Source organism: Setaria viridis, chromosome 3 (assembly GCF_005286985.2).
Source record: "Setaria viridis chromosome 3, Setaria_viridis_v4.0, whole genome shotgun sequence".
NCBI classification, from domain to species: Eukaryota; Viridiplantae; Streptophyta; class Magnoliopsida; order Poales; family Poaceae; genus Setaria; species Setaria viridis.
Window position 1 is genome coordinate 26,876,072 of NC_048265.2, and position 71,796 is coordinate 26,947,867.

Sequence of the window (71,796 nt, forward strand, 5' to 3'; positions counted from 1 at the left end):
GCTATCCTCTTTAAATACTTTGGGTTATATTGAATTTGATATTCTGTGTAATCTAAATTGTCTAAAAGAGAAACTTAAATTTGATTCTAGTTTGCCAAATTTTAATCATTATTCGCTTCATCCAATTGGCAAATACGACAGCAAAGGCGAATATTTGGTGCATAAAGTTTATATTTGCTCTAATCTGAAATATCCTTTTGGGCAACAATACCATGATCAAATAGAGGGCTAGACTAACACTAATAATGTCTTGCAAAGTTTTCCTAGTTTTTCCCATATGCAACAGGGTAAGGTCAAAGAAGGGTGATGAGGACATCACCTGTGAATCAAAAGTTACTAATGTGGTTGTATCCGAGCAGGTGATGTCCTCATCAGATAGGATCTAATCCTAGTCGGTTGTTACAAGGAAATCAATCTGAGTCGATTTACAACAAGTATCCCATGATTCTGGGCTGAATCAATTCGCCTGTCCTCCAAACTTGTACTTCACGGAACATCATCCCTTGCCCCGCACGCCATGGTCGGGCAGGGCCCACTTATCAGGTCGGCCAGTATCCTAGTCGGTGTGGACTCATGGGTACCCTTATCCCTCACATACTATATAATTGCAATTTGAGGCATGCATATAACACATAATGACATAATTCTCTCATATAGTACATAACAACTATATATTTACAACTCTAGATTCGTATTTTTTAACCTAACGCGCGCTTGTGGCCCCAAATTCTCCCTGCATGTGCCCAATTATCCCTTGAAAGCATGCTCCTTATTACCTACACCACAGTCTAAACATGTGTTTAAGTGTGTAAACATGTTTAGTTCTCATTTAGTTTCAAAGTTTACACCGTTTTTTGACTAGATTGACCATCTACATGCATTTACCATCTAATTCAATGACTAGGCCCTAAACTACACGCATACCTTCTGTTTATAGTTTGCACATGTTTAGGCAAACACTAGCATGGGTTAGGAAGATAGAAATTGATTAAGCGACATAAAAAATCAATCAAATTATGTACATTAGATCCTACATACAAAATCAAAGACAACAACGTAAAAACATTGAAGACAAGAACAAAAACAACAAAAACATTTGCGCTCCGAGCCACCCATTAGCCTCCACTCTAACACATCAGCGTTAGAGGGTGAGGTGGCGAGATTTGGGTAGAGTGGCCATAACTCAAAGGAGGACATACTGCTCCTCATCAACCTTAGCGACGGCATGCATTGTAGCTTGGGCGGGTCAAACGCTGGGCGTGCTATGGCAAGGACAATTGTGGCCACGAAGCTCACTCTACCTGCGCGCGTCAACGTGCTTCCTAGCACACAAGGTGAGAAGCGAGTGGCTCGAGGGCACAGGTAGGGATAAAAACAGGATGGGAAAATCCCATCCCGACCAGCACCGTGGACCGCCTAAACCGACCGTAGACCATTTCCTTAGGAAAAATGGGAAACCAAAAAAGAACCGGGAAAAACTGGCGGGAACAGGACTAGAATCGGTTGGGGTCTTTTCCTGACCGGATTCTTGGTTCTTGGTTTTGGTCGGGAATATTCCAGTGGGAATTTCCATATTCGTGGACCTCGTTCCTCCATTTCAGCCCGTAGGTAAATCACTCAGCCCAGCCCAACTACGCCAACTCCCTCCTCGTGCAACTGTGCCCCACCCACCCCCAACCCCTCTCCCAACCCTAGCCGCCACCGCACCCAACACCCCTCTCTCTCACACTCAATCTCTCATCTATCCTCTGTCCTCTCTCACTCTCCAGCTCTCTGCTCTCCTAGTCTCCTCCAGTCCCCCCACCACCGGCCACCAAAGGCCCCCGTCCGGCCATCCCCACTCCCCACACGGCCACACTCCCCAAGCACCCAGGCCCCTCCGCCGCCTGCTGGGTCCTGGGCTGCTAGCCATGGCCGGTCACCACCAGGCGGGCACCGTGTAGGAGTCCATGCGTGCACGGGTGCATGCCAATCCGCTGCCTGCTGGGTGCTGGGTTGCTGGCCATGGCCGGTCACCGCCAAGCAGGCACTGGGCAGGGGTCCGTGCGCGCATGGGCGCACACCCCTCCGCCAACTGTTGGAGGTATGCCCTAGAGGCAATCATAGAGATGATGATATTCCATTTGTATCCATGATTTATATTGTGTTCCTTGAATATCCATTAAAGGCTACTTGAATTGATTTGCAATTATGTGAATTGTATGTGAAACTCTTTACTTGTATGGTTATTCTAAAGCTGTCCCTAGTCGGAGTTCATGTGAGGACACACATGAATATTACACTAGCACATGTATTAGTTGATGACTATGTTTCATGAGTCATGGACATGGAGATGTTGAACTAAAAATGTGGGCACATATGGAGACATGTGCTAGGACTGACCTAACACGAGAAGTAGTTCTGTCTTTACACAACATGTATGCTTTGTCCTTAGACCTGAGATTGTCGCATGTACTCAAGATGTGGATCGACTTACTTAGGGGTTATCAAACGCTACACCGTAACAGGGTAGTTATAAAGGTAGGTTTCGGGTTTGTCAAGAAGCATGCTATGAGACATGGTCAATCAAAATGGGATTTGCCCCTCTCTGTTTGAGAGTGATATCTCTGGGCCCCTCGAGTGATCGGATCCGAAAATGCATGGCCATGCTACGTACGGTTAAGAGTTAACCTACAAAGGGATTCCGAATCATAGGATCGAGAAAGAGTGGTCGGCTTGAAGCTAGACCAAATATTGTCAGGCAAAGGGAATAGCATATATATAATGTTGTGATGGTTCGTCTGATATGATCTTCGTATGCGTATAGAAGTTGGCACGTCTTGCTAGAGGCCGCTAGCGACTGTTGGGCTGAGTAGGAGTACTCGAGCCATGTCTATACGTATCCGAACCCATAGGGTCACACACTTAAGGGGCTGGAAGCCCAATTCGGATGTGATCCGAGTTGGATTAGGTTTAAGAGTACTAATGGGCCTCGGACCCAGAGGCCCATTAGGAACCTCTATAAATAGAGGGGTGGGGGCGCCCTAGGGTTTACACCTTTTTGGCGAAACACATCTGCTGCGCCTCCCATGCCCTCGCCTGTTGGAACTCGAAGACCTAGCAGTCCGGCTTGAAATGCTTCCTCCCTGCACATGTGGATACCTTGGAGGTGTTGCGCCTTCAGCACTTGGACGAGCCACCGATGAGCCACCGACGAGCCACAATGAGCCGCCGACGAGCCACGACAAGCCGACGACGAGCCACGGCACGACGGCGATCTTGCTGCACGTGGACGAGCTGCTGAGGAGCTGCTAGGCATCGACGTGATCAACTACGTACGACTACGCTGATCGACTTTGTTGCATCGACTCGAATTTACATCTTCTGCATTAGTGCGTCGAATGGTAATCCCGTGATCCTTATACGGCAGTTTTCCTGGTTTACGAGGTAGAAAAATTTTGATTTGCGCTAGTGTAGCCTACCTTGTATCCCAACAGTGGTATCAGAGCCGTAGCTATTTAGTTTTGGATTCGGGATGTGTGCATATGGAAATATGCGAGTTTTCAGTTTGATCTATGTCCTGGTTTCATGTCCGGGTTTCCGCCATCGGAGTTAAGTGATACACGTAATGCCAGTTGCAGCGAGCGAAGATCAATGTGATTGGTTGAATCGAGATCCAGGTTCATACGCCAAGCACATGAGATGTGCAATAGTAGATTGGATCTACTACCGGGTCGGGATTTTGCCGTGTATGTCTGCTTCGGTAAATCAGTCGTAACTTTTCGGTACGACCTTGGATCGGGGCGAATTTTATATGAAAATTGATCTACAGAAAAAGTTACCCATGAAATTCAACCACTTCGCCGTTTTTGACAAAATTAGATTTCCCAATTTTGGCTTGGAAGATGGAGTTTCGGGCCTCTGGAGTTTGGAACGTTAGAACACCTAACTCTGTTTTGCAGGATGTATGTATCTTGTGATCAGTATGACCCTTTTGTGTATGTGTGCATGTGTGTAACTTATTCGTGACCTGCGTGTCGTGTGTACAGCAACACGGCTGGAGCCATATGTGTTGTCACTTTAATGTATTTAATGGTCTGCGTACCAATCTGTGATGATCCAAGCAACTATGTAATCTTCATTACTAGCTTCTTTACTAGCTATTAGGCATAATAGCATGTTCTAGTTCTTGGAGGACTCATCACCAGGAGGATGGTGCACATGGAACATGGAGATGGAGATCACCATGGTGAACAGGTTCTGTGGAGATGGAGATCACCATAAGAAAAGGGACCATACTATGTCACAACTGTGTGAATGTTATTCTGTTTATGTTTTACTTTCTACATGCTGTGATGTTAGAAGTAGAACGATCCCTCACAAAGTTTAAGTTAGTATGTCCTCCCAACTAAAACTTGCACCATCTCATGTCTTGTACAATTAGTGGTGGGTCTACGAAATTAGGGTGCCACTAGTTTTCCTTGACTAGACGGGTTTGTGTCGGACACTTACACGCATAAGGGTTGGTTTGCTTAACAAGGTTATCTTAATGGTTAAGGACCTTGGGGCATAAAGGTTGGGTGCCAAGACATAGAGATGTCACCCAACAACAGGAGTCATATATGATATGATTAGCAAGAAGTTGCTTACTGATCTATCTTGTTTGCTAGCGGTGATGCTAAAGCTCACTAGTAGACTTGTTAGTTGTGGATCCTGAATCACTAAGTATCAATAGAGTGATATTGATTTTAGTGGGAGTAGATTCTGTTAAAATTGTTTAATGTGATTTTCTCTATCATGGATACGTTTGTCTTAGTGTATTTTGCGTTACTTTTGTTGTAGATTAAATGACACCTAGCAGCACTACACCGTTTGCTTTGTGTTCAGTCCTTGAGAAGGACAAGTTGAATGGAACAAACTACTCGGATTGGATCCGTAACCTGAGAATTGTTCTTAGGGCTGAGAAAAAGAAAGATGTTCTAGACAACCCACTACCAGAAGAACCTGCTGATGATGCACCTGCTGCTGCTAAGAATGCTTACAAGAAAGCATATGATGCTAACCTCGAAGTAAGCTGCCTTATGCTTGCTTGCATGGAACCCGAGCTACAGATGCAGTTCGAAACAAACCATAAGGCGCACGATATGATCATGGCGCTTAGAGACATGTTCCAAACATAGGCCAGGACTGAAAGGTTCAATGTGTCTAAGGCCTTTGTGGAGAGCAAGCTAGCAGAAGGCGCAGCAGTAGGACTACACGTAATCAAGATGGTTGGTTACACTCAACAGTTGGAGAAGTTGGGCTTCCCACTGGGCCAAGAGTTGGCCACTGATTTCATTCTTTCGTCTCTTCCGTCTAGCTATGGGAACTTCATCTTGAACTACCATATGCATGGGATGGAGAAGGGTCTGAATGAGTTGTGTGGCATGCTTAAAACAGTAGAGGCTGACATCAAGAAAAGTGCTAGTAGCAGTCATGTGATGGCTATACAAACAAGCCTAGCTTTAAGAAGAAGGGCAATTCTTGGAAGAAGAAGGGCAAGGCTGGAACGTCCAAGCCAAACCCAGCGCCCAAGGTTAAAGCTGGACCTTGACCTGCTCCAGACAAAGAGTGCTTTTACTGTCATGAACTTGGTCACTGGAAGAGAAATTGCAAGCAGTACCTAGCTTCGTTGAAGAATGGTGGAAGTAAGAGTACTTCCACCTCAGGTACGCTTGTTATTAATGTTATAGACAACATATTTCTCGCTGATATAATTATTAATTCTTGGGTATTTGATACCGGATCAGTTGCTCATATTTGCAATTTGATGCAGGGAATGATAAGAAGTAGAAGTATGGAAAGAGTAGAAGTTGATTTTCGCGTGGGCAATAATGCAAGAGTTGCTGCGTTGACCGTCGGGATGATACAACTCCACCTCCCGTCAGGATTTATTATGGAGTTGAATAATTGTTATTTTGTTCCTAGCTTGAGTCGAAACATTTTGTCTCCTTCATGCTTGATGAAGGATGATTATTCATTTGCAAGTGAAAACAATGGTTGTGTGATCTCTAAGAATGATATGTTTATGGCTTTGCACCTATTGTGAATGGATTGTTTGTTTTAAATCTTGATGGTTCACCTGTCTGTAACGTAAGTGCTAAAAGGCCTCGGCCTAATGATTTGAGTCCTACCTACTTGTGGCATTGTCGTTTGGAACATATAAGTGAAAAACGCATGAAGAATCTCCATTCTGATGGACTTCTAACTTCGTTTGATGAGGCACAAGTCTGAAACCTTCGAAAAGTTCAAGGAATTTCAGAATGAAGTTGAAAATCAGCGTGGCAAGAAAATTAAAGCCTTACGATCTGATCGTGGAGGCGAGTATTTGAGCCACGAGTTTAGCAATCATCTAAAGAGTTGTGGAATTGTTCCACAACTTACGCCGCCTGGAACACCTCAGAGAAACGGTGTATTCGAGCGACGTAATCGAACTTCGTTAGACATGGTTCGAGCAATGATGAGCCAGTCGGACCTACCATTGTCATTTTAGGGATACGCTCTAAAAATAGCAGCTTTCACACTAAATAGGGTACCATCTAAATCCGTAGTTAAGACACCATATGAGATGTGGACTGGAAAAGTTCCCAGTTTGTCTTTTCTAAAGATTTTGGGATGTGAAGTGTTTGCCAAGCGAGCCAAAATCTTTAGAAAAGACAAACTGGGAACTTTTCCAGTCCACATCTCATATGGTGTCTTAACTACGGATTTAGATGGTACCCTATTAAGTGTGAAAGCTGCTGTTTTTAGAGCGTATCCCTAAAATGACAATGGTAGGTCCGACTGGCTCATCATTGCTCGAACCATGTCTAACGAAGTTCGATTACGTCACTCGAATACACCGTTTCTCTGAGGTGTTCCAGGCGGCGTAAGTTGTGGAACAATTCCGCAACTCTTTAGATGATTGCTAAACTCGTGGCTCAAATACTCGCCTCCACGATCAGATCGTAAGGTATTAATTTTCTTGCCACGCTAATTTTCAACTTCATTCTGAAATTCCTTGAACTTTTCAAAGGTTTCAAACTTGTGCCTCATTAAGTAGACATAGCCATATCTACTAAAATTATCAGTGAAAGTTATGAAGTATTGGAATCCTCCTCTAGCCGTCGTGCTCATTGGTCCGCATACATCGCTATGTACGAGTTCCAACAAGTCTATTGCTCTCTCACAAAAACCTGTGAAAGGCGTCTTGGTCATCTTGCCTAGCAAGCAAGCCTCACATGTCTCGTACGATTCAAAATCAAATGAAGTTAGAAGTCCATCAGAATGGAGCTTCTTCATGCGTTTTTCACTTATATGACCCAAACGACAATGCCACAAGTAGGTAGGACTCAAATCATTAGGCTGATGCCTTTTAGCACTTACGTTACAGACAGGTGAACCATCAAGATTTAAAACAAACAATCCATTCACAATGGGTGCAAAAGCCATAAACATATCATTCTTAGAGATCACACAACCATTGTTTTCACTCGCAAATGAATAATCATCCTTCATCAAGGATGAAGGAGACAAAATGTTTCGACTTAAACTAGGAACGAAATAACAATTATTCAACTCCATAATAAATCCTGGCGGGAGGTGGAGTTGCATCGTCCCGACGGTCAACGTAGCAAGTCTTGCATTATTGCCCACGCGGAAATCAACTTCTCCTCTTTCCACGCTTCTACTTCTTATCATTCCCTGCATCGAATTGCAAATATGAGCAACTGATCCGGTATCAAATACCCAAGAATTAATAATTGTATCAGCGAGAAATATGTTGTCTATAAAATTAATAACGAGCGTACCTGAGGTGGAAGTACTCTTACTTCCGCCATTCTTCAACGAAGCTAGGTACTGCTTGCAATTTCTCTTCCAGTGACCAAGTTCATGAAAGTAAAAGCTCTCTTTGTTTGGAGCAGGTCCAGGTCCAGCTTTAACCTTGGGCGTTGGGTTTGGCTTGGACGTTCCAGCCTTGCCCTTCTTCTTCCAAGAATTGTCCTTCTTCTTAAAACTAGGCTTGTTCTTTATAGCCATCACATGGCTGCTACTAGCACTTTTCTTGATGTCAGCCTCTGCTGTTTTAAACATGTCACACAGCTCATTCAGACCCTTCTACGTCCCATGCATATGGTAGTTCGAGATGAAGTTCTCATAGCTAGGTGGAAGAGACGAAAGAATGAAATCAGTGGCCAACTCTTGGCCCAGTGGGAAGCCCAGCTTCTCCCACCGTTGAGTGTAACCAACCATCTTGATTACGTGTGGTCCTACTGCTGCGCCTTCTGCTAGCTTGCTCTCCACAAAAGCCTTAGACACATTGAACCTTTCAGTCCTGGCCTGTGCTTGGAACATGTCTCTAAGCGCCACGATCATATCGTGCGCGTCATGGTTTGTTTCGAACTGCATCTGCAGCTCGGGTTCCATGCAAGCAAGCATAAGGCAGCTTACTTCAAGGTTAGCATCACATGCTTTCTTGTAAGCATTCTTAGCAGCAGCAGGTGCATCATCAGCAGGTTCTTCTGGTAGTGGGTTGTCTAGAACATCTTCCTTTTTCTAAGCCCTGAGAACAATTCTCAGGTTACGGATCCAATCCGAGTAGTTTGTTCCATTCAACTTGTCCTTCTCAAGGACTGAACACAAAGCAAACGGTGTAGTGCTGTTAGGTGCCATTTAATCTACAACAAAAGTAATGCAAAATACACTAAGACAAACGTATCCATGATAGAGCAAATCACATTAAACTATTTTAACAGAATCTACTCCCACTAAAATCAATATCCCTCTATTGATACATAGTGATTCAGGATCCACAACTAACAAGTCTACTAGTGAGCTTTAGCATCAACGCTAGCAAACAAGGTAGATCGGTAAGCAACTTCTTGCTAATCATATCACATATGACTCCTGTTGTTGGGTGACATCTCTATGTCTCGGCACCCAACCTTTATGCCCCAAGGTCCTTAACCGTTAAGATAACCTTGTTAAGCAAACCAACCCTTATGCATGTAAGTGTCCGACACAAATCCGTCTAGTCAAGGAAAACTAGTGGCACCCTAATTTCATAGACTCACCACTAATTGTACAAGACATGGGACGGTGCAAGTTTTAGTTGAGAGGGCATACTAACTTAAACTTTGTGAGGGATCGTTCTACTTCTAACATCACAACATGCAGAAAGTAAAACATATAAAGAATAGCATTCACACAGTTGTGACACAGTGTGGCCCATTTTCTTATGGTGATCTCCATCTCCACAAAACCTATTCACCATGGTGATCTCCATCTCCATGTTCCATGTGCGCCATCCTCCTAGTGATGAGTCCTCCAAGAACTAGAACATGCTATTACGCCTAATAGCTTGTAAAGAAGCTAGTAATGAAGATTACATAGTTGCTTGGATCATCACAGATTGGTACGCAGACCATTAAATACATTAATGTGACAACACATATGGCTCCAACCGTGTTGCCGTACGCGCAACACGCAGGTCACGAATGAGTTACACATATGCATCACATACACAAAGGGGCCATACTGATCAAAAGATACATACATCCTGCAAAACAGAGTTAAGCGTCCTAACGTTACAAACTTCGGAGGCCCGAAACTTCATCTTCCTAGCCGAATTTGGGAAATCTAATTTCACCAAAAATGGCAAAGCGATGGAATTTCATGTGTAACTTTTTCTTTAGATCAATTTTCATATAAAATTCGCCCCGATCCGAGATCGTACCGAAAAGTTACGACTGATTTACCGAAGCATACGCACACGGCAAAATCCCAACCCGGTAGTAGATCCAATCTATTATTGCATATCTCATGCGCCTGGCGTATGAACCTAGATTTCGATTCGACCAATCACATTGATCTTCACTCACTGCAACTGGAATTACGTGTATCACTTAACTCCGATGGCAGAAACCCGACCGGTAGGAGTATGTCGTTACACTACCATTGCAGCAAGAACACGAAACTAGGACATAGATCAAACTGAAAACTCACATATTTCCATATGCACACATCCCAAATCCAAAACTAAACAGCTACGGCTCTGATACCACTTAAGGGATACGAGGTAGGCTACACTAGCGCAAATCAAAATTTCTAATGCGTAAACCAGGAAAACTGCTAGCGTAAATCATGGGATACTAAACCTGGTTTACGCGGTAGAAAAATTTTGATTTGCGCTAGTGTAGCCTACCTCGTATCCCAACACCGACCTCATCGCCGGCTGCCTCTCACGGACTCTCGGCTCTTGGGATCTCAGCATCTCGGAGGGTGCTAGAGGTTCCCCTTCTATTGCTGGCTCGTTGGCATCCAAGAACAAGGGTCGTCTCATCCTAGAGCTGCCACAGCCATAGAACCTACTTGAAACGTCGAACATCAGAAAGTAGAACTTATAATAACTAGTTAGTGTCAGTACATGTAGTTGTAGTCATGTAGATGCGCAGATCTGATATCTATACATGTAGTTCCCCTACTGTAAATCTATGTTGCTTATTCACTTGCATGTGTTCTGTATTGAAGATGTAGTATGTGCTCTCTGTTTCTATGCTCTGTTTTGAATTCTTTGCTTGAAAGATGTAGTTTGAATATTGAATCTGAATATGTCTTCATGTGTTTGAATTTTTCTCTTGGCAGGATATAAGAGGTTAAGGTCAAGATGTAGTTTGGATAATGAATCTGATAATTTGGACTTGTGAGTTGTGATCTGTTGGCTGCCTAAACTCTTGGCCATTGCTTCACTCGAACTAGAACTAGAACTGGAAGGCTGTGCGCCTGTGCTTATGTGCTGTATTGATGTGCTTCACTGAATCACTATAGTCATGTGCATCTATGAGACTTATCTGTGTATTATTCATTTGTTTGCGTATGAATTATGCATGGTTGAAATTGTTGTGTCGAGCTAACTGTTTGAAATAGTTACATGTGTTGATGTTCCCATTTTGTGTTATCGATTCATTATCGTAATCGACATATTCCCGATCGAAATATTCCGTTCCTGATATCCCGTAATATCAAATTCGTTTTCGCATCCAGCTTTCCTGTTCCTGGCCAAAAAATACAGGAGCGGGAATTGTCAAGGTATTTTCCCGACCATTCCCGATCGCTTTCATCCCTAGGCACATACCCACGTACTGGTGACGCTGCTAGCAGCCTGCCTGCTGCCCCCGCGCGACGCGTGAGTTTGTTATTTTCTTTTCTATTTTTCCTATTCATTTTTCATACAATTTATATTTAGGTAAATATCGTTTTGGGTATAAGTTATGTGCATAATTTTTTATAGTTTTCTCATAAAGTCGTGGCAACAACTTGTGTATATCATGAAAGTTGTGTTACAAAATTTATCATGTTGGTGCTTTGAAAAAATTTATGCGTATAAATCACGTGCATATGTTATAACTTTATAAAAAATAAAAAATTGAAGTTGTCCTTCAGAAAGTTGTGCGCATAAGATCTGCACGCCATCAAAGTTGTGCTAAAAAATTATCGTACAAGAAGTTGTTAGCACGAAGTTACGCATTGAAATTACAAGTAAGGTGCCCATGCTTTACAACAGTAACCAATACAAATGCTATCTTTAATTTATACATGATTTTTGAGAGAAGTTTATTTTACACACAAACAAAACAAAACACGATATTCACGATTAGATTATAAGTTGAAATATATCCTATAAAAATCTAAATCATAAAACTACTCCTAAACTTGATTCAATGACCACATATAAATCATATATCAACCAATGATACAACATTTTAACAAAAGTTTTGCCTTGAACAAAACATCCTGTGAAGTTTCTTTCTTACGACATCCATGCAAGGTAAGAACTGATGTTTTTTCAGGTATTGTAAAAGCACGCTTACCTGATGGTGTGCAATAGTCGGTACAAGCCCTTTTTTTTTCTTTCCTTATGCTGGAGTGGCGTGATATGTAACTAGAACTATTGTGACCATCAAATTGTTGCAATATATAGCTATATGGATTTGTTAACCAATTATGCAGGAGGCTTTGGTAAATTACAACGATTCATTCCCGAACATCGATGCAACTCTGAATCATGAATACATACTACACATCCCATATTATATTAAGTGGTCAATTCTGAAAATCACTTCTTCACGGCTGATTGAAGCAAAGAAGAGACAAAATCGTCCAGGTTCAGCCTACTCAGCTTAATCGGTCATCTCAAAAGCACTTTGGATTATGCCACTGCTTTATTTCTGAGGCAAAGACTACTCTGCACAATTGCTTCGACATCGTGGCTCCTGCTCATGTTGGCATCGTGCGGCCCAAGGACAACCACCAGCTCACGGCCGGAACAGCAGAATATGTACATCAGCGAACCCTCCTTCTCGCGTGGCTGCCGCGCTCCCTCTGCTTTCTTGCAGGTTCTCCGTTCTCGCCGCGTGCACTGAGGAAGGGAGCAATCGTCTACTGCGACTCTGCGAGCCTTCTCGGCGACATGGTAGCACAGGAGGTCGGGAGCCTGGGTGAAGCGGCGAGGAATCTATTTTCACACTTTGGTTCCCTTCAATTCCTGCTGATTTCTTCACCTGTGATCGGACATTCTCACATTGTATACTACCAGAGGCGGGCGCAGGATCTGGACTATGGGTATTCAAAATTGGAGATGGCAAGAAAAAAAATTTGATAGAATAAATTATAATTTTATAACACAGAATTAAGTGGTAGCATCATTGATTAATAAAATTGATCACAAATTAAAATTGTCCAGCTACTAATGATCAACATATAAAAGTGGCAACATGTGAAATAAATAGAGGCTAAAACAGCAAAATGGTAACAAAGATTACTACTTACAAGCTATAGGATAACTTTCCGTTCTGCCATGCTTTGAAAATGAGCGATGATGTCCTTATCCTTAGCTTGCATGAAGAATTCCCTTTCAATCAATGTGACTAAGCAACCATTCAAATATTTCTGCCCCATCTTACTTCTTCTCTTGTTCTTTATCAAATTCATTATTGAAAAGACCCTCTCAACACCAGCAGTTGCAACAGGGAGAACAAGCACCAATTTGAGAAGTTTATAAACAATTTCATACCGAGAAACCTTTCCTTGTTTAACTAGCATCATAGACAACTCTGCTAGACTTCTCAAATTTTTGAAGTTTTCATCATTTCTGACATCATTGATATAGTGGTGCAACTGAAAATGAAGCTGGTGTATTTCTTGAAATTCAAAGTCGTGTGGATAGAACCCAGCAAGCTTAACCAAGTTCTCAACATTAAAAGCAGAAAAGGAATTTGCTGGACTGAATGATGCCATGCATCTAAGTAGCTCTGTGTTTACCTCATCAAACCTATTATTGAGCTCCTGAACTTGTCTATCAATGACACCCAAAAACATATCAGCATGAAACCGGTGATAATTAATGGCACCTCTGTAGAACTGCCTTGATCTTTGCATAGGAATATACTTCCCATTCATGTCAACAACTTTAACATTGTGCTTCTCACAAAAACAAGTGACCTTGGTAAGAAATTCTTGCCATCCAGAATCTTGTCTCAAAACATCCAGTTCTACCTTTGTGAACTCCAGAAGATCCATTGCATTTACGATATCTTGCTCCCTCTTTTGCAAAGCATTGCACAAGTCATTTGTGTATCCAAATATTTCATTCATCAAGTGTAGCAGGAAAACAAACTCAAAGGACTTAAATACTGTGAGCATAGTTTGAGCTCCATTAGCCTCAGCCCCTTTACTTTCATTCCCAATCCTAAAGAGAACTTTCTTGATTGAAGGATATAAGAACATAACATGCATTACAGTTCTGTAGTGAGATCCCCATCGTGTATCACCTGGCCTTGCTAAGCCCATCTCTTGATTCAATCCTTGCCCGGTTTCAATTTCACCCAAATTCAATGCTTCAATCATGTATTCAGCTTGAGCAATGCGAAGCATGCGGATCTTTTTACAAGACATCCCTAGAACATTCAACAAATAAGCAAGTTGCCCAAAGAACCAATCACAATCAGTATTCTCCTTAGCAACTGCTACAAGTGTTAGTTGAAGTTGATGGGCGAAGCAATGAACATAATAAGCAGAAGGGGACTCATCCATAATTAGTTTCTTCAAACCATTAACATGACCCTTCATATTACTAGCTCCATCATACCCTTGACCATGTACCTTGGATAGGGGCAATTGATATTTGATAAGCAAGGATTGAATTGCTTCTTTAAGAGTCAATGATGTAGTATCTTCAACTTGGACAAGACCTAGAAACCGCTCAACTGGTTCTCCTTTTTTATTGACAAAACGCAAACAAAGAGCCAATTGTTCCAGTAGGTATGCATCACTTGACTCATCAGCAAGAATTGCAAAACACTCATCACCAAGTTCGTCAATGATAAATTTAGTTGTTTCATGAGCACAAGCATCAATGAGTTGTTTCTGAATCTTGTGATCTATCATCTGACAGTTTTGTGGTGCATTCTCTAGTACCACCAGATTAACCTCTTCAAAGTTTCCTGCTAGCCATGCTAAAAGTTCCCGAAAATTCCCCTTGTTGAGTGAATCCTTTGTTTCATCATGACCCCTAAAAGCCAACCCTTGACGCAACAGAAATCTTATGCACTTAAGTGACCATATCAAGCGAGCTAGATACTTAGCCTTGAATTGTGCAGTGTTTGATGCAACAGATTCACGGATTGATGCCTTAGGTCTCGTGAACAATCTATATTTCTCTTCAGCTTCACTATGAGCACTATCGATAGCACCAACATGCCTATGAATTCTCTTTTTCATATTCCAATTTCTAAACCCTTCAACAACAAAAGCATCTCCACCAGGAAATTTGCAGTTATCTTTGAACAAATAGCAAACAAAGCAAAATGCAGCATCTTTATCCACACTGTACTCAATCCACTTAAATTCAGCAAACCACTTATGTTGGAAGCGACGCATACCTCCACAATCATGTTGCGGAAAAGCATCCCTCTTCATCTTTGGTTGACATGGCCCCAATGCAATGTATGCCCTTCTAACTGAATCTTGGTCATTGACATCATAGCTTGAGATCGGAGCCCTCAATCCAGGATCATGCTCAATGCCATAATCATTCTTGTCTTCATCACTAGAATCATTTTCTTCCACAGGTATGGATTCACCATCTTCTGTTGTGCCGTTCTCTGGAGGCTGGTTGGATCTCACTGGTTCATGTGGTACCGTGCTTGTTTCACTACCACTCTGCCCTTGGAATAACACTAGTTGCATTTGGCTTTCATTGCAAGATTGATTAACATTCTCCAGTTCAGGTTGTCTCTTCTTTGCAGCAGCTCTTGCCATGAAAATCCTCAAATCAGTAGCGGCACTACCCTTCCTCTTCATGGTTCAAACCTAAAAGTTACACAATTTCACATTGAACTAAATTCATGAGCATCCACATTTTGCAAGTTGATGTGCTATCCTAATTTGACAAACAATTGAAAATGCTCACCTCAATTTCAGAAACAATCAGGAATAGCAAATTAGCAATCAGTAGACAGTAGGCAATCACTGGCTCGGCCGACTGGAATAGCAATCACCAGTGGCGCGCCCGCCGCCGCCGGCCCGTCGTCGGCCGTCGCGGCGCCCAACCGGCAACCGCGCGCGCGGCCGCGCTCAGGCCGCAGGGCGGCAGCCGGCCAGAACTGCAGCCGCCAGCCGGCACTCCGGCAGGGCGCAGGCCACCCGCAGCACGCTGCGGCGCTGCCCTCCAGTAGCCGCTGGGCGCAGCCGCCAGCCCGCCCCTGAGCCCACCGCCCACGCCCAGTTGCCAGCAGTAGCCGCAGCAGGCAGCAACGCCTGCGCGCCCGCCACCGCGGCGTCGCCGGCCCGTCGGCAGCCGCGCCCCACGGCGCCTCCGCTCGCCGCTCGGCGCGCCGCAGACGCGCCGGCCGCAGGCTGCCCGCCGCCCTCCTAGCGGATGCCGCCGCCGCCGCCGGGAGCCGCCGCCGCCGCCGCCGGATGCCGCCCGCCGCCCTCCTAGCGGATGCCGCCGCCGCCGCCGGGAGCCGCCGGGAGCCGCCTCCGGGAGCCGCCGCCGCCGCCGCCGGATGCCGCCGCCGCCGGACCCGGACGCCGCTAGGGTTCGCGCGCCTGGAGAGTGGAGCCCTGGACCCTGGACGCCTGGAGAGTGCGCGTGAATGAGCAGTGGGGGTGGGCCGGTGGGGGACTGGGGGCGTGGGCAGGCCGGATGGGCCGGATGGGCCGAATGTGTATGCTACTATGCTAGCTTTTGTATTTTTGTTTTTTTCATACATACACCTAAAATACACTGTATATATATGAAATTTTTTTGCAAAAATAATGGGTATTCAATTGAATACCCTTGAATCAAAGTGGGCCCGCCACTGTATACTACTCGCGGAAACATCGTCCCCCTATTTATAATGAGCTTTGTTACAATGATTGTTAAAGTACTAGTGAGTACTTCATGGTACTTTTTTCTTTAAATTTTTTAGGAAAAAGTTCAAATTACTCCCTTCAATCCCTTCAAGTATAGCGAAAGTTCAGATAACACTTTAAACTATGTTTTGGTTCAATTTACCCCCTACACTATGTTATTTGGTTCAACACCCCATAATGCAATTTGTCATTTTTATTTCTTCATCATACATAAATTGAATTTTAATCTAAGACTTTGCAGGATGGTAGTGGACATCATAATCTATATTAAAAAATATTTATAAATTTTTCATCATTAGTTTTTATCTAACTTTGCATCTCGAGCATAAATTTTGTTATTAAATTTCCTACCCTATCAAAATAATGATGAAAAATTCATGATATATTTTTTAAACATGTCTTATGATGTTTGCTATCATCTTGCAAAAGTTGAACTTAAGATTCCACCTATGCATGGAGAAAAAAAAAGACAAATTTTGTTAACCAAATGGTATAGTTTAGGAGTAAATTGAACCAAATGGCATAATTTCGAGGTATGTTAAACCGAGAAATCCTTTAGGGATTATTCAGACTTTGATTATACTTGAGGGGAGTAATTTGGAGTTTTTCCAATTTTTTATGACCGTTGATATGTGATACCGACGCGTATTTGCTACTTTGTTGCTTATGATGATCCGCGCGGTCGACAATAACGAAGTGCTGACTGGTACGTTCTAGGTGGAGTTTCTCTTTAGTGTTGTTTTGCTTTTTCTATAAACATTCCACCCTCCCTCGAACTGAGCTAACTGAGCGCGGAATCTGCTATTGGATTAGCCATTTTCGTTATTACTTTTACTATTGCTGTCGAATTTATAAATTGCATTCAAGGTTAAACATAACTACAGGAGAGTTACCAAATACAAAGTTCTGTGGTCTCACGAATGTAATTGAAAAATAAATTGAATTAGTACGAGTCCTGCACTATCTTTTGTACTCAGTCCTAACTATTTGGTACTTCTTGATATTTTTTCACCACATAATTTCTCTAAATGGTCCTTATTTTTTTTCAACCATTCCAAAATTTCTCATTTCGACAAAACATTACAAATGGAGAGAGATGCGAAGGAGGAGTACGCACGGCCCGATTGGAGGTACAGTAAAAGGCTTTCCCGAAAATTTTGGAGGCCTGCGCAGCTACTTCCTCATGCAGAGTAGCATCAGCAGCGTAGACCGTCAGCGATTTCAGGGAAGCTTCGCAAGTCCCTTTCGTCCTGGTTACGTACTGATTCGCCTCCGCGGGCAACCCGTGTGGTGTCCGCGTCGCCTAAACTAAGAAGGCTTTAGATGAGCTTCCACTAATAAGATAATACAAGTTCAGCTTGATTATACGACTTTAATTAGCTGTCGAATTTATTTTTCTTTCTGCTCACCGCCGAAACCGGCCTAGCTACTTTGCTTGTGTTCTCAGATAAACTGGAATAGTAGTTCTTCTTACTATGTTGAGTTGTTGACAATATAAATTGTTAGATCAAGATGCAATTGGCTATCTTTAAACAGATAATAACAATTAAATCTTTTGTGGTTGGTTGAACACATAATTAAGTACCACCATCATCGTAAAAGATGCGCAGTCATCAAGGGAAATTAAACGGATCCATAGGAGGTGTAGTTGACGGATGCTTGGCGCTTGCAGAGTCAACGAGTCACAGGAGGAAGATGAGTATGTTCACCGCCCAGAGACGATGTTCGAAAATTCGATTGAATTCGCTCGAGGAAAATCCACCACGACATTGGCCCTTTCGATCCCGCATTAGCACGAGATTGCGACCCTAGCCGTGTGCTAAAATTAGCGGGAACTTTCCAGGTGCAAAGTCTTGGTCATTTTAGATGTGCAATACGATTCTTCGACACCTCTAAAGGCGTTTTCTTTCTCTTAGACGCTCAAAAGCCAAAGTTCAGTGATAGGGGGTCTGGTTTGAATGATGAACGCGTTCTAGATGGGATGGTCGTCCATCACATGCTTTTACATGATATTTGAGGGATCAACCTAGTCATATTATTATAGCACTAATGCATTTGGGTGTAGAGGATATTTGAGACGGTGTTTAAACATCTTCTGAGTCAACCTGACCAGACGACCCATTATGTACCGTCCCACTCCTAAACCTAAAATTCCATAATTGCATGTCCAGCGTTGCGTGTCATCCAGCAATCCAGCATCTATGTTACTTCAGTTTCAAACAAGAAAAACACAAGAACCTGATGCAAACCATTTCTACACAAAGACAATGCAATACAAGTATACAACATCAGCTAGCACTACGAATATTGCCGCGGCAACTGCCCTCGTTTACCGTCCACAGATTCCGTACAATAAGCAAAGAATTCCATGTCACGTCAACCAGTTTGCCGCCTTAACTCTAAAATAAAGATGAGGAGGAGCTTGTTGTAGGATTTCCTATAACTTGTACGTGACGTAAAACTTGCATCTTCCCTATATAAACAGCACCTCAACACGCAAAACTTGTAACCCTTATCAACATACGTGTCCATAGGCCCATAGCTAGCTAGGTTTTCAACCAAATCCTTCTAATAAAGTTCCATACGTACACACGTGTGGGAAATTAAAGTAGCGCGCCCAGACACACGCATGATGGCTCCTCCGCCGCTGCTTCTGTCCGCGGCGCCCGCTGGTGCCGCCTCGTCATCATCGGCTCGTCCAGGATCGTCGTTGCAGCAGACGCAGCGCCACGGTCCCTGCGACGGCGGCCGGCAACGGAGGCTCGAGTCCCTGCGCCTGCGCCGCGTCTTCGACCTGTTCGACCGCGACGGCGACGGCGTCATCACGCCCACCGAGCTCTCCGGCGCGCTGGGCAGGCTCGGCCTCGCCCTGGACCACGCCGCTGTTCCGGCGCCACCAGCGCCGGCGCAGACCGCTCCCGCTGGCACGGGCGCGCTTGAAGCCGTCGTCGCGCCGTACGTCGCGCCAGGCATGACGGGGCTGCGGTTCCAGGACTTTGAGGCGCTACATGCCGAGCTCGCCGGCGACCATGGCGACGGCAAGGAGGAGGAGGAGATGAGGGAGGCGTTCTCGGTGTTCGACGAGAACGGCGACGGGTACATCTCTGCGACCGAGCTGCAGGCCGTTCTGGCGCGGATGGGGCTGCCTGAGGCCGGGTGCATGGCTCGGGTGCGCGACATGATCGCCGCCGCCGACCGGGATAGCGACGGGCGCGTCGACTTCGACGAGTTCAAGGCCATGATGGCCGGTGGTACAGCTACAGATATCTAGTCGTGATGAATTGGCATTTTTTTGTGTCAAAATTGAAACTAGTCAGTAGGGTCGTGTATAGGTGTAGACATGGTGGGTTTCTGCCAATCGCCAATTTGGCACTTTGAGGTTTTTCTCGGTTTTCCTCATTTATTATTTGTGGTGTGGAATGTGGATATTTTTGTAATAGTTTGTCCGTAGGTTACAAATAAACTATTGCTTCAAGAGCACTGTTACACAGAAATAGTATATTTGAATTGGTCGAATGAATATATATTTCGCCATCGTTTTGTATCAATAAGTTACCCCAGATTATATTGCAATCGGTTTTGCACCTGTTGCATTGGTCATTTGGTGTGTTACACTTTTGCTACGTTTGTATTGCTACACCTAGCTAGCATACAAAGATGAGAAACGTGTGTGTTTGTTTTCCATTTTTCTCTACCATTTCCAAATATGATTCCTTTTTTATGTTTGTAATGTTTTATCTGTAAGAAAAACAATGGTTCCAAAAGATGATCGGCTAATTAAAAAAATAATTTGTTCCCCGGGTAATCCTGTTTAGCTCTCACTTTCACATATAGCTATGTACCAATTAACACATCTGCAGTGGAAATAGAAGCAGAACGAGTATTCGATATATTTTTTTATCAAATATGGGATCTATATTGGTCTTGATTTGTTGGCCTCATCGAAGCCGCGAAAGCAAAGTCACAAATCAGTTTCTTAGTTTGAACAATACTCATATTATAATGAGCGAACACTTAATAAGTTCTACTGAAAAATACTAGAAAAAAAATAATGACACGGAGGAGGGGCAGCAGAAGCCATGCGTGTCTTTGACGTTAGCATAGCGAGCGATGGATGGGTTCCTATTTCTGGCCGTCCTCCGCCTTTGGCTCCGGTCCGTTATATCTACGGGGCTGCCCCCTTCCACTTCGGTTTCCTCCCAAAGAAGAACAACTCCAACCCAACCAAAGAGAAAGGTAAAGGCAGAGGTCCCAGATCTGATAGCGTAAATAAACTGCAAGGAAGAACACTGTAAGTATCTACCCTTGATCGATCTCGATTGTATTCTCGCTCCTAGATGTGTCGCGCAGGTTCTTAATTAGTCTGTCCATTTCCATTTTGGTTTCATTTCCAAGATTCAGATCATTTACGTTTGTTTAGCCTTTCGATCTGATTGTGCATTTATGTTTTTGGAAGAGAAGCTAGGGTAGGGGATGATGTCCGAAAGCGAGGAGCACGGCTCGCTCCTGGAGAAGATCAACGAGAAGATCCACGAATACAAGCACTCGTCGTCATCCTCCTCCTCAGACTCGGATGATGACAAAAAGCCCAAGAAATCCAAGAAGAAGAAGCTCTTCGGGAGGAAGCATCCACTCCATCACGTCCTCGGCGGTGGCAAAGGTAATGTGTATAAATTAGGGAGCGGAAGGATTTAGTTTCCTACTGAAAAGTTCCTGGATATTTGAAAGCCCACTGCAAAACTGGCACTTTCCATCAGGACTGTTTTCCTTTGTAAAACTAAGATTGTTATGATTTCTTTTCCTGTTTCAGCTGCCGATCTTGTGCTGTGGAGGAACAAGCAGACATCCGGGAGCGTCCTTGCTGGGGTGACGGTGATCTGGCTGCTGTTCGAGGGCATCGGCTACCACCTCCTCACCTTCCTCTGCCACACGCTCATTGTCTTCCTCACCGTCTGGTTCGTCTGGTCGAACGCTGCGTCCTTCGTCAACAGGTCACCCTTTCTGTTCCTCCTTTGGTCCTCAACTTTAATCTGAAACGTTGAAGATACACTGCTTTTCTTTCTATTTCTGTTGAAGAATCCAAAAATGGTCATATTGCAGAATACGCAATGCCAAATGAATTTTATTATTATTACAGAGATCTTAGTTATTCAAGTCACACTCTGTTTCCTTTGTTTGAGCAAGATTGTTTATTATCATCCTGAATGCCAAGAACTAGCTAAATTTTTTTGCATATATAGATTGCACCGAAAGGATTTGTCTGGTTACTCCATATGTATGACTATATCTTGGGAATTCGTATGACGTCCTCAATTTTCCAGGTCTCCTCCAAAGTTCCCAGAGGTCATTCTATCTGAAGTCCAATGCCTGAAGGTAGCTCATATTGCAAGGAAAGAAATCAATGAGGCTTTCTATACATTGCGCAATGTTGCTTCTGGGAAAGACCTGAAAACATATCTGATGGTAATTCACCTGAGTTCTACCACATATTTATTTTCTGTTGCTGCGGTTCATGTAGTTTTCTGAAGTTTTTTGTCTGTTTTGTTTTTGGCAGACGGTTGCAGTCCTGTGGTTCATTTCTATAATTGGAAGCTGCTTCAGCTTCTTGACTTTGTCTTACACTAGTAATCTTCTTCTCTACTTTCTCCTTGGCTTCCACTGCAAATTAGCATACATTACCATCTTCTCAACATCTGTGCTGTATTTTACTTCATCTAAATAACTTTAGTACTTCGATTAAATAATTTGAGTAATGCATTGAAGATCAAAATAAACAATGGACTCTGAAAGGCTTCCTGCACTATCAATCAAAACAAAGAGCTTCCTTTACATATAGATATAATGTGTGATTGAGTTTGTAGTTTCAGTTCTCTGATTGTGTCATGTTCGGAAAACTGAAGCCCTTGGTTCGTGAATGTCTGCATAGGTACTTAAGAGCAACAAGCACATGTGTGTGCACATTAGCGTCTTCTGATAACAATGGCTTTATCTTATCTTTGGAGGAAAAAAAATCTAGAAAGAAAGATATAGGTTTTTCTTGATTTTCTCCTTCCAAGGTAGCATTGCAACTGGATCAAACAGGACTTCACTGTCTCAAATCAAGTGACGATTTTTTATAAGAAAAAACATTGTGATATACTAAGATTTTGAAACTTTGATATCACTGTGAAATTAAACAATGGAATGTGAATATCTGGTTGCAGTAGGTCAGCTCTTCTTTACAAATTATCTGGAAAAACAGAAAATTGGATAAAGTGCCCCATGAACTTTGTACTTATTAACTATATATGCACTACATCCAAAAAGTCATATTCTGTATATTACATATAAAATCATCTTTGTACTTCTATTTCTCAATGTCATTCGTGAGATGCTGAAAGTGATCCCTGTTTGCAGTATTCCTGATGGCATACACGCTGCCCATGATGTATGAGAAATACGAAGATCAAGTTGATGTTGTGGGCGAGAAGGCCCTTATTGAGATCAAGAAGCAATACAAAGTGATTGATGTGAAGCTTCTCTCTAAGATCCCAATGCTGTCTGAGAAGAAACAGCACTGAAGTGGCGCTTCAAAGGCCTTTGCCTCAATTCTTCCACAGGAACTCAGCGCATTACCAATATAGTCTCCTTCGTCTTTGCTATGTCCTTACTTAGCAATACTTAAGACGACATCATAGATATTATATGGAGTCTTAAGATCTGGAAATTAACTTTTCCGAGTCATATAGAACAGAACACTGTCGACCGCAACACAGAGTAGTTGCTTTGCTTGTCAGTCAGTCCATTTGATTTCGTTTGGTCACAGATACATATGCCCGACTAATTGGGATTATTTACTATGCCTATATGTTCCTTGGTGCATTTTGATAGTGATCCATTTTATGAACTTCTGTTTGCAGCTCAATTATTTTGGGTCAGTCATGTTACTAATAGGCTATGTGCTTAATGCTACACTTTGTTTCTGTGTTTAGAGAGCTAGCTATATTTGTTAGCATCTTTGTTGACAGCCAGAGGCTGTATTGTAATAATATGTGGTTGAGTGCACAACTCGTGTAGAGGCTAGAATAAAGACTTCTTTTATCTAAAAAAAGTGCTAACTTATGTTGTAAAGGAAATGTTGATTGCTTCATGCTTATTCTGTGATCAACTCATACTACAGTTATGTGCTGCTCATGCCTTTCAAGTCCATCAATTTCAGTGACATGAAAAAAGGAGCTTGCTCAAGAACCGAGATAATACCTAGTTCTCAGATTCCTGAAAAACGAAATTATTTCTTTTCCGAGATGAGAAAGAATAGATCACAACTTTATTTTGCAGTAGCAATAGACAAAATTCTGAAGTTGATCGGCAACCGCAACCATTGGTACAAACATGAATCTCGTTACTCATTCCAAATCGCAAGCAATTCAAGTTTTGCACACAAAATTTAACTCAATAACTCCAAACAAGAAAGAGAAAACAAAAGAGTTTCTTGTAATTCACCAGGCCGTCGGACTCACAGGCGCTGAATAATTATCATTTTTACCAATCTTTCACCTGCTTCTTACTCCTCACCAACTTATCGCAACAAACACATTTGTCATCTACCGGTCAAACGACTGATCAGTCCCTCGCAAATGTGCAGCACAGTACAATTTCAAGTTGGCAACAGTCTTGCAATTTGCCACAATGGCATTACACACGGCGACATGGCTAGCTAGAGCTTGGTCCGGTACCGGCACGACGATGTCTGCGCGCCCGGCGCGCGCACGCTCACCGCGACGTCGCACACCGTCACCACGACCACACGGCGCCTCAGCATGCCGAGCACCGTGGCCTTGCCCGGCACGGCCGTCCGCACGGTGAGCGGCACGTCCCCGGCGCCGACGAGGTCGCCGTACAGCTGCGCCGCGCTCGCAGCGAGGCTGTCGGCGAGCACGGTGAACCGGACGGTCATAGCCTCCGTGCCACCCGCGCCGACGCGTCCGGGGGGCAGGTCGGCGTCCGCGACGAGCGCGCCGCGGTAGTAGACTTCGGCGCAGCCGGCGTCGTGCGTGAAGGCGGCCACGGGGCTCGGGTTGCGGATGGCGAGGTCGGCGTCGAGGGTGGCGTTCAGGGAGGCGCCGGTCGGGGAGAGGGAGATCGAGGCGAGGCGGAGCGCCTCGAGCGTGGGGACGGCTGGGCGCGGGTGGAGTGCCAGCACGGCAGCGACGACCGCGAGGAGGAGGAGCGCGGCCAGGGAGACGACGGCGCAGACGCGGCAGCGGTGGCGGGACGCCGAGCTCTGGTGCTTGCAGAGGGTGCCGGAGGAGGTGATCGCCATGGCTGCTTAATTACTGGGTTCCTGGTGTTCGGAAGTGAAGTGTGTTCGAGGTGGGATGTGGATGGCCTCGTATCAGAATCATGGAGGGAAGAATTGTCAGTGACAAGTGAGCTAGACAGACAAGAGTTGTGTTAAGTAGCGGGGTTTTGGAGGGTGAGAGGTGGTTGATGGCCAAGATTGGCCGAAGTACGCGTGGATACTAATTCTTCTTCCTTTAAGGCGTCTAAGCTTCCAGATACTGTGATGTTTCCTGAAAGATTACACAAATCCTTATTGTTCTGATGCACTATGTCCAGGATTTTGTTTTCTTCGCGCCTTTACTTTCAAAATTTTGAACCCTCCAATCAAAATTCAGTGGTTTCGCCTCCTTTTATTCCCCCTTTATCCTTCTTCCCTCCAACACTCCTGGCATCCCAATGTCTGCCTATCATGCCATCACCCCTTCCACCACCCTCCCATGTCCATGTCCATCAGCTCTTGCTATGGATCTATGATTAATTACTATTTTTCATATAACATGTATTCAGCGAACAATCAATTTATCATCCAATATCCCAGGCCTATTTATGTGTCGTTTTTTGCCTCCCGCAATCGGGATAGCTCTACACCTCCTAGCTTGCCCACCAACAGTCACCACTATTGGGTTGGCCTACCATCTTCATTGAACTCGATCACCTTGAGTCAACTCAAAGTTCTAATCCTAATCTCGAAGGAAATGAAGAAAGATGGGTTCCAAGCTTGTTATAGATGGAGGAGACAAACTTTAAAAAGGACGAGGGAAAAAATTTGAAAATATGAAATTAGGAATTAATTTTAGTGTTGTTCTTCAAAATAAGCTCCGCCGCTAGCTACACGACTGAGCTATTCCTGGGTGCTTAAAATGCTCATAGTGACATATAATATCAATGCATGCATATATATCAAATCAACTTTGCACAAACTACGCAGTAACAAAGTCCGCAACGATATAGCAGGATGTAAGCACTGCTCGTTCATCAGCTCAGCGTTACAGCAGCTTGGGCCACGAAGATGATGGGCCACATCGGGGCAACTGGGCCAGACAGGCAAACAAGCGTGTTACAGGCCCAGAGTGGCGTTAGCATGCGTGAGTCGCGTGCGTGCGTGTGTGGTGCTCATCTGAGCATCGCGTGCCTGTGAAACGGCAAGAAAGAACAGAATTGTAAATTCATCTTCCTCCTCAAGAAATACTCCTCGCTATCCTTCTTCCTCTGTTCTTCCTAGTTCATACTCCCCTCTAAATTCTAATCTGAATATCTACCGCTGCCTACCCCCTGGATTTAGTAGTTAACATCTGGTATCAGGTTCATCGGTTCTGGGATCTTTTCTCTTGCGGCCGCTCTGGAGCCGCGCCTTGCCCACGACCATTTCACTCGTCGTCATCGCTGCATGGGTGCGATGGATCCTAATACCAAGCTGCTCTTGGATGAAATGGACAAGCGATTTGCGGCGCTGGATCTGAAGTGGGAGAGGAAGTTTCATGTCTTGGCGCAGGCCAAGGAGGAGCATCTAGTTGTTTTGGAGAATGCCCAAGAGGAAATTATCTCCTGGAAGCCATCGGTCGATTCGTCCATGGATACCCTCAAGTTTGATTCAGCGGCTCAACAAGCACATGGAGTGTTCTGTGTTGGAGAACGTTGTTGGGGACCAAGGCTTGCTGCTCAAGCCGGAGTCGGTGGCCGCGCGCCCATCTGCCGAACTCTCCACCGATGGCCCAATTGGGCACCGCGACGACCTTCTCTACCGGGATCAGGGACTTAGGTCGATGCCGACCTTCGTTCCTGGCCCGGCCAAGGGTACGGCTGCTTCTCCTCCACCCTTTCTGCCTCCTAAATTCCATGGTCCGCTTTATGAATCCTCCTGTTCACGGGGTCGTTCTGTGGAAACTGGGCATCGTTATGGGGGCAAATTACCTAAGATTTCTTTTCCTACCTTTGATGGGTACAATCCTAGACTATGGATATCTAGATGTGAGATTTACTTTGATATGTATCATGTGGAGCCCGATGCTTGGATACGGGTGGCATCCATGCATTTGTCACCTGTGGTTGCGTGCTGGTTCCAATCGGTTGAACGCAAGTTCCCTACTCTGACTTGGCCACACTTTTGCTTACTCTTGCATGAATGGTTTGGCAAGGATCAACAACAATTGTTGATTCGCTAGCTTTTTCGTATTAGGCAGTCGGGGACAGTCTCTGAGTACATTGAGCAATTTTCCAATTTGGTTGATCAGCTGTCAGCTTATGATTCCATTCCTGATCCCTTGTTCTTCACTACTAAATTTATTGATGGGTTAAATGATGCTATTAGATCAGTAGTGCTTGTTTAATGCCCTCCCGATCTGGCTTCTGCTTGTGCGCTTGCGCTTTTGTAGGAAGAAGTCGTTACTCCTGTCATGTTTAAGGACTTGTGCAAGTCTGATAAGGGATTCTGGGTGAAGTCTGCTCCCAAGGGACCTCTACCTCTTCCTACTCCTCCTGTGAACACTACTGTTAGTAAATCCTCTCTTCCTGATGACAAGCGAGTGGGTTCTTCTGCTCGATCAGTTGAGGACAAGATGGCTGCTCTCCGGTCTTTCAGGCGTGCTAAGGGCCTTTGTGATAGGTGTGCAGAGAAATGGCACAGGGGACACACTTGTGCCACTACTATGCAACTTTAGGCAATGCAGGAAGTTTGGGAGTTATTCAATATTGAAGAATTGGGTGCTTGCTCTGGTGTTGAACAGCCCACTGAGGACCTGTTGTTTCTGGCAATTTCATCCGAGGCTATGTCTGGTGGTGAGACTAAAAAGTCTATGCAACTGATGGGTATGATGCAACACTCTGTTCATATTCTAATTGATTCTGGCAGCACCAGTTCTTTTGCGAGTCAGCATGTGGTTGACCAATTGAGCAATTTCGTTATCTCTCCTTCTCATGTCAAAGTGCAAGTGGCTAATGGAGGTGTCATATCCTGTTCTTCTGCTTATCCTGAAGCTGAATGGTCTATCCAAGGTTGTTTATTCAAGCAACAACTTAGAGTGCTACCTCTCCTGTCTTATGATCTAATTTTTGGAATGGACTGGTTGGAGAGCTTTAGCCCCATGAAGGTCCATTGGCGCCATAAATGGATGGTTATTCCCTACAATGATACTACAGCAGTGTTACAAGGTATTCTTCTTGCAATTGCTGAAGAGTTGCTCATCCAGATCACTTCTGTTCAAGCACAGCCTTCTGTTGCTGAGGGATCTACCTTTGCCACCAGAGATTTCTAATCTAATTGTTCAGTTTCAAGTGGTTTTCTCTACTCCTAGTTCCTTACCTCTTGAAAGAACTTGTGATCACAGTATTCCATTTATTCTAGGAGCTAGACCCTTTAATATAAGGCCTTACAGGTATCCTCCTTCCTTGAAAGATGAAATTGAGAAACAAGTGGCTGATATGATTCAGTTGGGCATAATTCAGCCAAGTTCTTCTCCTTTTTCCTTCTCTTGTACTACTAGTTAGGAAGAAGGATGGCACTTTCAGATTTTGTGTGGATTATCGATATTTGAATGCCTTAACCTTGAAGGGGAAATTTCCTATTCCTATTTTTGATCAACTAATGGATGAGTTGGCTGGAGCCAGTTGGTTTACCACTTTGGAGTTGATCTCTGGATATCATCAGGTTAGACTGAAACCAGGTGAAGAATACAAGACTGCTTTCCAAACTCACCATGGACAGTTTGAGTTTTTGGTGATGGCCTTTGGTCTATCTGGGGCACCTGGCACTTTCCAAGGAGCCATGAATACTAACTTATCTCCTTTGTTGAGGCGATGTGTGATAGTATTCTTTGATGACATTTTGATTTATAGTAAGACTTTTGAGGACCATCTGGTTCATTTAAAGGAGGTGTTGACGCTGCTACAGCAAGATCAATGGTATGTTAAACTGTCCAGATGTAAGTTTGCTCAAAGGGAGATTTCTTATTTGGGACATGTCATTAGTGAGGCAGGTGTTTCTACTGATTTAGCCAAGGTTGATGCTGTTGTTAATTGGCCAGTCCCTGTCAATGTCAAGGAATTAAGGAGTTTCTTGGGGTTGGCTGGCTATTATAGAAAGTTTGTGAAGCACTTTGCTGTCATTGCCAAACCATTGACTGAACTATTAAAGAAGGGAGCTATCTTTGTTTGGACACAACACCAGGAAGTGGCTTTTGCAACGTTGAAACAAGCTTTAAGTTCAGCTCCTGTCTTGGCTCTTCATGACTTTCCTAAGCAGTTTTGTTTGGAAACTGATGCTTGTAAAAATGGTGTTGGAGCTGTATTGCTGTAGGATAGACACCCCTTAGCTTTTATCAGCAAGCCTCTAGGAGTTAAGACTCATGGTCTTTCCACTTATGAGAAAGAGTACATGGCTATTTTAATTGTTGTGGGGCAATGGAGATCGTATGTGTTGCATGGAGAATTTATTATTTTCACTGATCAAAAGAGTTTAATTCATTTGAATGAACAGAGGCTTAACACTCCTTGGCAACAGAAAAGTTTTACCAAATTGTTGGGTATGCAATATAAGATTGTTTATAAGCAAGGTACTGAGAATAGAGTGGTTGATGCCTTGTCCAGAAGAGCACATGAGTCTGTTGAGTGCTTTTCCATTTCTGTAGCTACTCCTCAATGGAGTAGAGCTATCATGGATGGTTACTTTGTCGATTCTGATGCCAAGAGCAAGATTGCTAAGTTGGTCCTGGATAGTGCTGCTATACCAAATTTTTCATATCAGGATGGGTTGCTCAGATTTAAGGGTAGGATTTGGCTGGGTACCAATGTTTAGATGCAGCATCAATTTTTAGAAGCCTTGCACAGCTCTGCTATTGGGGGGCACTCTGGGTTTCCAGTCACATACCAAAGGATTAAACACCTTTTTTCTTGGCCTGGTATGAAACAGAGTGTTCATTCCTTTGTATCTTCATGCTCTGTGTGTAAACAAGCTGAACCTGAGAGGGTTAAGTACCCTAGACTATTGTAGCCTCTCCCTGTACCATCTGGAGCTTGGCATACTGTTAGCATGGATTTTGTGGAAGGCTTGCCTACTTCTGGTGGTAAAAACTATGTCATCGTCATTGTTGACAAGTTTTCTAAATTCAGCCATTTTCTTCCTTTGAAGCATCCATTTACAGTAGCTGTTGTGGCTAAACTCTTTATGCAAAATGTATATAAGCTTCATGATATGCCTTCAGTCATTATTTTGGACAGAGATAGAATCTTCACAACTCAATTTTGGAGGTCCTTATTTTCTCTAGCTGGAGTTTCCTTAAGCATGAGTTCGGCATATCATCCTCAATCCGATGGTCAGACTGAGCGAGTCAACCAGTGTATGGAAACATTTTTGAGATGTTTCGTTAATGCTTGTGCTAGTAAATGGGTAGACTGGATTTATTTGGCCGAGTTTTGGTACAACTCCAGTTGGCACTCCGCTTTGGGCTTTTCTCCATTCCAGGTGCTTTATGGCTACTCCCCTAAACACTTTGGTATTGATACACTGTCGGCATGTCCTGTTCCTGCCTTGGATGATTGGCTGCAAGATAAGATAGTTATGCAAGACTTGGTGCAGCAGCATTTGGCTCGTGCTCAGCACCGGATGAAGGTTCAAGCTGACAAGCAACGTTCAGAGAGGACTTTTGCAGTCGGTGATTCAGTTTATTTGAAGCTTCAACCTTATGTGCAGTCTTCATTGGCCCCGAGATCCAATCAAAAACTGGCCTTCTGTTACTTTGGTCCTTTCAAAATCGTGGCTAAAATTGGTCCAGTAGCTTATAAACTAGAGTTACCATCTTCTTCATCGGTTCACCTTGTCTTCCATGTTTCACAGCTGAAGCAAGCATTGGCGCCTGCAACTGAAGTTGCTCAACTCCCTGCTAACCTGGATGGCTTCCAAGTTCCAGAGCAAGTTCTCCAGCGTCGCATGGCTTCTGATGGCACGGCACAGATTTTGGTCAAGTGGTCTGGTATGCCTCGTTCTCTCGCTACTTGGGAAGATTCCATTACCTTGCAGCAGCGATTTCCTCGGGTTCCTGCTTGGGGACAAGCAGCTTCTTTTCAAGGAGGGAATGTTAGCACTGCTCGTTCATCAGCTCAGCGCTACAGCAGCTTGGGCCGCGAAGATGATGGACCACGTCGGGGCAACCGGGCCAGACAGGCAAACAAGCGTGTTACAGGCCTAGAGTGGCGTTAGCGTGCGTGAGTCGCGTGCGTGCGTGTGTGGTGCTTATCTGAGCATCGCGTGCCTGTGAAACGGCAAGAAAGAACAGAATTGTAAACTCATCTTCCTCCTAAGAAATACTCCTCGCTATCCTTCTTCCTCTGTTCTTCCTAGTTCATACTCCCCTTCAAATTCTAATCTGAATATCTACCGCTGCCTACCCCTGGATTTAGTAGTTAACATTGGATGAAACAAAGAGAGATGGAGAACGCTACATGCAGTGGTGCAAGGCACGCGAATGGAGACTGCATGACGCAAGACTCAATCGCTGTCCACCAGCGCAGATAGAGCTAGTCGTCATCGCGGCGTTCGGAGTTGGTGACCGGCCCGTGTTGTTCGCGTGAGGCCGGCGAGATGTGCAGGGCTCCTTAGCTTTAGCTTAGGCACATCGATCTCGTGCGTCATCGTGCCCGGCAGATGGAGGAAACGCACGTGTATTCAGTATTCACTGCAGGAGAACCAGCAGAATAATGTGCCGATGTCCCCTGTCCTACCTACTCCATGTTGGGCTCTATCCCTTAGGGAGGTGTGCATGGGCCTGAAAATTGATCTTACTTTATCTTCAAAAATAATTGGGCTTAATTACCCAGTAAACCGGTCTGCAGTGAGTGATGTCGAGAGTGCACAATTTTTTTTTTTTGAAAGTGTGCACAAAATTTTTTCGGTCGTATCGCCGATGCTGGCGCGCACGCAAGTGCGTAACGAATTTTCGTCCATTTCTTTTCAGTTTTCTGGTGACTTTTTCCCCGGTTCGTGCTCATATCTCGAGATTCAAAGAATCGAACATACGCTGGCCAGCATAGGAGGGACCGAGGGAGTGTATCAACGAGGACATGTATAATAATTTAGACAACTGCTATCTATATAACTTGCCATGTCATATATAGACAGGAATAGAGATAGCTTATACAGCAGGTTGTCTATTTGATTGTCTGCAGATTATTTAAAGCATGTATGTGTTCATGATCAAGCATAAACTTGATTTTTATGTACAGTTTTGTTGCTTATTTGATTCAAAAAAAGATCAATTATAACTAAGATGAACATAAATACAAATATAATATAATAGGCCTAAATGATGTTGTTAGAAGCACAAATACAATACAATCTATAACAAGCATTTAACTTGGATCAATATTTATTCACACATGGAATTGTATTTAGCTATTTACACAAATTCACTTGAGACTCGAGAGTAGTTGTTCCTTATGCAAGTGGGATTTTTCAAGGGAGGTTTCAGTAAGTTCCCAAGATACAAAAATATAGATAGGGATTTTGTGATTTCGTAGGGGTCAAACTGGAAATTGCCATAAACATATCAAACCAGGTTAATGGAGGGGCTCCATGGGCAGCGGCTCTGATGGTCGGCCTCGCTGGCACTCCGGTGGGTGGGGTTAAGGGGGGCAAGCAACGAAAGGGATAGAGGAGTTCATCGCCCCGTGTGAGTACTCACTGGCGCCGGTGGCTTGACCAGGAGGCGGTGTGGCAGAGCCGAGCGCATTCATGGCCAGCTCGATCCTGCATACGCTAGCGCTGGCCTTTCGGGCATGGCATGGCCACGGGAGGGGATGGCGGGACTGGAAACTAGAGCAGAAGCAATGCTCCAAGCACAGCACCGGTGCGTCAGGCTTCTCGGCCTATTGTGGACTGAGGACGACGTAGGAGATCCAAACCGCACGAGTGCCTCCCTCGGAGCACAAGCGTCGCCCGTCATCGCGCGAGATAACTGCTCACGTCTCTCTCCTCATTTAATTGCGTCGTAGGATAAATTTGCTTAAGTGATGCTATACAAACGATGCCCTAAAATCCTCGGTTGTTAGGCTATTGCTTCTTGCTATAAACCCCGGCCCTCCTAACAAGCAAGCTCTCCTATTGCTTTTGTGTGCTTCCTCAAAATATTTTGAGCAGTCTCAACCCATGTATATATAGGATAGTATTTAACTAACACATCCTCCGGCGATGGTTTCCATGACGTGTGTACGCGAGACTTTGTCAATTAGGGAAAAAATAAAAGGCTTTATTTATTCACAACTGTTCTAATGTGCACACAAGACTGCTAGTATATGTGCCACTAGTCCCTACAAAGTGGAGGCTAGCTAAACAAGGTGTTTAGATTAGTTTCAGTGCACGGTTATCAAGATTAAGAACTAGGTAACTGTACTGATTGAATTTCATGGGATGAAATTCCTCTCACATATAAGGAAACTCCCCCTTCTCTCTTCTCGTAAAGACCATGCCAAGTCAGCATGTGGCATGTAATTTAATGCCCATGAAACTCCCACTGAGACTAGCTTTAAGTATGTATTAGTGATGAGTAAATTAAATCCTAATATCTCTGAATAAATCTTTATGGAAGTTGAAGTTACTCCTAAAACTAAGATATTTGTTTAGTTCTTACGGAAGGGTCTCACTTTAACAAAAGATTTTTTTGAGCATTTGTATTCATACCCCTGCTTTGAAGTGAATTTATGATTTTGTCTTTATTTTCTCAACTTTGTGATTTTACCCTCAACTATTCACAAGTCAATGCAATTTTGCCCCTAGTCAATGGTCAAAACAGGGGCAAAATACATAAAGGCCAAGAGCAAAATCGCATTGACTTATGAATAGATGAGGACAAAATCACAAAGTTTAAAAATAGGGGTAAATATACAATTGCACTTGAAAATAAGGGTAAGATAAAAAACTTATTTTTTGAGATTAGTACATGTTGCATTTAGTTCATAGTAAGTACTAAGAAATACAACAAGTTGCAACGGTCACTGTGGGCCTGAGAACGACACCCTTCGTTCCTAGTAGTATCAAACAGTGCAAAGCCTCCGTTGGGCTTCTTGACCGTAGAAATAAAGGACGGACGACAAGTCAGCCATGCAGAAAGAAAGGGAGATTGATATGATGCGTGCAAGAGAAGAGAGAGAATTTGGACGCATGGATGGCTCATGGCTACCGCACAATTCTCCATCTTCTAGACGCGCGAGGACTTTGACCACCACGTACTGAAACTCAACCTCGTTATAAAAATACTACTACAGAACTGACTTTCGATTATCCCTCTTTAGTCCCGGTTTAATCTAGGCTCGAGAGAAAAGATTATGCGTCACGGTAGGTTAGAATAAGGCGGACATTTATTCCCAGTTGGCATTTACAACCGGGACTAAAGACCCCCTTGTCCCGGTTGTAACGGCTAATTCCCTAGCGTCGGTGGCGTGCCCCTTTTGTCCCGGTTGATAACACCAACCGGGACAAAAAGTTTACTCCCGGTTGGTAATTCTAACCGGGACAAAAGGGCCCCTTTTGTCCCGGTTGGAGGCTCCAACCGGGAGTAAACTTTCAACCGGGACAAAAGGTGTTCCTTTTTGTCCCGGTTAAAGTTTTTCACCGGGATAAAAACTCATCCCCCATTATATACAAAGACAGAGGCCTTTCTTTCTCCTCTAGCCTGATCCAATCCACCATAAAGATAGAGAGTTGAGCTTCACCTACTCTCCAGTGGTGTCGAAGCAAGGGAGGTGCTGCCCGAATTTTTTCCCCTCATTTTCATGGGAATTTCACTCATCCAAAGTGTTGTAAAGGTTTTCTTCTTCAACCTCGTGTTATGCTTTAGAGAGGGAGAAAAATGAGTTTGTTTGTTAGAAAGAGGGAGAATGAAGAGGATTTGTATTATTACATGATTTCGAGCTAGAATGTGATGGATAGTTTGCTTGTTATATACGATTCGTATTAGTTAAAACAACTTGATGTGTAGAATGGAGATGGATAGTTTATTTGCTAGAATGTGAAGTAGAAAATGGAGAGGATTTTGAGCTAGAATGTGAGGGAGATTGATGTGTCATATATAGTATGTATCCTTGCAGTGGTTTAAGAATGATGCTACCCTTGTCTAGACGGTTTATCTTGTCAAATTTAATATGGTTTTTCAAATCCATACCTGTTGAACTTGCATACCATGTTCATCTCAGCTAGCATGTTCTCCGCCGAGCAGCAACAGATGTTAAGAAGAAGCTCCAATTCTACGAGAAAGAGCGGATACGGACATCGTGGAAGACCGTGTCCCCTTTTTCATAGAATCAAAACTCTTCCATGATGAAGTATGGTGCCGTCTAGTTGAGAATATGCTCGCCAGATGATCACGCTCTTCAAGTTCAACAAGTTCTGCAATGGTAAGGTATGAATTTTTGTACATAGATGGCTTCTTCTACAGGAGGAAGTGGCGATGGTGGGGATGATCGTTGTTCCTCTTGCGGCAAGGGGAAAACCATAGTTGACTCTCAAGATAAGCCGAAGAAAATGAGCACGTTGGAGAAAGCAATGCTTCGTTATTTGCAGAAACATCATGAAGATGCTGTTGCGGTGGGTCAGGAACCTCCTTTTGGTGGTCGTTATGCTCCACCATCAGTCCCGAGTGTTTCACGTCCACTTAGTACTACCGTTCCAAGAGGCACAAATAAATCATAGGATGAGGCTAGGTCAGCGGAACCTTCGTCTTCACCGCCCAAAGATGCTTAAAGTCCTCCTAGATAATAATCAGTGGATAGCTTGTCGTAGTGTATCATGTTGTTTGGATATGTAATTTAAATATGTGTATTTCTATCTATATCTAAACTTTCAGCATTATTTGCACTACAACGTTTGACATGCTTTCAATCATGAATTAATTTTCATGCGTAATCAATTTTCAAGTGTAATCCATTTTCACGCGTAATCCATTTTCATGCGTAATATGATGCAGATGGACCGGCAATGGATGTATAATGCGGACAGATGGAGCAAGGTGTTTATTGATGGCTTGCATTATTTTCTCGAAGTGGCCAAAGAAAACAAGCTAGAGAACGGGTTCGTATGTTGTCCATGCTTCCAACGCAGTAATAAGGACTATTCAAAAGATTCCTAGGGACTATTCATAGCCACTTGTTTAGATACGATTTCATGCCTAACTATTTGGTTTGGACCAAGCACGGTGGAAGAGGGGCTGTAATGGAAGATGGTGAATAGGAGGAGGATGATGACAACATTCCAGACTGGGCTGTAGGCCAAGCTTTTGTAGATACTACAATGGGCGAGGCTGATGAAGATGAGTTTGCAGAAAATAGCTCTACTGGTGACGTTGGTCAGGTGCTACGAGATGCACAAACAGATTGCAAAACTGAGAAGGAAGCAGCAAAGTTGTAGTGCATGATAGATGATCACCAAAAATTGTTGTACCCAGATTGCTAGTAGGGCCATAAAAAACTAGGTACGATACTAGAATTTGTGCAATGGAAGGCAAAAAATGATGTGTCTGATAAGGCATTTCAAGGGATGTTGAACATTGTTAAGAAGATTCTTCTTGAGAATAATAAATTACCGTCCACAACATATGAAGTTAAACAGATTATTTGCCCTCTCGGATTGGAGGTTTAGAAGATACACGTATGCTCTAATGATTGTATCCTCTATCGTGGTGATGAATACGAGAAAATGGATACTTGTCCTGTGTGCAAAGCGTTGCGGTATAAGATCAGGTGAGATAATCCTGGTGATGTCGAGGGGCAGTCTCCCAAGAAAAGAGTTCCCGCGAAGGTGATGTGGTATTTTCCTATAATACCACGCTTGAAGCGCTTGTTCAGGAATAAGGCGAATGCTACGTTGATGCGATGGCACAAAGAAGAACGTATGGAAGATGAGATGCTGAGACACCTCGCAGATGGAGTCCAGTGGAGATCAATTGATAGAGCATTCCTGGATTTTGAGAGTGAAGCAAGGAACATAAGGTTTGGTTTAAGTACTGATGGATTCAATCCATTTGATGAGTTGAGTAGTGGTCATAGTACTTGGCCTGTGACCCTATGTATGTTCAACTTTTCTCCTTGGTTGTGCATGAAGCGGAAGTTCATTATGATGCCGACGCTTATCCAAGGCCCAAAACAATCCGGCAATGACATTGACATGTACCTAAGACCGTTGGTTGATAAACTTTTACAGCTCTGGAAGGAAGAAGGTGTACGTGTGTGGGATGAGAATAAATAAGAGATTTTTAATCTACGAGCATTGTTGTTCGTAACCATCAATAATTGGCCTGCACTGAGTAGCCTTTCAGGACAGACAAACAAGGGATATCGGGCCTGCACCCACTTTTTAGACGACATAGACAGCATGTCCACAGGGGCATACAGATTTCCGATATGGGGACCCGGATTACCGAACTAGAGGAAAGGGTGACTGACATGGAGCAGGATATGGTACAGCTTGCTGAAGAAAAACTGGAGGTTGAGATGGAGCTCGCTATTGCTAATGCACATTTGGATGAGCACCACGCTGAGCTCGATGCTATCCACGCCTTAGAGATGCAGCTGGATGAACCTATGGCTCAGGAGGAGGAGGAGGAGGACCCCGAGGAAATAGAGAGAGTCGCGAGCATGGACTCTGAAGTTGGTGAAGCCCCTTCTCCGACGCACAGTGTTTCCTCTGTAGGCAACCTAGATAACTTTTAGTTTGAGGCTGTAGTAAGTTGGTCTTGTTGTACTCCTCGGCAACCTATAATTTTGGATGGTGATGTAATAGGTTAGCCTTGAGTCGAATACTTTTCCTGTGTTAAGGAACTTGTCATGAATTGACCTTGGTAGCAGTTATCTTGGTAAAATCCGTTCATGTTTCCATCCCACTCCTGCTTCCACTTCTGCCCACTTCTGGGACGCGCTTTCAATACCAAAGTTGTGTAAAAACTTGTGCTGTAGCCGCTCATGAAGTTTCAGCTCTTTTGGATCTGTCAAACTCGGCCCGCCTCCAACATCAGTGACCCCGCCGACTTGGCCCGACCCCTCACAGCAGGTTTCCGTCATGCCCGACCTCTCGCGGCAGGTATCCGCCTCGCCTGACCTCTTGTCGCAAGGCTCCACCTCGCCCGATCCGGGCGCTAAGGGTCGAACGTATCCGGACCCACGGGACAGAGCTTCGCCTCACCCGAGGACGTGTGCGGACCAGCCGATGAGGGCGCGAATCTTGCGGGACCCCACCAATCATGCTACTCTCACTATTGGTTAGCAAAAATAAAGCGGATGATGTCGAGAGCAATCTGAGTGCTGACTAAATTGGAAAAGAAAGGTTATGCACCTACTCGATACTGCTATCCTTTTCACTATTGGCAAGATGGATGCTTGTGGTGTTGCCCATAATGTTGTTCCCTATGTTGAGCAAGCTTCAGATTATATGGCTAATGGAAAAGTGTACTCTTGCAGATGGTGCGCCTGACCCGCTCCGGATCAGCCCTGAGTGGTAGTGGGGATAACCAGGCACCCCCGCCACCACCACCCCTTCCACCATCGCTTGCGGATGTCCTGGCTGCCCAAACCGAACTCGTGCGACATTTGGTCCAGGGGCAACATTAGCAGCAGCAGCAGTCACCGCAGGGAGGACGAGGTCCCCCGCACCCCTAGGTCGCCCAGTATGAAGATTTCCGAGGCACGCAGCCCCCGACCTTCCACAAGACAGAGGACCCACTCGACGCCAACGCTTGGGTTCATGCGATTGAATCCAAGTTTGAGCTCCTCGCCGCCCTGTTCCCCAACCAGAACAAGGCCCAGTTCGCAGCACAGCAGCTGCGTGGCTCCGCCCAGCTTTGGTGGGACCACTATCATGCCATGCTGCTGGCCGACCATTTTGTTGGCTGGAATGAGTTCAAGACCGCCTTCAGGGGCCATCATATCCCAGAAGACCTACTGGAGCGTAAGCTCAACGAGTTCCTAGCTCTCACCCAGGGAAGCCGTGACGTCCTGCACTATGCGCAGGCTTTCAATGATCTATGCCGCTATGCCGGCTACCATGCGGACACCGACGAGAGGTTTCGCAGGGGATTAAGCCTGGAGCTCAAGGAGAGGTTGAACCCTATCAAGGTGGATACCTACAATGAGCTGGTGAATCTGGCCATTTCTCAAGAAGATTGCATGAAGGCCCTCAAGGCCGACCTGAAACGAAAAGCTCCAATGGCATCACCGAGCCAGCCTCCTCGGAAGTTCAGAATGGTTCCCCCTCTAGCGCCCCGCAGGCCACAGCAGTCGGGATGATGGGTTGCTCGCCCTCCACCACCGGCAGCACCTCGCTTCCCTAGTTTCCACCTATAGGCACCCCGGCTGACCCTGCCACCGCTGCCGCACCCTGCGAATGGTAACCACTGCTTCACCTGCAGCAACATAGGGCATTTTGCCAAGGACTACCCCAGAAACCAGAATCAGCACCCCGGTCAGAGTGATACCGCGGCCAACAAGGGAAAGAAGCCCAAGGTGCAGATTTCCCAGGGTCAGCTAAACTACACCAGTCTGACGGAACTCCCAGAAGGTGCGCCAGTGATGACGGGTACCTTCCTTGTCCATAATCAACCTGCTCTTATTTTGTTTGATTCGGGAGCACCTCATAGTTTCATTGGGAATAAGACTGGTGAGAGATGTAAGCTGAGTGTTGGTCACACAAAAGGGTCATATATGATCTCCACCCCAGGAGGGAGAATAGCTTCAGACAAGATAGTTAACCTTGTACTTATCAAGTTAGGCCAAATCCTTTTTAGGGAAAACCTCATCATCCTTGACATAGAAGGGATAGATATCATCTTGGGTATGGATTGGATGACTCGACATCAGGTGATACTAGACATACCTGCTCGAGCTGTCCACATAAATTCACCTCTACACGATAACTCTACCCTACACTTGTCCCACCCAGAGTACGCAAATCCTTGTGTGTATCCTATGACAGAAACCCAGCCAGAAGAAATTCCTGTTGTCTGTGAGTACCCCGATGTATTTTCGGATGATCTACCCAGCATGCCACCAGATAGGGATATTGAGTTTGCTATTGAGCTACAGCCTGGCACAACCCCGATATCAAAACGGCCTTATCGGATGCCACCTGTCGAGTTAAAAACCCAATTGCATGAATTATTGGAGAAAGGTTTCATACGCCCAAGTACTTCACCTTGGGGTTGCCCATCCTTGTTTGTGAAGAAGAAGGATGAGAGTCTACGCATGTGTGTGGACTACCGACCCCTCAATGTGGTTACTATAAAAAATAAGTACCCTCTTCCCCGCATTGATGTCCTATTTAACCAGTTAGCTGGAGCCAGAGTATTTTTGGAGATTGATCTTCGCTCTGGTTATCACCAAATCAAGATCCAACCCTGTGATATTCCCAAGACTGCCTTCTCCACAAGATATGGACTGTATGAGTACTTGGTAATATCTTTTGGACTCACTAATGCACCTGCTTATTTCATGTACCTCATGAATTCGGTGTTCATGCCTGAGTTGGATAAGTTCATTGTGGTATTCATTGATGATATTCTGGTGTACTCGAAGGACGAAGAAGAACATGCCGAGCATCTTCATGTGGTTCTTCAACGCTTGAGAGATCATCAGCTTTATGCCAAGATCTCCAAGTGTGAGTTCTGGTTAGAAAGTGTTAAATTCTTGGGACACACGATCTCTCGGGATGGCATAGCAGTCGACCCTAGCAAGGTACAAGAGGTCATGGACTGGAAGCCACCCACTTCGGTTCATCAAATCCGAAGTTTTCTTGGTCTAGCAAGCTATTATCAGTGATTCATCCCGGATTTCTCAAAAATCGCTAAGCCTATGACTGAGTTACTAAAGAAAGGAGCCAAATTCACTAGGAGTGATAAATGTGAAGAATCCTTCCACTCGCTGAGAAGACTCCTGACTTCTACCCCAGTCTTAGCTCAACCTGACTCTACTAAGCCGTTCGACGTGTATTGTGACGCCTCAAGCACTGGACTTGGATGTGTTCTTATGCAAGACAACTGAGTCATTGCCTATGCCTCACGAGTGTTGTGGCCTCATGAACTGAACTACCCTACACATGATCTTGAGTTGGCAGCAGTGATTTATGCCTTAAAAATATGGAGACACTATCTGATGGGCACTCACTACTATATCTACACCGATCACAAGAGCCTCAAGTACATTTTTACGCAAGCCGACCTTAATATGCGCCAAAGAAGATGGTTAGAGCTGATCAAGGATTATGATTTGGAAGTGCATTACCACCCCGGCAAAGCCAACGTAGTAGCAGATGCTCTTAGCCGCAAGGCCCATTGCAGTTGTTTCTCGGCAACCAACTTCACAGAAACTCTATGTCATGAGATGGGAAAACTCAATTTGGAAATCATTTCCCATGGCGCCCTCGGTCATGTTTCCATTGAATCTGCTTTGGAAGATCAAATTGAGTCGGCACAGTTAGAAGATGAGGAAATCAAGCTTAAGGGGAAAATTGCACAGAAGGATGAGGGGTATAAGCATTTCCGACAGGATGAAAATGGGAGAGTGTACTATGAGAACCGACTTGTTTTCCCATCTGACCCCAATCTCAAGAAGCAAATCCTAGATGAAACACATCTCTCCAAATTCTCAATTCATCCTGGCAGCAATAAGATGTACCATGACCTCCGTCAAACTTTTTGGTGGAGTGGAATGAAACCAGAAATTACGCGCTATATCTCTGAGTGCGACACATGTCAACGTGTCAAGGCAAGTCACTTAAAGGTAGCAGGTACCTTGCAACTGCTACCTATTCCGTCATGGAAATGGGAGGATATAAGTATGGACTTCATTGTTGGATTGCCCCCTACCTCTCAGCGACATGATTCCATTTGGGTTATTGTGGATCGCCTCACCAAGTTTGCACACTTTCTTCCTATTCACACCATCTACACAGCCAAGAAATATGCAGAGTTGTATCTCAACCGCATTGTTTCCCTGCACGGTGTACCAAGGCCGATCATATCAGATCGAGATGTTCAGTTTGTAGCATGTTTTTGGGAGTAGTTACAAACTTCACTTGGCAAAAAGCTAATCCGTAGCTCAACGTATCACCCTCAAATAGATGGTCAGATAGAGAGAGTGAATCAAATCCTAGAAGATATGCTACGAGCTTGTGTAATCCATTATGACAAGAACTGGGATAAATGCTTGCCATTGGTAGAGTTCTCTTACAACAACAACTACCAGGCTAGCTTGAAGATGGCACCATTCGAGGCCTTGTATGGTCGGAGGTGTCGGACACCCTTAACTTGGTCACAAGTTGGGGAAAGACAAACTTATGGTCCTGATCTAGTAGTAGAAGCCGAAGAGCAAGTTAAGGTGATTCAAGCCAATCTTAAGGCAACCCAATCTCGACAAAAGAGCTGTTCTAACAAAAGGAGGAGACCCCTGCAGTTTGACATTAGTGATCACGTATACCTCCGAGTCTCCCCGACCAAAGGAGTGCAACGGTTTGGAGTAAAAGGGAAATTGGCTCCCCATTACATTGGCCCTTATAAGATTGTGGAAATCCGTGGACCCGTTGCTTATCGGATCCGACTACCTGAACAGCTCTCAGCCATTCATGACATCTTCCATATCTCTCAATTGAAGAAATGTGTCTGAGTTCCGACCGAAGTCTTGGAACAGGAACAACTTGACTTTGAACCCGACTTATCCTATGCAAAATACCATGCCAAAGTTCTCGATCGTAAGGAAAGGTACACCTGACGGCAAGTTGTGAAGATGTATAAGATTCAGTGGAGTAACCACACGGAAGAGGAAGCAACATGGGAAACCGAGGAATATCTGAATAAGCACTTCAGAGGTTTTCTTTTCAGCCAAGGTGGTAAGACCCACAAACCCCACTAGTTGTCTTTACACCCAAATCTCGGGACGAGATTCTTTTAAGGGGGGTAGGCTATAACGACCTAGATTAAATCAGCCGAGTTTTAATCTTAAGACAAGTCCCCTAGTCTGGTCAACTCAGACTCCTTTAGCCATACTGGCTAAGTCTAGAAAATCAACCCGACCTAGCGCCTTAAAGCGGGTTTATCTTTGGGAAGGTGAACAGAACATCAAGGAAACCCTTTATAGAAGTTGGAGAACGAAGTTCCTACCACAACTTGTTAATTGGATATTGGTCCAATTCGCCTCCGAAGATTCCCAAATCTGCAGCTCAAATCAGTCCCGACCCCTGAAAAACTAGCAAAACCACCGTTTCGCTCTAAGTCCGGAAACCAGTGTTCCTCCAAACTTTGGAGCCCTGAATCTCCTAATCCACCGCATTTTTGAACTCCGTCAAATTACAAAAGTTGGACCTTAGTCTGTGTACTACAACTCTTGTAAACAGAGTCAACGTGGTGCAATTTGAAAATCAGGAGAACCAGAGGCTAGAAGATGGACCCGGCAAAGGATCTCGCGGATCCGTCGGACAGAGAGCTTCAGAGCGGGTGTGCGCCGTGCTTCAGAGCGCCGCCACCGCGTGGCGTGATCTCACCGGCGAGAGTCACCTCGCCCAGTCGCCGGCCGCGATAAGATGGATCAGCGTGCCTCTTTTCCAGTCGCACGCAGAAGAGCGCTGCAGACCCCTCCTCCCCGTCTCGTCTCGCCCGAGGCCTCGCCGGCCGTGCCTGGCGCACTGCCTGCAGCTCCACCGTCGCCTCTCCCACTCTGTGACCGAAGATCGGCCGCTGCCGCGCCGGTACCACCTCGCCTCCAACGCGCATCTGTCTCACCTGGATCCCCGGCCCCGCGCCCCAACGCCTTCCGGCCCGTCCGTCACACCTCAGTCACGCTGCTCGCACGCGCGCCCCGTGACGCTGCCATCTTCACCAACCGCCGCGTAGGCAGTGATAACTCCTTCCCCCGCCTCACCAGTAGCGTGCCCCGGCAGAGCCGCTAGTCCGCGCATGCTTGCATCACACCGCTCGCCCTGTCACCTCGCCTGCAGCGCCCTCACTTGCAGTGCCCCTCCCTCCCTTCTATCTGCCAATGCCGCCACCGTCGTTCCACGCCCTCGCCCGCTTGCCCAACCAGCGCCCACGTCCTCGTTTCTCTCGCACGCCACGCCACTACCGCACACCGGCTGAGCCGCCGTACCCAATCCTTCGCTCGACGCAACCAGGCACATGCTCAGCCTCGCCAATCCTTCCGCCTGGCAAGCCCGTGCTTGCCTGACGCTATCTCCCTTGCCCAATGCCCGGAGGATCCTGCCCCCGAAGCTCCGCTTCTCTGGCCAATGGAGGCGCCGACCAATCACCGCCACGGTAGAGCACTCTCGATCTTATCCGCGTGCCCACTCGAGCTCGTTCCTTCCTTCGAGCACTCCCGCGCAGCTATTAAAGGGGTACCGAAGCATCATACCGGAGTTCCCTTCGCTACCACCACCCTTGCCACACCGCTTGCTTGTTCTTCTCCAAGCGCACTCGCTGCTGCTTACTCCTTTGCTTCGCGCTCATGCGCCACCTCTCTGTGGAGCTACCCCTTCCGCCCAATGCCGTGCCTTGCCGATCCCGCTCGCCGCTTCGCCTTCGTTTCCCGCAGCTCTAGAGCTTGCCCGTTGTCCACAAGAAGCACTACCCCCGCCGGAGCACTGCCAGACCTCGCCGCCGCCCGAAACTTACCGCCTTCCGCCGTTCCGCTTCGACTTGTCTCTTCCCGACCCCAAGACCTCGCCTGTAGGACCAGAGGTAAGCTGACGATCCCTGTCCGTCCCGCCCGACTCGCCCGTGTGCTGTCCGCCTCGCCCGAGGTCTCGGTTGTGTCTTTTTCTTTTGACCGAGGGTATCTGTGCAAAATTTTGAGGACCTCTCTGTGTTAAATCTGAGGACCCCGGTACAGTTATCCCTTAGGTCTAAGGGTCAGATCATAAGTTTTCCCCAATCCGACCCTTTTAAATTGTTCTAGATCGACAGAAGCTTGGAAATTTCATCTTCAATCGAGAAAAAATCAGAAAAATATGAAATCACTTGGTTTGGAATCCTCATTCTGAGTAGAATCCAATGAAGTGGGTTTCACACTTTTCCTGTAGCTTTGCTATAGTTTTTGGGCTAAATCTTTGCAAGTGTTGTTGAAATCACCATCTAAGTGTCTCACCCTTGCATTTGCATTTCGTGTAGAGCTGAACCTCGCAGACGGCACATACGAGCTTCACCCGGTGCCCGGAGACAATGTCGTAGATGAGCCGCCGCCTGCCGGAGCTGAGTCCGTGCGCACCGAAGATCAGTTTGCTTCTGTCCCGCTCGAAGGGAAGCCCCGGAGCATAACCCAGTCTTTCTAAACTTGCGCATGCGCTCTGTTGTATGTGTGTGCATTTACGTTCCAGGAGTTGTTTGAAATCGTAGATGCATAACTTAGTTTCCCTTTGATCTGAACACTAGTATGATAGGCCGAGTAGTTGCAATACTTAAACAGAACTTGGTAAAAGTCGAGTGATTTCCTGTCACTCGCGAGTTATAGGAGTTGCTTATTCTCCTTTTTGTTACGACTATAAGGATGATGGACGGGGCAGGGCCTTATAAATTGTTTTGGTGGTCGGTGGATTGCCCCATCTATCTACTTGAAATTTTGATTAAGGTCAAAAGGTGATTGTGTTCGTGATCAAGTGTTTGAAAGTACTAATCTCATACCTAGTATGGGATGGGGAAGCCTAGTACCTGATTGAACCAGGACATGAACGGTTCGATCCACTATCTCTGGAATGAAATTTCCCTTACGGCCGCATGTGGTGACAAGGGCAGTCACAGAACGGCAGAGGCTGAGTCGGTGGAGCCTTGTACCAAGAGAAGTGGGCCCGACACGGGTCAGGGGATTGATGGGGACGGCCGACAAGGGAAGCAACCCCTTTGTGGTGCGCGGATATTGTGAGATTAGGTTCGCCATACATGGTTAAGAAATTCGAATTGATTCGTCTGCCTCTCACAGTTTGGAACTACTTGATCGCTATGCTACACTGAGTAAGAATGGAACTTGATGAATGTTAATAAGAATGCTTGTCATAAATTGCTTGGAACTTTTGCTTGTTTAGCCTAGCTACTAATTTAGTTTGGTAAATGAACTTAGAACGGGGAGCAAAAATATTGAAAGTAAGGATCTACTGTAGTCACTTTTGGCAAAACAAACCCCTCAGCCAGAAAGCCTTGCATGTCTTGAAGGTTGTGGAGTAGTTACCACCCGTCGGGTAAGTCTTGTTGAGCGTAGTCGCTCAGCCTTGTTGTGGCAAATCTTTTCAGGTGATGTTGAAGCCCCTGAGTTTGCTGCTTGTGGCACTTGGCCTCCCCAGCTTCCTCCTGGGTGGACGGTCGAGAGGGATCCCTCTTCGGACGGCGAGGATAGGGACCAGTGATGTCATGACCGGCCTCGTCGTGACGTCTGACCCCTGCGCTAGCTTCTGTTTGACTTTTTCCGCTGCTTGAGAACTCTAAAACCTTGTTTGAATTTCGAACCTGAGGTTTTAAAATAATGTACTTGTTTAATTTGGATGATCTATTGTATTCTCTAGAACCACTCACCTTCGTGTGAGCTCTGCTTTCTCGGTCCTGTGTAGTGGTTTATCGGATGAAATCCGACGGACTGCCGAGTTAACTTGATTAAAGCATAAGATCACGTGTCAGGCGACTTAATTGTGCTTTAGCTAAGTTAATTAGGACGGTTCCGCCACACTAGCATTCTACCCGGATTCGGCCAAGGGGGGGACACCGCAGCTCCGTGCAAGAGCTTTGGTCTTACCCCGGAACCGATGAAAAAGGGTTACAAATTTGGTCAAGAAGAAGAGACTTATAACATAACAAGGATCAGGGCGCACGATTGACGCCTCTCCAGTGCGAAGTTAAACGGTCTCAAAGCTCAAGATTAAAATGGCTTCAGGTCCGAGATTAAAAGCGTGAAGGCATTGGAAATGTGAAGGCGTGATTCGTGGAATCGTCTGAGAGCACGATTCACGGGGCTGATTGGAGGCGTGAGAAGCATGACTCGCCAGAGGAGACCAAGTCGTACAAGTAATATCCAAAAGACCTTGGTGTATAGTATATTTTAGGAATGTAGTGGTTGAATAACGGTAATTGTGGAATGTAATGTGTCCTCCAAGACACTATAAAAGGGGAGCCCTACCCTGATGTAAACGGATGCTCATTTTCTCGAGTTGAACTACGAGTGCTTCCCAACATTGTCGTGTCTTAGTCTCCCTGAGACTTATTTCCCAACATTGCCGCCCACAGTGTTCTGAGCTACTAGGTAACCCATGATGCCACCTCAGAAGAAAAAGAGAACTACCAAAGACGAGGCGGGGGAAGAAAGGCAACTTGTGTCAGTCGAGCAAGTTAACAATGATAAGGCAGAAAAGCTAAAAATAATTGAGGCTAATCTAAGAACAAGATCACAGAAAGGTAGAGTTGAGGCGGGTACCACAAGCCAAACATTGCAGCAAACAATCACGCACGATGAACCCCTCAGTGAAACAGAAGAAGAGCTAGCTTGAGCACTCAAACAACTAGAGGTGTTAAAGAAAGAAAAAGAGAAATTTGCTCAAGAGCTCTAGGCATAAAGACTAGCAGCCAACAAGCTGGCAAAACTAAACGAGGCTAAAAGGCAACTAGGGGAGTTGCAGCAAGAGTTGAACGAGTTGCAATACTTGCACAACACACCACAACAGCCACCGAAGCCACCACTTCAAACTTTCAACACCAATGATATACCCATTATATACCTAAATCCTAGCCTCGTTGGGCACAACACCCCAGTGGCAACGAGCGCATACACAACTATCGACAAAAGTTCCCCACTATCCTTGGGCTTGCAAATAGCCCCATGGCCCACAACCTACAAAGCAGTTGCACTACCAAAGTTCAATGGCCAAACAGATCCTTGCCAGTTCCTCATGAGTTATGAAACAATCATAGCCTCAGTAGGGGGAGATGATGTGGTATTGGCAAAGTCATTCATCATAGCGTGCAAGGGTGCAACACTAAATTGGTACTCTTTACTCTGCCGCAGTCCGTATACAGCTAGGTCGATCTTAAAACCAAGCTGATTCAAAACTTCCAAGGCTTTCATAGAGCCGTGACTGATGAAGGGGACCTGTTCAACTGTGTGCAAAAAGATAAAGAGCCTCTAGCAAGCTATGTGAGAAGATTTGTCCAACTTAAGTCGCAAACTCTAGATGTGGAGGACAGCGTGGCCATAGCGGCCTGCATCAAGGGGCTCAATCTAGGGCCAACAACTTCGAAGCTATCAAGGAAAAATCCAAAAATAATGGAAACCCTGTTCGTAGAGCTGGACAAATATTGTAGATCGGATGAAGACCATAGGAGGAGGATGGCGGAGAGAAACTGCTAGAGGCAAACTGAAAAAGATCAAAACTGGCAAACCTCGCCCTACAACCACCAGCAACACCACCACTCGCACCCAACCCAACTAGTGCTGGCAATCAAGGGTAACCAATCCTCGCACCAATACCAAAACCAAAGTCAAAACCAAAACCAAAACCACCAATATCAACCAAACTTTGGCAACGGCTAGAGGGGCGGTCATGCTGGAAGAGGAAGAGGCCGAGACAGAGGGCCTCCAAGGCCAAGTAACCGAAGTAGCCTACAAAGACCCTTCTACTATACGTTTCATGGCAAACAACTTGACCATACAATTGATTTTTGCCCTGAGGCGCTAAAGACCCTCGAAAGAATGGCTGAAGAAAAGAAGCCGGCTCAAGCACCCAAAACCATCCACCATACCACCTTTTGGCCACAACCACCATACTACCCAAGCCCCAACCTCGCAAATTTCCAGCCCGCCATGGTATGGCAACACTTACTGCAATTTCACCCCCAAACTCAATTAACCTCGCAGGCTGCAAACTTTGTGCCTTCCCAATCTCTCCAAGAGATAACCTTACCATTACCAAATCTACCGAATGAAATTCCAAAAGCTGAGCCTAACCTACAAAACAACAATCCCAAAGCCTTACCTACATACGGCATGATAATGACAATCTCGAGGGGTCCTCACAATCCGAACGTCGTGAGGACAGCTCAAATGCTCTACCAACCTATGGCATGATAATGCCAATCGCCGGAGGGTCTTCCCTCATGTTTGAAAATAAAAGGTAAAAATAAGGTTATTTCAGGCAAGTGAACACAATCATACATGATGGTCCCCCAGCTAAGCCAAAGTTGGCACACATGTCAATTTCTTTCACAAAAGAAGACTTCAAATTGAAAATAGCCTCGCACAATGATGTGATGGTGATTGAGGCCATCATTGTTGGCTAGAAGATAGGGAAGGTCCTAGTGGACAATGGTAGCTCTGTGAATACCATCTTCGCAAACACCTTTAAGGAGATGAAAATTGACCCACACTTGCTCGAGCCAACAGAAGTCCCACTACTTAGCTTAGAGGGAGGCTAGTTAAAGACTTGGGAAAGATAGCATTACCAGTTTCATTTGGAAACCTCGATAATGCAAGAACAGAGCGTATAACATTTGATGTTGTTGAAATGTACTACCCCTACTTTGCCATCCTAGGGAGAGGGTTCATTAACAAGTTTGATGCAGCAATCAGGCAGCTGTTTTTATGTATGAAAATTCCGACTTTGAAAGGAGTCATCATAGTCTATGGTGACCAACAAACCACCAGAGGCTGATGGGAAGAATTGTTGCCCTTAACGGGTTCATTCCAAGAGCCACGAAGTGAAGCTTACCATTCTTCCAAGTCCTGAGAAACTCTAAGAAGTTTGAGTTGGGGGAGCAGCTAAGTGAGGCCTTCCAACAGCTCAAAGACTACTTGACAAACATGACCAAATTGTGCCCACTAGAACCAAAATCACCTCTCTTGCTATATGTGACAACTTTGAACTCAGCTATAAGTGTTGTCCTGATTCAAGAAAAAGAAATCAATGGCAAGCTGAAACAGATCCCGGTCTATTTCACATCGGAAGCACTATCAGGTTCAAAGGCTGTTCTATTCGGAGCTAGATACAATCGCGTATGCAGTGGTTATGGCACCGCAAGCTGCGGCATTATTTTGAGGGCCATAGAATCATGGCACTCACAAGCCAACCTCTACAAGATCTCTTTACAAATAGAGAAGCTTCGAGGAGGATCACTAAATGGGCATCAGAGTTGTCAGAATATGTTGTGGACTTCAAGAGAAGAAGTGCCATAAAATCACAAGTCCTGGCGGATTTCATTGTAGACTGGATGTCTCCATGTGCCAGCCAAGACGAGGTCGAGACTCCATGGGTTATACACTGTGACGGTGCCTAGTGTGATAGAGGGGTAGGAATCTCAGCTATTGTAACTTCGCCATCGGGTGTTAAGATGAGATTTGCTACGAGGCTCAGCTTCATAAATGATGCGAGTCTACAAACAACACCACAAAATATGAAGCATTGCTCATGGGGCTAAGGAAAATGAAGGCCCTAGGTCAATAAGTGTTCATAAAAATAGACTCTAAGTAATTAAAGAGCACATATAAAAGGATAGCGAGGCTAGAGAGTCGGAGCTAGTCAAGTATCTTGCAGTAGTAAGAGCAATGGAAAAGCATTTCAAAGGTTTCACTGTACAACACATCCCAAGGGCAGAGAATGATGAGGTAGACACACTTGCAAAAGTAGCAGCACAAACTCAGCCCATGCCCCCCAACGTGTTCTATGAAATCATTCACACACCATTGTCAAAAGAGCCAGCCTCGAAGACAATAAATGCAATTGAAAGCTTTGACTGGAGAGCCCAAATTATGGTTTACATGAGAGGTTACTTCGAGCCTTACGACGAGGTTGAGCTAAGTAGACTAAAACAAAAGGCCAGGGGCTACACGATAATTGATGGAGAATTATACAAGTTAGGAATATCAACCCCTTGGCTTTGGTGCATAGACACAGAAAGTGACAAAGAGCTACTAGCTGAAATTCACGGGTCGCATATAGGATCCAAAGCCTTGGTAAGTAAAGCACTGAGGTAGGGATTCTATTGGTCCACCACAATTCATGACGCACAAAGCCTCGTACGAAGCTGCGAAGCCTGTCAAAAGATGGCAAACCAGCAGAATGCACCATCGTTGCCAATACAACTTATCCCACCAACCTAGCCTCTACAAAGATGGGGTATGGACCTACTAGGCCCGCAACCAACAACTCAAGGCAATTGCAAGTTTGCTATAGTAGCAGTTGACGACTTTACAAAATGGATCGAGGCTAAGCCGCTAGCGAATATAACCTCAAGCTCAGTCCAAAAATTCTTTTGGCAGAACATCATCTGTAGATTCAAAATACCCAGGGAACTAATCATGGACAACGGCAAAGTATTTGACTGCTATGATTTCAAGGAGTTTTGTGCCAGCATCGGTACAAAGGTGAAGTTTGCCTCAGTGTATCATCCCCAATCAAACGGGGCAGTGGAAAGAGCAAATGGCTTGATCTTCTCAGCAATCAAGAAATGTCTCTATAATCAAAAGAGAGGAAAGTGGATGGACGAGCTCCTGAGGGTAATCTGGTCCCACAACACCACAACATCTCGAGCGACAGGCTGCACACCCTTCCGACTGCGGTTTGGCTCCGAAGTAGTGACACCAAAGGAAATAAAAAACAATAGTTTGAGAGTGTTGCAGACCGAGGTTAACCCAGATGATATAAAAATTGAAAAAGATATGACAGAGCTTGATATATTGCAAGCCGCGGAAAACATTGATATGTATCAGCAAGAAACAAGGAGGTGGAGAAACAAAAAAGTGGTGCACAAGGAAATCAAAGTGGGTGACCTTGTAATCAATAGGAAGAAAAATTGGGAGCCTTGGAAAACTACAGGAAGCTTGGGAAGGGTCATACATTGTCACATGAAGTAATAGGCCAGGGTCTTTTCATCTTGCGGACCAGCTTGGCACGGAGCTGCCACACTCATGGAACATCGATAGCTTGTGTAAGTACTACCCTTAACATTTTGTTCAAAGCTACCCTCAGCTTGTGAAGGTATAAACAACGTCGAGGGTAGCGAGGTTACTTCATTGCACTTTGCATTTTCGCATTTGGACTGCACACTTTTCCTGGCTAGGGGGGGCTCCTTTCTGGAGGTAAGGTCTTTAATGAGGCAGATCCTTGTAAAATTTCCATTATTCAATGAAATGAACTTCCCCCTATGATCTTTGTCTCAGATGCAGCAAAAAGTTGCCTAACCTCGTGTTTCTACGTGATGAAAAACTTGTGTTTCTACGCAAGAGTCTCAGATGCAACAACAAGTTGACTAACCTCACATTTCTGTGCGATGAAAAACTTGTGTTTCTGCGCAAGATATGTTAAAGCAACAATAAGCTGCATAGCCTAGCATTGAATGCGCACTATATGCGCAGAAACTTATATTTTCACCCAAAGATCACAACGATTAGGCTCGAACTTGCAAGTTAGAAAATAGAGAGGCCGCAATAAGCAACCCAAGGCTGCAGTAACACTCAGACTCAGCTATGCTCAGTCTAAACCCCCTCCACACAAAAGGACAAAAGGGGGGGTGACGTTTTTCAACTGAAAAATTCATTTTGTCCTTTTGCACGAAGGCTTTAGCCTCGGCCAAAACTTTCACAGCAGGGTAGGAAGGGTGATGTTTTTTTTTCCAAAAAGGCATCCTCGCTCCCTATTTCCTCAGGTCCTAGCCTCGGTCCCAACTATGATTTACGACAGCTCACTTCCAACTCCAAAAGTGCATGCTAGGCCACAAATAAACCTCGTAGTGTAAGCCACAAAGTTGGTAAAACCGACACAAATTCATAACCTCGTAAAATTTCATGGTTGAAGCAACTGAGGGTTGCGATATCAACCAAACTATCATTGCATTTTTAAGTCAACAAAACTTGAAAACAAGTTTTTTGTTGACTTATCTTGAAGATAATCAAGATTCACCTAACTTCGCTCACGCAAAAGATGATAAGGGCGAGGGTGACATTTTTTGCAAAAAATAAAGTTTACTACTCTTGTCTTTTGCAGTCTATTCATAAAAACAAGATTTTCAGCAGCAGTATCTAAGCCCAGTCTCTTTTGCGGAAAAGACTGAAAAGGGGGGGTGACATTTCCCAACAAAAAAATAAAAAAACAAGCCAAAGAAATACAAAATTATGTGAACTCCGACCTACGCAAGCTGCTCCTAAGCAACCAGCCTTGTGGATTCTCGCCTAGAGGCAGCCCAAAGCTGTTTGTAGAAATTCATCTTTGTAGCCCTCACATTTTTTGACTTCTCCCTTGTGCCAAGTTCGGAGGCCAAGGGGAACTTGTGGGAGAGAGCTGTAAGCGTCAAGAAATGAGAGCAACTATTCTCTTCAAGAAGCTGGAACACACTATCAAGACAGAAGGAAGCAGCAAAGTCGCTGATGCCAGTTATAACCTCGGGCAAGCCTTTGAACTCCTCATCCATCCAATCAAACATTGCCTTAGCACCTTTACCACTTGGAAATGGAAGAGGCTCTGCATCAAACTCCGTAAGAGCAGCTTTGTATCCTTCATAAATCTCGGCAAATCTTTTCTTAAGAGTCTGCTCTGCCACCTCAATGATGATTTTCTGCTCCTGAAGCTTTTTGCTGAGGATATGAATGGCTTGTTCATCCTTTTCTACGGTGTTTTGGAGTTTCTCCAAAACACCATGATTTTTCTCGGTGCTCTTCTCTAGCTTCTCAACTTGCTGGATGAGCTCACTGCAAGAATTCGTGAGCAACATGTTGTTTCTTTTAAGATCGGAGTTTGACTCAGAAAGCTCATCCTTTAAAGCACGTAAAATCTTATTTTCTTCTTCAAGCCTCACAATTCTAGCCTCGAGTTGCATCATCTTTGTGCTCTCGGCAACCATGTTCTTCTCCTTCACCGCGAGCTTGTTCATAGCGACCTTGCCAAGAATAACAGACTGCAAAATCGAAACACCAAAAATGAAAAACTAAAATAACAAAAAAAGATAAGAAACAAAATAGCGAGTGTCGAACAAAGTACCTTATACCCGAGGGTGGCTAACATCCTAACTAAGTCGCTGGGCTCAAAACACATAACTAATTTTTCATACTCTGTCAATAGAAAGGCATGCTAGGAAATAGCAAAGCAGAGATTAAGTACAAACAAAACCGAGCTAAGGACCGAGCACTTACTCTCGAGATTAAAATCTTTGTCCTCATCATCGTCCTCAGCAGGAGCCTTGGACTTCCTAGAACCTCGAGCAGGACTAACTTCTCCTTCCTCTCTAGCCTCCTTTCCATCAGCCTCCCCGCTATCCCCCTCTGACCTCTTAAAAACCTCCCTAGTTTATCTACAGCACGCATCCCATCTTTAGCTCCCCACAACAAAGGTAAATTGTAGGGATTATCGTCCTCACCTGACCACGGCACATGTATGAACACCAGCTCCTCTCTAAGATTGGTGCCAAAGGCCTCGTTATAGCTTTCCAAGGATGGAGGCAACCGAGAACCTGCAGCATAAGGTTTTACTCTAAACATTAGAGGAGGTTTCCTATATATCTCCCCAGCTGCACCAATGGTTTTTTCCAAAGAGGCACCACTGCAATTAAAAAATCTCAGCCTAGGCAAATGTACACTGACATGTTTACCTGGCTTCGCCGGCTCCAAAGCAGATGCCTCAAACTCCTTAGCAGTGGTCTCTATGGTCACTTCCCTTGGAGGGTTGGCCTCGAGGTGCAGAGGGGGCACAACAACCTTGGTCTAAGCTTCCTTTGGAGGGGCACTAGCCCTAGGGACCGAGAAAGGTACCAAAGATAAGTCCACATCCAGAAGAACATCATCATCATCATCAACGGCCTTGCCGACGCAAGACTTTTTCATGGACTTCTTCACTTTCATACCGACAAGTGCACCGGCAGCCTTGAGCTCGGATTTGGTCACAACCGGGACAACTTTGGAGGCAGGGGTGCGGAAGATTTTGCAGCCTCGCTCGAAGAGCCTTGTCCAAGTTTTTATTTCTTCTTTTGAGCCTCAAGGTTGGAGGTCTTTAGCTTTGCTTTCGCAGCCTCGAGCATGATGCTCGCTTGGTTGTCATCCTTCTTTGAGGCCACTGTCGTGGCCTTAGGAGCTGCACTCTTAGCTTTTCTCATTTTCCCCCGCCACCATCACCAATCTGCTCCAAGCTGTTGCGCTGGCCTCTCGCATTCGCTTCGAAACCTTATGAGGTTTCAGGCGAGGTGCAACCTCAACTCCAAGTTCCTCAAAAACGCGGTTAACCCGGAGCTCGTGTCCAACAATCCTCCGAGTGGATGAAAGCTCAGTCTTAGTGCATGGACCAATAATATCTATGGCGTGTCTCTCAACATCCTCTACAAAGAGACCGGGGTTGGCACCCTCAGGCAGCTCCACTCCGAAACGAGGGTAAGGGAGCGGCCTAGTGCTCCACTGGACCTCCTTTGGCACAATCTCCAGTGGATCCCACTGTGGCGGAACCGCCCAAATTAACTTGCCTAAAATGCATTGAAGTCGCATGATACATGATTATGCACTTTAAGCAAGTCAACCTGGTCGACCGTCGGATTTCATCCGATTAACCACATGAACAGGATCGAGAAGCATCGCTCACACGAAGGTGAGTAGCACAGAGGTTACAACATTCCATCACAACTTAGTCTCACAATTTATTATATCAGAGCTCTGGAATTTAAATGAGTTGCAGGGTTTGAAAAGTCAATTAAAGCCAGTGGAAGCTAAATGTCGATACATGACATCACGACGGAGCCGATCATGACATCAAAAATCCCTTCCCTTGCCATCCGAGGAGGGATCCCACTCGACGATCCAGCCCGGAGGGAGCTGGGTAGGCCAAGTGGTACCAGCAACCAAACTATTGACATCACCTGAAAAAGATTAGCCACAACAAGGCTAAGCAACTAATACTCAGCAAGACTGACCTGTCGGGGGGAAAAACACGACCAAGACCTAGACATGCAAGGCTTTCTGGCTCTGGGGTTTTCTTTGCCAAAAGCGTCTAAAGTTGGTCCTTATTTTTAATATTTTAGCTCATGTTCTACGTTCTTTATCCAGTCTAGATTGGCATGTATACTAAGCAAACATGATTCCCAAGCAATTACTTAACAAGCATCAACTTAATCTCGTAATCATGTTTCATCGTTACTCAATGCAGAATAGCGATCAAGTAGTCCCAAACTGTGAGAGGCAGATGAATCTATTCGAATTTATTAACCATGCATAGCGAACCTAATCTCACGACATCCTCGCACCACGAAGGGTCGCTTCATTTGTCAGTCGTCCCCATCGATCCCTTGGGCACGTGTCAGGGCCAACTGCCTTTGGCATGCAATGCTCCATAATCCCGGCCTCTGCCGTACTATGACCGCGCTTGCACCCACATGATGCACCATGGGAACAACGTTCCAAGGATAGCCGGAGGGTATGCCACGCCCCAGTTCAATTAGGTACTAGGCTTCCCCATCCCATACTAGGTATGAGATTAGTACTTTCAAACACTTGATCACGAACGCCGACACATTTTGACCTTAGATCAATTTCATTTAGACAGACGGGGAAAACCACCAAGTATCGAACATAAGCCCGACCCCGTCCGTCGTCCTTATAGTTGCAACATAAGTAAAACATTCAACTCCTATAACTCGCGAGTGACAGGAAATCACTCGACTTTTACCGAGACCTATTAAGCATTGCAACTTCTCGACCTTAGCAACTAGTATTCAGATCAAGGTACTAAGTTTATGCATCTAAGATTGCATTAGAACTCCTAGAAACATAAATGCGCAATCAAGTAATCAATAATATTGCATGAACTGAAGATAGGAAAAATTATGCTCCGGGGCTTGCCTTCAAGGAAAGTTAGTGGGTCCTCGGGGTCTTGCTCCGGTTCGGGCTTGCCTTTGAAGGGGTGAAGTTCTGCAGCTGGGTCTTGTTTCGGTGCCGGGTGGAGCTCGTAAGTTCCGTCGGCAAGATTTGCTTCTATACGACATGCACATGCAAACACTTAGTTGGACTCGGGCGTTTAATCAACAACACAAGGCATGGCTGAAAACAAGATTTACAACAGCCATAACAAGGCGAGGTTTGCTTTCTTTTAACTTTACGGGAGTGGTCGCTTTAACTTGAGTTCGCGTTGAATGGCGATTGTGTACATATATAATGTTTTTGCATTTAGAGTTGCATAAAGAGAGTGAAAGGTTGCATTTGGGTGGTTTGGGTGCAATTAGCTCAATCACTTAATTCTGAATGTTTTATGTACCTCTTTCAATTTCCACTCAATTATCGTATTAGAGTTCGTGTTTTCCTTTCATTCCTTTAGGTTGCTTAATTAACCGAAAATGACATCCTATTCAAACAGTAGTTAAAGGCATTGCTAGAATTATAGCACCTCTTTTAAGCCATTACTAGATCACCGCAAAAGTTGGGGCCAACCGATGACTTAAAAAGAAGTTATATGCATTTTATTATTTAAGGTAAAATGAACTTAACTTTTCCAACCTTTAAAGTTACTGTGCAACAGGGGGTGAAACTTAACCATTGTGTTAAGGGTAGGTTACAGGAGCATTGGTGAATTTTTCACAATTTTTGGAGAAGATTAACTATTTATTCTATTTCCTTTGTAGTTACACATGTTTAATGAGGAAGGTGCTCTTCTTTCTGATTTGCATAACAACTTACATTTTTCTAGCAAACTTCACAGCAAAACAAAATTAATCCAACTAGTTTCACATTTTTCTGAGTTCTAGAACAATTATTATGCAAAAAGGAAGATTTACACTTAGATTACCAATTTGAAGTCAAAACAGGGACTTAAAATGTTAGACCAGAGCCCTAACCATTTTTCTGAGTTCCTACACATATAGACAAGCATCACAGGGTTGGTTTCATATTTTTCCTACCTTTCTTCTATTTATTAGGATTTAAAAGGCCTAAACCATGATTAAAAGCATAGGATATTATTTACCACAGTAACATGAGCAAACTTATTTTTCTTAGAAACTAGACAGATCAAGGATCCTAATAAAAGTGGTTTGGTATTTTTTTGATTTTTCTATGATTTACTGGGCATTTCCAAAGTCAAAGCCTTTTTCTGCCTATTTTTAAAAGAAAAGCCGTGACAGATTGGCAAGCTAGCCCCTAGGTTTACGGTTAAACTACGCAGAGGTCCCTGAGTTTTGCGCCCAGGCCCCTGGAAAGAAAGGGGATGATGCAATGTGGTCCCCGGGGCTCGCGCGGCGGTGGCAGGAAAATTCCCGGCGGTTCGCCGACGATGATGGGACGACAAGTAGCCGGGAGGGCACGGGGGCTCACCTGAGCTTGGTTTGGCCGGGTTGGGGCGACGGAGATGGCCGGCGAGAAGCGGAAGACGGCGGTGGCGGCGGAGCTTGGCTGGCGGCGGTGCAGGCGGGGTTCCGGCACACCGGTGGTGTCGGGAAGGCGACGGGCTGCTCGGGGACGTGCGCGGGGAGGTGATGAAGCGGGCGGCGCAGTCACCGGAGTGCTGGGTGGCACGGAGGAGTGAGCTCCACGGGAGCTCAGCGGCGGCGTAGAGGAGGAAGCGGTGGCGTGTGTGCGGGCGGTGGCAAAGGGGTGGCGTTGCCGGTGAGGGAGCCCCTTTTATTGGGCCGGGGTAGAGCGGAGGGTCGAGGCGGGGCTCCGGTGGGGAAGGGATAAGGCCGGGAGCGGCGAGTGCGCGGGCAAGACGGCCATTGGCCAGCGGCGCCATTGGGCAGAGGAGGCAGAGCTCCGGGTGGTCTCCGGCGGCGATTGGCTTTGGGCGACGTGCGATTGGGGCTTCGGGTCTGTCGGGCGGGCGAGGCGGAGGGCTACCGTGGGGGTTGGGCGAGCAGGCAGAGGCGCGGGACGGCGTTGGCGTGGCGGCTTCTTCGGCGAACGGGCGCGTGCGCGGTTGGCGGAGCAGAGCCGCGGCAAGAGGAAGCGGACACGCGCGCGGCCGGCGGTTGGCTAGCCCGGCGTTCGCCCCGTCCTATCGCAGGCGCGGGTTGGGCGCCGCGGCCCTCACCCTGTCGCTGTCGCAGGCGCGGGTTGGGCGCCGTGGCCCTCACCCTATCGCTGTCGCGCTGGTGATAGGGCGCCGGTGAGCTGCCGGTGGCCGGTGGCCACGCGGCGCGCGGCGCGCGAGGGAACGTGCTCTGGCGCGCGGGCGTCGAGGCTTTCTTCGGGCAGCAAGCCCGACCAGCTTTTGGGAGATCTTTCTCCGAATCTTTCAACACAACTTCCGAAACTCTTTTAAACAAACTTGCTCAACTCTGGATGTTCTTCAAACTTTGTTTAAGGTGTTGGTTTAGATCGTGAAAGGATTCAAAGATATTTTGTGCCAAAGTTAGCTAAAAATCTCGAATTCCAGACTTAGCCAAAATCGGCCGAAGAGGCAGGATTTCAAGGACTTAGCGATGTTTGAGTCGATTTTTGGGCAGCTTCCAAGCCGAATTAGACCAAGGTGTTATTGAAAGAGTTGTTCTACAAACTGAGGAATTCAACTTTTTTTTAGGGTGTTTCTTGAGCTTAGTTCAGAAAATTGGAGGAACACCCTCGCCAAGAGGTGTAACCTGCTCAATTTTCCACACTTGGGATTTTTAAGGCATTACGGGTGAGTTGACTGTTTTACCTCACTTTGACTGGTGTTTTGAACAGGTTATGGCCCGATTTGGACCGGGGTCAGTGTAACAAAGTTGGAACACATTCGAGGTACTACAACTTTCGTTAAGGGCCTGACTTGATTTTAGATAGAAATTTGTGAGATATAAGCTTGCAAGGTCGGAAGAAAACTCGAATTCCAGGACTTAATAGGTTTTTAGGGTTCTTTAGAAATTCGGTTTTGATTGTTGTTTTTAACTTCCTTCCAATCCGAATTAGTCAAAGTGTCTTTAACAAAAGTTGTTTGAATTAAAAAGTTTTACAACTCTTATTTGGACAGAAACTTAAGTTTGTATATAAAATTCCAAGTTTTAATCCTAACTCCAAAAAGAGCTTCTTAGGGTTATAAAGGTCATTTCACCTTTTCAATTAGGGATTAAACACTGGTTTACATTTAAAAGCACTTAATTTAGGTAGAGTTGTTACACCCACCCATTGGAAAGGGGACAGATGTTAGCTACCAAGAACTCTTCAACAAGATCCTACCTGGAGATCGACTTCGAGGCTACGAAGAAAGCGTTCTCGCACTCCTTGATAACCTTAGACCTCATAAATGCAAGAGTAGTAGAGATGTCCATGGGGCCCAAGGGAGCATAGAAAGGATAGAAAGATTGGCTGATACCAGACGCATCGTCCATGTCAACCTTAATATAGAACTAGTAGCTTAGCCAATCGTCGTCCCATCTATTCTTGTGTGCATAAGAAAGCTCAACCCTCGTGAGTTTTTGCTTCTCATTTTTTCTCCGAGTCGCGAAGGTACAACACCCAAATTGCATCTCGAAGGTACCTTCTTCATCTTCAAATGTAACTCTCTTCCACTGGATGTGGAGTTTGAACAACCTCGTGAACCCATCAACGTCGATGTGATGACCGAACGTACACTACACCCAGTAGAACTTGGAGAGAGCAACAAAAGCGTTTGGAGTGAGATGGTGAAGCCTTGCCCTGTATCGGTCCAAGATCTTATGAAAATCCTTGTCACACGGAAATCTCAATCTGGCATTGAAAAAATTCTTAAACACAATAGCGTCGCCTATTTTAGGCGTTGGCATGATTTTGTCACCAGGTGCCCTGGCAACACCCTCGGGGAAGTAACCCTTGTCGACGTAAAACTTTATCATGCTCTTGGAAACTAAGGACTTTTTGAACCGCATAGTGGGAACATATACTTCCTTGCCCAGCATCAGCTCTGACAGGTCAGCCTTGATGATAGAAAGATCCTCCTCACTGTCAGCACCAGCCTCAGATTCACCGCTACCCGCGGTACCCTCATCATTGTAGGTTAACTTCGCGGCGTCCTCAACGGTCTTGTCCAGATCCAGGTCTTCCTGAGCCTCATTGCGAAGCCCAGATTGCTCAGCAAACTCCTCTGCTGTCATGGGCCTTGCAGTTTGCATAATACGAGCCAACTGTAAGGCAGCAAAGCATCATCTCAGAAATAAAACAAGGCAAAAACTCACACCAAAAGAGAGATGCAAATAACATCGTTACCTTCAAGATCTTCAAGGCCAAGGACAACAGCATACAACACACGAATCTCAGAGCATGAAAGTAGCGAGCAAAGCAGGAGCGCAAAGGTCTAAGCTACGAGGGTAAAAACGAAAGCGACTTGCCCCCCCCTTTATAGGTGTGGTAAAAGGCGCGAAACAGCGCCTGAAACCTCGAGCCGAATACGAAGGGTCATCTAATAGGAAATCGACACGTAAGACCAAAAAGGTAACCTTTGGCTCGTTTCTAACCAACGCTCGAGGGTGACATTTTTTGGGAGAGAATCCTTAAGTCGCGGGTTTGGTCATCGGTGTCAAGCCTCACCCACGAGGGGCTACTGTTGGGGATCACCCAAAAGATAGTCACCCCTGAGGTCGTTACGTTTAGCATGTTTAACGTAGCCCCGCAAAATAAGTAGCTTCAGGCGAGGGTCCCTAACCTCGGGGGACAAATCTAGCGTGAAAGAGTAGTTCTAGCCTTGCCGCGCTGCTAAGAGCTCTGCCTCGAAGCCAAGAGATAATCACCGATCACTAGACAATAACTAATCTTGCCCTCAAACGCTCAAAGCTAACCTCGAGCACCGAGTTGTCTGCTGTCTTGTGCAGGGTTGTTGAAACAAGGATTAGGGTGCACGGTTGGCGCCTCTCTGGTGCAAAGTTAGGATGGTCTCAAAGCTTGATGTTAAAATGGCTTCGGGTCCGAGGTTAAAAGCGTGAAGGCATTGGCAACGTGAAGGTGTGATTCGTGGAATTGTCTGAGAGCGCGATTCACAGGGTTGATTGGAGGCGTGAGAAGCATGACTCGCCAAAGGAGACCAAGTCGTACAAGTAATCTCCAAAAGATCTTCGTGTATAGCATATTCTAGAAATGTAGTGGTTGAATAAAGGTAATTGTGGAATGTAAAGTGTCCTCCGAGACACTATAAAAGGGAGCCCTATCCTAATGTAAACGGATGCTCATTTTCTCGAGTTGAACCACGAGTGCTTCCCAACATTATTGTGTCTTAGTCTCCTTGAGACTTATTTCCCAACATGATCCATGTTAGATCTACATAGTAGGTAAATGTTTTATTGCCCGGAGTCGATGGGTTTTCACCGTACATAAAACACTGAAGTTGATTAGTGGATTGTGTTTGACCGTACTAACTAAGGGGGCATTTGGATCCTTGAGCTAAATTCTAGTTCATGTCACATCAAATCTTCGGTGCCTAATTAGAAGGACTAAACATGAGTTGATTATAAAACTAATTACACAGATGGAGGTTAATTCGCGAGACGAATCTATTAAGCCTAATTAATTCATGATTAACACATGTTTACTGTAGCATCATATTGTCAAATCATGGACTAATTAGGCTTAATAGATTTGTCTCACGAATTAGCCTCCATCAGTGCAATTGGTTTTGTAATTACTCTATATTTCATATTCCTAATTAGTATCTAAACATTCGATGCGATAGGAACTTTAGGCCCTGTTTGTTTCTTTAGGACCTCCTAAAATTTCTGTCACATTGAATGTTTAGATACTAATTAGGAGTATTAAACATAGACTAATTACAAAACCAATTGCACAGATGGAGGTGTTGGCGCTAAAAATCGGCCGACGATCTTTAGCGTCGGACACTTGACCCGGGAGAATCAGCTTAACTCCTGTTCAGCTTATCGCCCTGATGCGGTTCGCGCGGCATGCTAGTCAATCTGACCTGTTGATTGATAAGAAAAGAAACGTATTAAATTCCAGGGGTTTCGATCGGCTAAAATTCCAATCTGTCTTGAAGAGCGTATCAGCGAATCGGCTGATTTACTGTAGAGATGACCGGCTATAGAACAGCTGATAATCACGTAGCAATTGTAATGAAACTACTAAAGTAGGCTAAACAATGCTACAAATGCAACACTTGAAATAGATCTAATCAGCTATACGACAATCAATAAGAATAACAATAATGAAGCCGACAGTTCGAATCTCAAGCTGGATAACTGATGATAAAACTAGAACAATAGATAAAACCTATAATTCTAGTTAATATCGATAACTTGTGAATAAATCTAAATGAAACAACAACGATGCACCCGAAGTTAAAGCTTAGATGTTACTCGATAAACAGAACTTACAGAATCGTCTGGAGATCGTGTCGATGCAGCCCTACCAACCCGTACGAACTCGCGAAAGAAAAAGATGTGTTGGCGAAGTCGCCGACTTGAAAGTAAAGTGCGATGAAAAAAGTAGATTGTTTGTATTGATTGATGTGTTTCTTTACAAATCTCTAGAGATGGCTATTTATAGCCTGTTACAACTGATTTCCTAACTGACTGGGATCTATCTTTAATCTTAAACAATAACAAATATTTACAAACACAACTCGTATCAAATTTGGTTATCATACTCTCATGGGCCAATCTCTTTCTATCTTCTAATTTGGCCCACCTTAAGCCCATATTGGCCCAGCTGCCCCACCCTTCCAATCGGCCGACCATCATCAACTCCGTTCGCCAATCGGCCGATATACTGTAGCACCAATTGGCCGATTCCCAACTGTAGCTCTTATTCCGCCGCATCGGCCAATCTTTTCCTTTTCTGACGCCGATTCAAAACACGCGTCAATATCTAGCGTCAACACATGCCCCCTAGTTTTCGAGTAAAACATAACTTTTATTTTGAAATTCTTTTTTAACTTCCTCTCCGAAACAAACGTGGTAAAAATTCCCTTCTATTTCGCGGTCTTCTACCTGATGATTGCAATCTTTTCGAACTGGGCGCCTGAGACAACCGCTACTCTAAAATTCATGTAGACAGCGTGGTAAAAATCCTGCCTTTACCTCTTCTCTCGGACCGTCTTTAAATACCAACATTCTTCGCCACTTCTTCTCCACGAGCTCAGTAACTCTCCTCTCCTAGCGAATCATCTTCTATCACATCCCAGCGCCCCTTTGCCTCCCGGTCGCATATCTCCGGCGATCTTTCTCTCATCTTCATCCCACTCCACTTTCTTCAATGGCGGCTTCATCAGCAACTCCATCGACGACGGCTCCATCGGTGATTTCATCGGCAACCATGAGCTTCATTCCAGAGGTAAACATCCGAAACTTTCCTCTTTACTTTTTACTGCCCATGCATCTTTTAGATCTATTCTTAGTTCATTCTTTTCACATTCCTTAGGCGGTCAGACAGCAAATCTCCATCCGCTTTTCCAATGCACTTGGTCTTATCGGCCTAGGCTCTATGGGGATCCAGACCCAACTGATCTGATCAATCTAGAAACCCATAGGATCCCTTTTAAGCAATCGCCCATGGACTTGAACCAATGGACGGGCGTGTTTAGATCTTGGCCGAATGAAACTGTTGGCTGGAAAGAATTGTATCAAAGAATGGCCAACTCCAAAAGAGTTCTCTGGGATGAACTGAAAATCGGCCAATGCATAAAACTATCCTTGTCCCAGATGGAGAAGAATGAACCCCTGGTGATAGCAGCCTCTTATTTTTTGGTTTGACGCTGTTGACGCCAGATTTCGTCACTAGTAGAATCGGCGCCAAGAAGAAAGGGAATCGGAGAGGCACAGTTGGGAATCGGCCAAATGGTGCTATAGTGCGGAATTGGCCGGTGACCTTTGTCTCGCTTTAGGACGAATGCACCAGAATCCCAATCGGTAATCCTTTGCCGATAAGGAATCGGCCGATTAGGAGGGTGGACTAATTGGGCCTGTATGGGCTTGGAAAGGGATGGAAGGATAAAGTGGAGGTCAGCCCACAAAGCGTGGAGTAACTAACCTAGCACGAATTGTGCTTGTAGATATTCGTTTTCTATTTGAATTAGAGATAGGATTCTAGTCGGTTAAGAAGTTATCTGTACGGGGCTATAAATAGCTACCTTTGTAAATCCGTAATCATCAACCAATCAATACAACAAGCTACTTTTTTCCTCGTACTTACTTTCAAGCGACTTCGCTACTACTTTTCTCTTTTTCCACGAGTTCGCGCGGGTTGGCAGGGCTGCATCATCTTGATCTCCGGCCGATTCTGTAAGTTCCGTTTATCGAGTAATATCTAAGCTTTAACTCCGGGCGTATCGCTGTTGTTTCGTTTAGATTTATTCACTAGTTATCGATATTTGCTAGATTCATAGGTTTCTACCTGTTTTTCTAGTCTTTATCACTAGTTATCCAGCTAGGAATCGGTGGTGTCGGCTCTCTCTGTTTTCTATTGTTAAATTTATTTGTTGCCGATTAGATCTGTTCCTAGTGTTGCTATCATAGCTTTGTACCGATTACTTTAGCAGTTTCTTGTCCACAAGGCTACAGAGATCGGGCTGTCTTATAGCCGATTTCATTGTTACAGTAAATCGGCCGATTCGCTGATAAATTCTCTCGAAATCGGAACATAGCCGATCGAGATTTCTGAACCTGACACGTGTTCTTCCTTGCCAATCAACAGGTCAGATTGGCTGGCACGCCGCATAAACCGCACCAGGGCACTCACCCGAACAGGAGCTAAGTAGATTCTCCCGGGTCGTGTGTCGGTCGCTTGGATTCGGTTGACCGATTTCTAGCGCCAACACACTTTTGGCACGCCCAGTGGGACCAATACAACCGCTGTCATGTCGAAAGCTGCTGAAGTCTCCGAAGATAACGTCATCGAGGTGACGGAAGCAGATCTGAAGGACGACCAGAAGGAAGATCTGGACAAGTATATGGAACAATTCCGGAAAGCTTGCCTGAAGTCTTTCAGTCGCTCCAGAAGCGGGGAGACCATCAAGAAAACTCCGTTCCCTGCTCCCCGCCAGATCACGATTTCTGAAGATTCGGATAAAATGTCCGATATGATTCAACAATCTATTCATCACGCCTTCATAGACCAGTCCCCGGTGCTTTCAAACATGGTGCACAACGCCGTTGTCAACTCCTTCGCCGGAGGCATACCCCAAGGATACAGGGGACCGACATATTTTCAGCTGATTCCACCAAATCAGGCTTATCCGTATTCGGCTTCACAGCCGATTAAATTTCCTGTCGGGAGTTCGGGCGCTTCTGCATCATCAACTCCGTTGGGGTATGGCTCCATCCAGCTTTCTTCTGCACCATTCCCTCCAGTCAACCCATCACCTTGGGGGGCACCTTCAGCCACGGCCGGTCTGAATCAATCGGCCAGTCAAGGAAACCCTCCGTTCCAGGCGTCCTCCCAGGCGGCCATTCGGCCGATCATACCACCATACCAGCCTGTCGCTCCGGAGGTCAACAAGGCATCAGAGCTCATGCTATATGATGAAATGAGTGGTTCATTCAAACAGCCAACCTTTACTACACCGCCGGCTTACACTCAGATACCACCTTTTCATCAGTCTCCTTTTATTCAGCCTCCAATTTATCAGCACGTGCCGATACCTCAGCCAACTGTTCACCAGCAACAACCAGATTGGTCGGCACGAATCGCGGAGGTGATGCAAGAACAATTCAGCTTGAAGCCGAAAATGCAAACTTATACCTACAGAACACCATACCCGTCTACATATGACCTATTGCCGTTCCCCCATCGGTATAAAGTTCCTGATTTCACTAAATTTTCGGGAATGGATGATACTTCGACCGTGGAACATGTGAATAGGTTCATCATCCAATGCGGAGAAGCAGCTACGCAAGATGCCCTACGGGTACGGTTGTTCTCGTCATCTCTGTCTGGTTCGGCCTTCCAATGGTTCACAACTTTGCCGCCAAATTCAATTATCACATGGGCCGATTTAGAAAGACAGTTCCAAGGGTACTTCTAAGCCGGGGTGCATGAAATGAAGCTGTCCGATTTGACTGGCCTCAGGCAAAGGAGCGATGAGCCGATATCCTCATACATACAGAGGTTTCGGGAAATCAGAAACAAATGCTACTCCCTGGCTCTAACCGATGCGCAGTTGGCCGATATAGCTTTCCAAGGCCTTCTGCCCCACATTAAAGAAAAGTATGCTTCACAGGAGTTCGAGAGCCTGAGCCAGATTGTTCACCGACTGTCCGGACAGGAGGTGTGTCCTTTCGATCCACGGAGGAATTTCCAGAAGAAAGTGGCGTTCCTGGAAGAGTTAGAGGATGAAGAAGATGTTGAAATCGGACTTGCGGAGTGGATCAAAGGGAAGAAGCCGATATCATGCCCATTCGGCAAAAAGGAGCCGGAAGCGTTCGATTTTGATACGACTAAGGCCGATAAAATCTTCGATCTTCTCCTCCAGGAAGGACAGATTAAACTATCACCATACCATACAATACCTTCTGCCGAACAATTAAAAAAGATGAAGTATTGCAAGTGGCACAATGCCACATCACATGATACCAACGAGTGCAAGATCTTCAGGCAACAGATACAGTCGGCCATTGAGCAAGGCAGACTTAAATTTGAAGTGCCGGCAAAATCGGCCAAGCCAATGAAGATCGACCAACACCCCTTTCCTACCAACATGGTTGATACGGGGAAGAATTCACTCCAAACAAAAGTGCTGACGTCCGAATCGGCCAAAAAGAGCGGCGCTGTCGACCCCAGAAATCAAGCTACGCCTGAAGATGTCAAAGGGAAGCGACGGATTGAGGACGACGATGGCGAGTCAGAGGGGCCACGCATTACTTCCCAGTTCCTGCTCCAGAAGTACCAACGACAACATGAACGCTCAAGGTCCCGAGAAGAAGCGATGCGTCGGCACGAGGAACACTGGAGATGCCCGTTCTTCATTCATTGTTGGGAAAATAACCTCAGGCTACCTTCGGCCGATACTTGCCCGGAGTGCAACGGTCCCTATCGAGGCAATCGGCCGTTCAACAGGTCTCGCTCCAGGGACGGAAGGCCAGAACCGATCAGCAGGAATTGGCGCAACCAAGATGACCAGCGCCCTCCCGTGCGTGATCGGCTGGGGGGCAGAAGTGACCGATATGATCGGTCGGAAGATAGACGCCATGATAGGCAGGGGGCAGGACTGATCGATATGACCAGTCAAACAACAAAGCCAGCGTTCACAGCCCGCTCGAAGAGATGGCCGATGCTCGGGTAACGGACGAGAACCCGTTAGGACGCGAGCCGGAGTGGGAACGCGCCAGGACAGAGGGGAGGCCAATAAACCCCAGGTGGTGCCCCGACGAATTGACCAAGTCTTAAAAACGGAGAATCCAACATCTCCGCCAATGGGAACAACAAGAGGAGGAACAACAGAGCACAGCAGACAAGAAGGAAGGAAGGCCTAAGGTGTGGCGCCCCAAAAGGAACGATAAAAGAGACGATGAATCAGCGGGCGACGAGTTGGCAGCCGAGATCGGCATGGTTTTCATACTGCCGATGGAGTTCATGACTCCCGCCGATCAACAGGACGTATTGGCGATAGAAGAACAGACAGCGCAGTTGGCTTTGGAGCCAATGATGGCCATGTTCGAAAAGCCCGAAGATGACGAACGAAAACATATGAAGGCATTGTTCCTTAAAGGGCATGTTGATGGTCGCCCCCTTACTAGATTGATGGTCGACGGAGGAGCTGCTGTCAACATCATGCCGTACGCCGTACTCCGGAAGCTGGGGAAAAGCGACGACGACCTGACCAGGACGGACATGATGCTCAAGGACTTCGAAGGCAAGGTGTCAAACGCTCGCGGTGCTCTCTGCGTCGACCTCACCATCGGCAGTAAGACCCTTCCTACCACGTTCTTCGTTATTAATGGCAAGGGATCCTACAATATGCTACTTGGCCGAGACTGGATACACGCAAACTGCTGCATCCCGTCAACTATGCATCAGTGCCTCGTACAATGGGTCGGTGATAACATCGAGGTGGTCAAAGCCGACTCCACGTACAGCATTGCAGCAGCCGACACGCAGCAGTGGAGCTGCGAAACCATCAGGTGCATATCAGGTAGGGTATGGGAGACCGATTTCCTGAAGGTCACCGATTTTGGCCTACAGCCGATCCGAGCAGTCGGCTCCGAAGACTCAGAATAGATGGATCAGTTCGCCCGAGAAGACGGAAAGCTAGGGCACGGGTTCACGTCGGCCAATTCATTAGAGATGATAGACTTAGGTGATGGAACCAAACCAAGGCCGACTTTTATTAGTGCAAATTTAGATCCAGAATACAAATGTAAATTGACAAATTTGTTAAGGGAATTCAAGGATTGTTTTGCTTGGGAGTATCACGAGATGCCAGGTTTAGACCGATCCATTGTTGAACATCGGCTACCCATAAAACCGGGGTATCGGCCGTACCAACAGCCCGCACGGCGTTGCAATCCTAAAATTTTACCAGACATAAAAGCTGAAATAACTCGGCTAATCGAAGCAAAATTTATTCGACAATGTCGTTATGCCGAGTGGATTTCTAATATCGTACCGGTATACAAGAAAAATGGGAAGTTACGTGTTTGCGTTGATTTCAGGAATCTTAATCAGGCCACACCGATGGATGGTTACCCCATGCCAACGGCCGATGTACTGATCGACGCTGCCGCAGGGCATAAAATTATTAGCTTCATGGACGGAAACGCCGGATACAATCAAATACTTATGGCCGAAGAGGATATACCCAAAACGGCCTTCAGATGTCCAGGCCATCTTGGTTTGTTCGAGTGGGTGGTGATGACCTTCGGCTTGAAGAATGCTGGCGCTACATATCAGAGAGCCATGAACTACATTTTCCACAAACTCATTGGCCTCCTGGTAGAAATCTACATCGATGATGTTGTGGTCAAGTCCAAAAGTCACGAGGAACATCTGGCCGATTTGCGAAAAGTGCTAGAGTGTACCAAAAAGCACGGTCTTAAGATGAATCCCAACAAATGTGCTTTCGACGTATCCGCCGGACAGTTCTTAGGATTCATGGTACACGAACGAGGCATAGAAGTCAATTGGAAGACCATAGCGGCCATCAACAAAGTCGTGGCCCCACAAAACAAAACCGAACTGCAGTCTCTAATCGGCAAGGTAAACTTCATCAGAAGATTTATATCTAATCTATCTGGACGGATTCAAGCGTTCACGCCACTCCTGAAGTTAAAGCCAGACCAGGAATTTGTATGGGGAGAAGAACAGCGCAAGGCGTTAGAAGATATCAAGCAATACTTGGTCTCACCACCAGTCTTGGTTCCCCCTCAAACTGGTAAGCCGTTTAAATTGTATTTATCAGCCGATGAAAAAGCTATTGGGTCGGCTCTAGTCCAGGAGTTTGAAGGCAAAGAGCGGGTAATTTATTACGTCAGTAGAAGACTCCTGGATGCTGAAACAAGATATCCTCCAGTAGAGCGTTTGTGCCTGTGTCTTTACTTCTCATGCACTAAACTCAGGCACTATCTACTGTCGACAGAGTGTGTAGTCGTATGCAAAGACGACGTAGTAAAATACATGCTATCGCTGCCGATATTAAAAGGACGAATCGGCAAATGGATCTTAGCTTTATCAGAATTCGACCTACGGTATGAATCGGCAAAAGCCGTCAAGGGTCAAGTCATGGCCAATTTCGTCACCCAGCACTGTGGATCAGAGATTGCCCTCGTGGAACTAGCGCCTTGGCAATTATTTTTCGACGGGTCGTCATGCGGGGTCGGATCGGGAATCGGCATCGTTCTCATATCGCCTCGGGGGGCAAGCTATGATTTTTCTCTGCCGATAGAAACCGCCGCTACTAACAATCAAGCGGAGTACAGAGCTGTATTAAAAGGCTTACAATTATTGAGAGAAGTCAAGGCCGATTCTATTGAGGTCTTCGGAGATTCTATGCTTATTGTGGATCAATTGACCGGAAGGGCTGAATGCAAAGACGACGTATTAAGAATTTATTACGAAGATTGCTTACAGCTTTTAAAAGAATTCAAATCGGCAGTAATCGAACATGTTCCAACGGACCGCAACGAAGAAGCAAACAAACTCGCCCAGCATGCATCTGGGTATCGGCCGATTCTGGGCACTATGGCTTTAGAACTCGCAGCCGATGACTGGCGTAAAGAAATTGCCGATTACCTGAAGGATCCGTCTAAAAAGGTGGAGCGACGAGTACGCTTTCATGCTACCAAATACGTACTGCTCGAAGATGATCTGTTCTACCGAACGATTGATGGAGTCCTTCTCAAATGCCTTGGGACAGAAGAGGCCAAGACTCTAATGGGAGAAATCCATGAAGGGGTATGTGGAGCACACCAATCGGCACATAAGATGAAATGGATGATCAGGAACAATGGGTACTATTGGCCTACGATCCTCGAAGACTGTTTCAAATATTATAAAGGTTGTCAGGAGTGTCAAAAGTTTGGAAATGTCCAACGTGCACCCGCATCGGCCATGAATCCCATCATCAAGCCATGGCCGTTCAGTGGATGGGGAATAGACCTTATCGGCCAAATTTACCCACCGTCGAGCAAGGGGCACAAATTTATTCTGGTGGCTACTGATTACTTCACCAAATGGGTGGAGGCAATCCCGTTGAGAACCGTGACATCGGCTATCATGACCGACTTCGTAAGGGACCACATCGTCTACCGATTCGGTATCCCTCAGACTATAACAACCGATCAAGGAACAATGTTCACATCGGGGGAATTTGAGGAGTTTACGACCGATATGGGAATCAAATTGTTAAATTCTTCTCCGTATTACGCCCAAGCCAATGGTCAAGCAGAATCCTCCAACAAAGGAATAATCAAGTTGATCAAAAGGAAAATCGAAGAACAGCCAAAGAAGTGGCATCTATGTTTGACTGAGGCCCTGTGGGCATACAGGATGGCTTGTCATGGGGCTACCAAATTGTCTCCATACCAGTTGGTGTACGGTCACGATGCAGTACTACCGTGGGAATCAAGGGCAGGATCGAGACGCATTTCGCGCCAGGACCAGTTATCGGCCGACGATTACTCATCACTTATGAAAAGGGAACTTGATGATTTGGCTAGCCAACGATTGAGGGCCCTGATAAGCATTGAAGAAAATAAAAAGAGAGTAGCCAGGTGGTATGATAAGAAGGTCAAAGTTAAA

The 71,796-nt window shown here is 45.5% G+C and overlaps 4 protein-coding genes and 1 long non-coding RNA gene across 6 annotated transcripts; 3 read left to right on the forward strand and 2 right to left on the reverse strand.

The window, feature by feature from the left end:
• Positions 1–12,828: 12,828 nt before the first annotated feature.
• LOC140222115 (uncharacterized) lies at positions 12,829–15,340 on the reverse strand. The gene has a single exon (XM_072292314.1). It carries the CDS (start codon positions 15,313–15,315, stop codon positions 12,829–12,831), a length of 2,487 nt encoding a protein of 828 aa, XP_072148415.1. The 5' UTR covers positions 15,316–15,340.
• Positions 15,341–18,907: 3,567 nt separating this feature from the next.
• LOC117850148 (probable calcium-binding protein CML21) lies at positions 18,908–19,950 on the forward strand. Its single transcript, XM_034731954.2, has one exon. The coding sequence runs from the start codon at positions 19,046–19,048 to the stop codon at positions 19,685–19,687; it is 642 nt and encodes a 213-aa protein (XP_034587845.1). The 5' UTR covers positions 18,908–19,045; the 3' UTR covers positions 19,688–19,950.
• A 606-nt stretch (positions 19,951–20,556) lies between these two features.
• Positions 20,557–23,367, forward strand: LOC117850116 (reticulon-like protein B2). Of its 2 annotated transcripts, none has more exons than XM_034731907.2 (6): positions 20,557–20,707; positions 20,873–21,076; positions 21,227–21,407; positions 21,738–21,879; positions 21,971–22,040; positions 22,813–23,367. In XM_034731907.2, exons 2-6 carry the CDS (start codon positions 20,890–20,892, stop codon positions 22,974–22,976), a joined length of 744 nt encoding a protein of 247 aa, XP_034587798.1. In that variant the 5' UTR covers positions 20,557–20,707; positions 20,873–20,889; the 3' UTR covers positions 22,977–23,367. The 2 variants fall into 2 exon arrangements, with proteins under 2 accessions (XP_034587798.1, XP_034587797.1); XM_034731906.2 differs by having other exon boundaries at positions 20,878–21,076.
• A 745-nt stretch (positions 23,368–24,112) lies between these two features.
• Positions 24,113–24,718, reverse strand: LOC117849191 (uncharacterized). The gene has a single exon (XM_034730767.1). It carries the CDS (start codon positions 24,716–24,718, stop codon positions 24,113–24,115), a length of 606 nt encoding a protein of 201 aa, XP_034586658.1.
• A 705-nt stretch (positions 24,719–25,423) lies between these two features.
• On the forward strand, positions 25,424–31,965 carry LOC140222383 (uncharacterized). Its single transcript, XR_011897832.1, has 2 exons — positions 25,424–26,532; positions 31,683–31,965. It is a non-coding gene; the product is annotated as an uncharacterized lncRNA (long non-coding RNA).
• Positions 31,966–71,796: the final 39,831 nt, after the last annotated feature.

Excerpts from the sequence above, each read along its gene's own strand:
- LOC140222115 (XM_072292314.1), bottom strand. The coding sequence starts at position 15,315 with ATGGCAAGAGCTGCTGCAAAGAAGAGACAACCTGAACTGGAGAATGTT.
- LOC117850148 (XM_034731954.2), top strand. The coding sequence starts at position 19,046 with ATGATGGCTCCTCCGCCGCTGCTTCTGTCCGCGGCGCCCGCTGGTGCC.
- LOC117850116 (XM_034731907.2), top strand. The coding sequence starts at position 20,890 with ATGATGTCCGAAAGCGAGGAGCACGGCTCGCTCCTGGAGAAGATCAAC. Across the intron at positions 21,408-21,737 it reads GCTGCGTCCTTCGTCAACAG|GTCTCCTCCAAAGTTCCCAG; the intron begins GTCACCCTTTCT and ends TCAATTTTCCAG. Across the intron at positions 22,041-22,812 it reads CTTGACTTTGTCTTACACTA|TATTCCTGATGGCATACACG; the intron begins GTAATCTTCTTC and ends CCCTGTTTGCAG.
- LOC117849191 (XM_034730767.1), bottom strand. The coding sequence starts at position 24,718 with ATGGCGATCACCTCCTCCGGCACCCTCTGCAAGCACCAGAGCTCGGCG.